The sequence below is a fragment of the Ruditapes philippinarum genome, unplaced genomic scaffold, assembly GCF_026571515.1.
Source record: "Ruditapes philippinarum isolate M1 unplaced genomic scaffold, ASM2657151v2 ctg8214_1_1_1_1, whole genome shotgun sequence".
NCBI classification, from domain to species: domain Eukaryota; kingdom Metazoa; phylum Mollusca; class Bivalvia; order Venerida; family Veneridae; genus Ruditapes; species Ruditapes philippinarum.
This window is the reverse complement of record NW_026863322.1, coordinates 12,013-84,101: the sequence shown is the minus strand read 5'-3', so window position 1 is coordinate 84,101 and position 72,089 is coordinate 12,013. Positions and strand designations below refer to the sequence as shown.

General features: G+C 34.1%; 1 protein-coding gene across 1 annotated transcript; it reads right to left on the bottom strand.

Moving 5' to 3' along the window:
• Positions 1-17,449: 17,449 nt before the first annotated feature.
• Positions 17,450-60,980, bottom strand: LOC132721813 (uncharacterized). Its single transcript, XM_060706184.1, has 12 exons — positions 60,604-60,980; positions 49,829-49,895; positions 43,300-43,385; positions 39,901-39,981; positions 39,099-39,167; positions 32,013-32,087; positions 31,372-31,461; positions 30,585-30,710; positions 25,054-25,229; positions 24,182-24,233; positions 21,409-21,687; positions 17,450-18,676 (listed from the first exon to the last, which is right to left on the bottom strand). Exons 1-12 carry the CDS (start codon positions 60,746-60,748, stop codon positions 17,943-17,945), a joined length of 1,980 nt encoding a protein of 659 aa, XP_060562167.1. The 5' UTR covers positions 60,749-60,980; the 3' UTR covers positions 17,450-17,942.
• Between the last annotated feature and the right edge of the window lie 11,109 nt (positions 60,981-72,089).

The window sequence follows — 72,089 nt, the reverse complement described above, 5'->3', positions numbered from 1 at the left end:
GCTTGTGGATTTCTTCTGTTTTGACAGAGTTATTGCCCTTGACTTAGTAAATATTTGCAATTTTCAACTTTTGTTGCACATAGCTCAAAAAGTATTTGACCTAGGGTCACGAAACTTTACATGAATGTTGCTAAGCATGTGGAGTTGTGCACATGGGGTTTTGCTTGTGAATTTATTATGTTTTGTCAGAGTTATTGCCTTTGACTATGCCTTTGACTAAGTGAAAATTTTCAATTTGTGTCGTGCATAGCTCAAGAAGTTTTTAATCTAGAGTGATGAAACTTAACAGGAATGCTGGTCATCATGCGTAGTTGTGCACCTGGGGTTTGCTTGTGGATTTATTCAGTATTTCATGTATTTGTAAATTTCTTGCCCTTTACTAAGTTTTAAGTTTTCAACTTGTGGCACGTGTGGCTCAAAAATGTTTTACCTAGCAAAGCAGTAAAGTGTGGGGGCACCGTGTGCTATGGACACATTTCTAGTTTCCATCTAAAGCACATGAAGGAGACTCATTTTATATGTTTATATAAAGTATTAATTCTTACATATTTTAGAAATTGATGAATGTTGAAGTGAAAAATAAACTTTTAATACAGATATAAATATATGTCATAACTATGACTAAAAACTAAAGACTAAATGATACAGGCGAAGATATGTTAATACTGCCTAGCATAATTACCAGCATCTGGTTCTTTCTGGTCAGCATCATGTCCAAGATTACGTTCAGCTGGGTTTGGTCCCCTATTTGGAGATGATGCCTTTTGATACAGCTTTATAATTGTTTAATATACTAGTAATCATAGTTTGTACATTCCAGTGGGAACTACTAGCATAATGCCAGTATTTCTCTACTGTATCTCAGTCACAGTGATTTTGGCATATAAGCAGTGTAATGCCTGTTGTTGGTGTTAATGGAACAAAAATTCATGAAATGTTCTCTTTTTTTAGGTCCAATACAGTTGTCGTATTCTGTCGTTCATACCTGACATTGCCAGATTGACCGGTGAGAAATTTTCAGCAGTAAGAAATTTTGAAGCTAATGTTTGTTTAACAGTTTTTATGATGTTTGCTGTCATTGTTCAAGCAAATGAACAAAAAAAAAACAACAAAAAACAACAACAAACAAACAATAAAATAACACAAGGTTAAGGTGTAGTGATAGATAAATACATGTATATATGAATGCATTTTCAATTATAAGAAATACCTGGAGTGTATTATATAACCGAGAGGTAAAATTAAATATTTTATTCAACATAGAGTTTTAAAATATAATTTTGGAAAAACTAAATGAAGATGTCTGTATACTTGTTTCAAAATGGAAAAATTCGGAAATATTACGCAAGTGAAATTTTTGATAAATTATTACTTTAATTTACTGTCTTACTTTTATCAAGGCATTATCCAAGCTGACAAGATGGACAGTATTTAAGACACATTTTGTGAGAAATTAACAAGAAATGGTGTTCAGAGAAATAAGAAGCTCAGCCAAGGTAAAATGACACATAGATGTGATGTTTGTGATAAAACATTTACTCGACGAAATACTCTGAACAAACATGTGACAATACATACTGTGGAGAAAATTCAAAAATGTAACATATGTGATAAATCATTTTCTCAACGAGGTAATTTGAACTGTGTGATAAAGCGTTTTCAAGACGAGGTAATCGTATCACACATATGAAAACACACATTGGCGAAAATAAGCATAGATGTGAAGTTTGTGGTAAAGAATTTTTTCAACAAAGTCATGTGATCAATCATATGGCAGTACACACTGGTGAGAAGAATCATAGATGTGAAGTGTGTGATAAAACATTTTCTAACCAAAGTTCTTTGAAAGTTAATATGATAATACATACAGGTGAGAAGAATCATAAGTGTGAAGTGTGTGATAAAGCATTTTCTGTTAGAGGGAATTTGATCAAGCATATCACAATACACACTGGCGAGAAGAAAGTTAGATGTAAATGGTGTGAAAAAGCATTTTCTAGACGAAGTTCTGTGAATACACATATGACTATACATACATGCATGCGTCAACAACTTCTCCTCCTAAACCACTTGACCAAATTTATTGAAACTTTGCATGGAAATTCCTTGTATGAAGCTCTACCAAAGTTGTTTAAAGAATTAAATTCCATAAAGAACTTTAGTTGCCATGGCAACCAAAAGATTGTTTTACAAAAATCTTAAAAATATTTCTTTTAAAAAAAAGTAAGAGCTAGGGCTTAGATATTTCGCATGAAACATTTTCTAGTAGATGTCTACAAAGTTTGTTCAAATAAAAGTCATATGGTCAAAATTGGCCCACCCCAAGGGCCATTGATTTTCCTTATATGTATACATGTATACTAATAACTTAAAAAATCTTCTTGTGAAAATCCAAAAGATGTAGAGCTTACATATTTGGAATGAAACATTTTCTAGCAGATGTCTACCAAGTTTGTTCAAATGAAATTCCTAAGGTCAAAGTTGTCCCCGCCCCAGGGGGTCATTGATTTTCCTTATATGTATATAGTAAAAACTATAAAAATCTTTATGTGAAAATCCAAAAGAGCTAGAGCTTAGAAATTGGCATGAAACATCTTCTAGTGGATCTCTACGAAGTTTGGTCAAATAAAAGGGCTAAGGTCAAAATTGTCCCCACCCCAGGGGGTCAATGATTGTCCTGATATAAATGTAAATAGTAAAAACTTTAAAAAAACCTCTTGTGAAAATCCAAGAGCTTAGATATTTGGCATAAATCATCTTCTTGTCTTCTAGTGGATGTCTACCAAGTTTGTTCAAATGAAAGCCCTAGCGTCAAAATTGGCCCAGCCCCAGGGGTCATTCATTTTCCTTATATGTATATAGTAAAAACTTTAAAAAAAATGTAAAAATCCAAAAGGGGTAAAGCTTAGATATTTGGCATGAAACATGTTCTAGTGGATGTCTACCATGTTTGCTGAAATAAAACCCCTAGGGTCAAAATTGGCCCCGTCCCAGGGGATTGAGGTCAACAGCTCAATTCCCAGTCAGGTCAAATTTTTGTTTTCCTTCTCTTTTTCTGTCATCTTTTTATTAGGTTACCTCTCACTGAGTGACAGGGTGAACTGTTTAATAAAATGGCTGCCAGAGCTTAAATTAGAAAACAACAACATCTAAACCACTGGTTCAATTTTGAAATAATTTAACTCAAAAATTCCCTTGGTGATAGTATACAAAATTTTTCAGATCAAGCTGTCCCTTATTTTCAAATTGTGCTTCTGGGGTGAAATTGGGCTGCACTTTGACCTATTTCTCAGGTGAGCGATCCAGGGCCCTCTTGTTGTAAAAATGTACTTTAATCACACGTTATGTATATATACACATTGTAGAGTAAATGCTAAAATAATGGTGGTGAAAATATATATTTTATTAAATTCCATCAAAAATATATGATGGATTATGAAGTCATTTACATGTATACATATGCAAAGCCAGTTTTGACATTAATTACTTTCTCATATTTATTAATGCACATGGACAACCTAAATAATTATTATTGTAATTGGTATCATCAGTATCTGATTAACAATTTTTTTTCAAAAGAGCATAGTTGTCATCCTAAATATTTACAAAGTTCAGGTGCTCAATGACTTAGGAAATGAATTACATGACTGTGTAGCCAGGCAATATTTTGTTTTATGTTTATGATCAACCTAATATTATGCTAATATGTGATCTAATAACATATTTTGGTTCTTTGGAAAGCTGAGGGGGATAGACTGAAATTAGTTTTGGTCTGCTTCTTCAGCTTCTCAAAGCAATATCACTTAGGTGTGAAATCCTTTGATGTTAAAACTTAGAAGATGGTCAAATGCACATGTGATAATGTTTTATTAATTATGATAGACAGATTAAGATAAGTAATATAGTATTTGATTGGATAAATTCAAAAAGGGGGCAGATACTTTGTTTGGATAGAATTTTGGACATACAGATTTGGGGGAAAAGTTAAGGAGTTTGAGGTTTAAGTCTAGGTTAAGAAGGTTAGGATAAGAAAAGAAAATACATTGAGTAGAAAGATTAGAAGTGAATAAAAGGATTTAATTTGATATTGTAATAGATAATAGTTAATTAATAATAAGGTGGACTGGTGTAAAAGATTTAGCATATCATATGGAATAAAAGAAACTGAATGTGGACATTAAAGTTTGTTATTATATAAATTTCAAAAGCAATTGTGAAGTTAAGATTTAAAGCTAATTCCCCGAGTGGTCAGACCTAGAAAAGGGAGTCTGGCCACATAATGGTGTGAGAATCCGGAAGTATTCTTAGAACTTTTATTTAATTATAATGTCAAGAAATAAACAATTGATAGCAACACCAAAATTTGAACAAAATGATAATGTAGACTTTTTTTTGGAGAAATTCGAGAAAATCGGACAATTAAATAATTGGAGCAACGAAGAAAAGTGCGTTCAGTTTTGTTTAACTCTTAACCAAAGTGCTGAAGCTTGGTATCTCTTTTTCTTGTTATCGCAATAAACCTTGCTTTACCTGCAATAAGAAGGGTCATGTTAAAAGTCAATGTTTTAAGAGTTAGGGGTGCGAGCCCGTCTCACAAAAATTGGGGGATGGGCAAAACATGGGTAAGAAGAAAAAGGATAAGAATATATCTATAGGGAAAACATATAAAATTGGAGATGAGAAAAATTTAATTGATGTAAGATTAGGAAATTTTTCTACTTCTGGTATGATAGACAGTGGTTCATCAATTTGCTGTTTAACCTATGATATGTATAAAAGAAGTGGTCTTAGTAAGCAATTTGATCTTCTACATTCAGATTTACCAAGTGCCCAATGTGCCAATGGCTCATCTATGAAAATCATAGGCAAGGTTGTTGTTCCTAAATCTATATGCAGATTAACTTTAGTACAAACATTTTATGTCTTTAAAAAGTTAAATCAGTCTGTTATTCTAGGAAAAGATTTCCTTACTGAGCAAAATGCTACAGTTGATTTTGGTGAAAACATTTTAAGCATTCAGAAGGGTTTGATAGCTGTAAAAATGTTTGGGGCTCCATCTAAGTCCAGTCTAGCAAGACTTGTCAATAAAATCTCAGTGCCAGCTAGATCTTGTATAATAGCAAAAGTAAAAGTGAAAGGGCAAAATCAAAATGGCTTATCTGTTATTCAGCCTATAAGAACTTTACCAAGCAAGGTTCAGGTTATAGGGGCTAGGTCAATCTCAAATGTCCAGGGTAATAGAACTTTTATACAAATTTTAAATCCAACAAGTGAAGTGATGTATTTAAGGCCAAATGAACCAGTAGCGAGAGTTGAACGAATTAGTGTTGATGATATTTGTGAGAGTGAGTTGCACACTGGTGAGAAAATGCAAATGAATGGGAAATCAGACAGTGAATACATTGAGATTGCTAGGTCCATAGGCATTGATCTTACTAATTCTGACTTGACTGATGAACAAAAATACAAGTTGCTTGTTTTTCTTGGTAAGAATAGAGATGTGTTTGCTACTAATACAGCCGAGTTGGGTCATTGTACAATTTTCCCTCATAAGATTGACACTGGGAATGCCCCTCCTGTTAGAAAGAGGCCTTATAGGGTATCGCCAGCCCAGAAGCAAGTTATTGAGGAGCAGTGTGAAGATATGGAAAGAAATGGTATTATAAGTCCTTCTACTACACAATGGCAGAGTCCTGTGGTTCTTGTTAAGAAATCTTCAGGTGAATATCGTTTTGCTGTAGATTACAGGGCTGCAAATAAATCTATTAAATTTGAACCTTTTCCTATACCTAAAATTGATGATGTTACTGATGCAGTAGGGGAGAAGAAACCTACTATCTTTAGTGTTTTGGATATGGCTCAAGGTTTTTTTCAAATTGGTTTGGACCCCGCCACAAAGGATCGCACAGGTTTTGTTACACATCAGGGTGTTTGGGAATTCAATCGTTTACCATTCGGGCTTATAAACAGTAGTTCTGCTTTCAGTTCGGTAATGCACGAGGTTCTACGAGGTATAAATTACATGTATGCATTGACTTATATTGATGACTGTTTACTCTTCTCACGAGATTTTGATGAACATTTAGAACACTTGTCTGAAGTTTTTAATAGGTTCAGAAAGGCATCCTTGAGGCTTAAACCAAGTAAATGTTTCTTTGCAGCTAAGGAAGTAAAATTTCTTGGGCATATTTTCTCTAAACAGGGTATTTGTGTTGATAAAGATAAGGTCAAGGTAGTTCGGGATTTTAGGACACCAACCAATCAGACTGAGGTCCGCTCTTTTTGTGGTCTTGCAAATTATTATCGACGTTTTATTGAGAAGTATTCCTGTATTGCAAAGCCTTTGCATAATCTTTTGCGGAAAGATTCAAAATTTATCTGGACTGAGCAGTGCCAGAATGCTTTTTGACACTCTAAAGGGAAAACTAACAGAAGCTCCTATTTTGGTATTTCCTGATTTTGAAAAAAGAGTTCATTCTTTACACGGATGCTAGTGGTATTTCTATCTCTTATATATTGGGTCAAAAGGATGAGCATGGTCGTGAACATGTCATTTCGTATGGTGGGAGATCACTTCGTCCTGCTGAGAAAAACTGGGGTATTTCAGATTTGGAAGGCTTAGCTTTAGTTGAGGGTATTCGATATTATCATACATATCTGACTGACCGCAAGTTTACTGTTGTAACAGATCATATTGCGTTAAAATCTTTGAAAGATAATAAGGCTAGTGGTAGGCTTGGTAGATGGGCTGTATACTTACAAGGTTACAATTATGAGGTAGAATATAAAGCAGGAAAGCTTCACTCCAATGCTGATGGATTGAGTCGCCGAGAATATGATGTTGAGCAAGTGAAAGAAGACAAAGACATGGACTGCGACAACATTCATATCCACCCTCAGGTTTGTTCCATAGAATGCACGTCAACAACCATGGAATATAAACTAGAGTACCAAGAAGTTGTCACAGCAAAGGTCAACATGGTAACCCCAAGTAAAGAAAGAGATACCCTTTCTGGGATGTTAGATGCCATGGATGACTATGAAAATTTAAATCCTGCCAATCTTATTCAAGAAGTCTGCAATTTGTCTGCTGCACAGTTGAGGCAAGAGCAAATACAAGATCCAGACTTCAGACTTATGTTTGAGTATAAGGAGCAACAAAAAGTTCCAGAGGATGTGGCAGCTGCTAGAAGATTGGTTGCAGAAGCAGAGCACTATGAAATAGAAGATGGTGTCCTTTATCACATGTATCATCCAAGGGCGAGAGGTCGAAAATTGGTGGATGTCAAGAAACAGCTAGCAGTACCTTTTAAATACAGGGATGTATTACTTAAGCAGTATCACGATGCTTTGACAGGAGGACATTATGGTATTGAGAAAACCTACGAAGCTATACGTATAAAATTTTTCTGGCCATCAATTTATAATGACATAAAGAAATATTGTCAGTTCTTGTGAGCCTTGTCAAATGTCAAAAAGGTATGTTTCATCAACATAAGGCTTACTTAAAGCCATTGCCTATAGGTGAAGTATTTTCAAGATTGCATTTAGATATTCTAGGGCCATTGCCGACAACAGCTGATGGTTTTAAATATGTTCTTTTGATTGTTGATTCATTCAGTAAATGGTGTGAGGCATTCCCTTTGAAAGACATGGAGCAAAAACTGTAGCTTGGAAAGTGTATGATGAAATTATTTGTCGCTTTGGTTGTCCGAATTCTATTTTTGACTGACAGGGGGTCAAAATTTTATGTCAAAGTTAATGAAGGAACTTTGTAATTATTTTCAAATTAGTAAAATTAGCACTAGTAGTTATCATCCAGCAACAAATTTCTACTGCCGAAAGGATTGATTCTGTCATATTGCAAATGTTGCGGGTTTACTGTAATGACAAACAGAGACTAATTGGGCCCAACTTCTTCCAAGTATTATGATGAGCTATAGAGTCAGTCCTGCTATAGATTCTACAGGTTACTCCCCTTTCTATATAATGTTTCGGTCGTGAATGCAGGCTTCCTCTTGATACTGCACTTATTCCCAACTGTCACGTCTGGAACAACTCATGAACAACACTTTGAGACGTATTATCGAAAAATCAGAAATTATGTCGGGAGCTGGTGAAGGAAAATACACTAAAGCTCAACAAAAGTTTAAAAAAGGTATTATGATAAGACAGCAGCAACGCCTAAATTTATGGTTCGAGACAATGTATGGCTGTATAACCCAAAGACAGAACCTGGGAAGTCACCAAAGTTGACAAGAAAATGGACTGGGCCATACTACATTTCTGAAAAGTTAAGTGAAGTCAATTTTCGTCTGCGAAATTTAGCCACGCATCAAGCTGTCAAAAGTGTTGTACATGCAATAGGTTTGAGACCCTACACCAATCCAGCTCTAAGACCGACAAATCCATCAGGGTTACCAGACAGGATACAACAGCTGGAGATGGATGACCAAGAAAAGGATGAGACAGAGCCCCTGTCTTCAACAGTTAATGATCAAGATATACCTGATGTTTTCAAATTTAGATTAACTTTGACTTTTGGAAAAAAATTGTTAAAGCAAGTTATCACAGAGGTAGATTGGTAATATTGGTAAGATATCGTAATGAAACTGGGAGAAACAAGAACTGAGTGGCGCTATAGTGGAGATTTGCCAGAAGATGTGAGAAAGAATTTTCACATAAAGTACACGTTCTCAAGGCACTGTGCGAAAACGTCCCAGTATGGTGAGAATTAAGAGTGGTATGAGAGATATAATTGTAGTAAAAATTAAAAATATAAAAATAGCAAATATAGTATATAAAAAAAAAGGAGTTTATCATAATTATGAAAACTGCTTAAAGTAGTTATGAGAGTTTGTTGGTAACTTTATTAAAGATTCTTGTTGTTGGGGTGAATAAAAATGTGATGTCCTTTCACTGCAATTTCCCCATTTAGGCATTGTGTTAAATGGTTAAGTCTGGCTCATGTCAATTTCTCATGTCATGTGTAACTAAATTCAAATTCTATACTTGCGCACATTTTTTTTTATGTTAGATTTTTTGTTGGCAACATTTATACTGGCATGGTAAATCTGAATATAACCTTTCTTACTATTTTCAACTTTGTTCTTTATTGGTATACGTAAAAAGTGATACCCTTGTTAATATTAAAATACAAATTCGGAGGTTATTGTGACTTTGATATGTCCAATATAATATTATATACATAGGTATAGAGTTGAGGTGATTTAGAGAAAAATAGATGTGTAAGTTCTAATTGATGAACTGACTGTTATTATCATAGTCTATTTAGAATTTGTATTATCATTTTACTTGGGGATAAATGATGGACAAAAAGGCATTTAAAGGAGATAAAATGTGAGTTTATGAATCTTTGTTACAGTTGAGCTGTGCGAAGCTTAAATAGTTCAAGTCCCAAGAATTTCTTGAGTAATTATATCTGATTATTGCTATATTTGTATATGTAAAGCAAAAAGAAGATGTTATTGTTACGATTTTTGTAATAAACTTATTTTTTTTAAGTTTGCTATTTTTCACATCTTTCAAGCTTTATGGTCATAAATTAAGTTTACAAAATGCTTTGTGGGTAAATACAGAAGTTTGTATGTTTAATGCTACAGGTGTGTAATTGAATTAAGTTTATTGCGATGACATGATTGAAAAATATGGTTGAATCATCATAAGTTTATGCAATATGTGATTGAAAATGATATGAGTGATTCTTAAGTGTTTTAATTGATTACAATGACAAAGATGACAGTTTATGAAATGACAGTTGTTGAAGTGAAAATGTGAAAAATATGTGTGTTTTTAACTGTAAATACAATTATCTTCATGCAAAAGAAATAAGACTAAAATTAAACAATCAAAGTAAGTGTTTTACCAGACAAAAAGAACTAAAATGAAATGGAAATAAATGGAAGTTTGTGTGGTGACATTATATCAAGAAAAATGGATTTATATGGAAATTATGAACATAATTATATATAAGATTTCCTTTGGTTAATTAAGAATATCAAGACTTTTAAAAAGATCATACTATTTCCTATAATTACACTGTTAACTGTGTTGATTGCATAATGATTAATATACATTGTATCGCATTTTAAATTGTGTTTTTATACTTTTGAAACATTTGAAGTTTTCCAGTCCACCTTATCTGTATATTTAATAATGTAATTTGCTTAGTAGTGATTTTAATTTGTTTGTTACTTGTCTTATTGTTAAATGTTCATTGATATGTTTATATGTTTATGTATAAAGTTTGACGGAGCAAACTTAGCTGGGTGGCGAGATAATGTAGCCAGGCAATATTTTGTTTTATGTTTATGATCAACCTAAATATTATGCTAATATGTGATCTAATAACATATTTTGGTTCTTTTGGAAAGCTGAGGGGGATAGACTGAAATTAGTTTTGGTCTGCTTCTTCAGCTTCTCAAAGCAATTATCACTTAGGTGTGAAATCCTTTGATGTTAAAACTTAGAAGATGGTCAAATGCACATGTGATAATGTTTTATTAATTATGATAGACAGATTAAGATAAGTAATATAGTATTTTGATTGGATAAATTCAAAAAGGGGGCAGATACTTTTGTTTGGATATAGAATTTTGGACATACAGATTTGGGGGAAAAGTTAAGGAGTTTGAGGTTTAAGTCTTAGGTTAAGAAGGTTAGGATAAGAAAAGAAATACATTGAGTAGAAAGATTAGAAGTGAATAAAGGATTTAATTTGATATTGTAATAGATAATAGTTAATTAAATAATAAGGTGGACTGGTGTAAAAGATTTAGCATATCATATGGAATAAAAGAAACTGAATGTGGACATTAAAGTTTGTTATTATATAAATTTCAAAAGCAATTGTGAAGTTAAGATTTAAAGCTAATTCCCCGAGTGGTCAGACCTAGAAAAGGGAGTCTGGCCACAACTGCCAGGTCAGGGATCTATATATGTATTCCAGTACCAAAAGTAGCAAATTTTGTGTAATTCAGTATCAGTACCAGTACTTGCAAATGATTGCAATACATTCTAGTATCAGTAATACAAGGCTAGTCAAAATCCTTGGACTTTGGACAGATCAGTTAGTATTTAGCCTTGTTTAAAGGCCCATTATGCCTCAGAAATGCTTTTATTTTAAATTTCTTTATTTCTGATTTTTTTTTTATTGGTGTACTTCTATTATCAGTATCTATAAAATCAGTCATAGGCCAATTACAAGATCCATCTTTCTCATCTGTTACTTTTTGGCAAAAAAATGTAGTTATGATGATTAGTATTTTATATGGAAGTCAAAATACTGCTTTGTTTACATTTTTCTACTTTTAATTTGACAAATTATATCACATTTTTGCTACTTTCTTTCAAGTAACAAGTGACTAACATTCTCTAAAACCATTATTTAAACATTTTTTAAAATTTCAGTTAGCCCTTTCTGAGTACAATGTATTTGAGTTCTGAGACAAATTTGCCTTTAAAATTGGGACCTGAATTATATATATTTGTCCCCAATTTAAAACCATTGCGGGTACTACATCAAACCTACTAAGCTCAAGATGCTTAACATTACTAAAAACAAAGGACAAAAGTTAAACAGCAAATGACAGACTTTTAGAATTTATTTTTCATGTGGCAGTAATTATAAATGATGCAGTTTATACAAATGTATGAGGTCAACACTCAATGTATACATGAAATAAAATTTATAATTTACCCCATCTTTCTCATGCTGAATACCAAAATGTCAAAGCCCCTTACCAACCGTATATAGAGCCAGGAGCCTTATGGGTGCACAGTCTGACCAGGGCTCTAGATTTTAGCCAGACAAACTTCCAAAATTCCATGCAGTGATAACTTACCTGGGATTTTCATAAGATCGATCTGAACTTTTATACTGGAAGTGGGTAAGAACATTAAGGAATTCAGGCAATACAAAGGTTAACTTTTAATATTAGACTAACATGAAGTATCAAAACAACACTTTAACAAACATTGCATTGAAATTCTTTGCGTTCCAAAACTTCCTACCTTCAACACAAACTGATCAAGTGTACCTGCTTTTTTGGTAGTTAACAAATCCGTAACAATCAATAACATGCTGCATACAAAACATAACAACTTCATTTTGAAAAATTCAAACATTACAATTCATTTACTGATAATTAGCAAAATCGTTGTGTATTTTTTATTCTCCAGGTGATTAAACTCAAACAAAAAAACACAAAAAATTTAGCTTTTTCTTAATTCACAGAATCTCAAACAGTTATATCCATGATCAGAAATATTCCACCTTAAATCTAAAAACCTTCACAAGAAAAAATGTCTTTACACTGTTAATAAAAAAAGCAATATCAATATACATGTACATAATATATCATGTACATATAACTGCATTGGCAGGCAGAGGCAATATTTATATTAACTAAACGCTTTGTAAACTACAAGTTGGTGATTACCATCAGATTTGTACATCCTTTTCATTAGACTATCAATGATTGCATGTTTACAGTTTGTATTTGCTGCTTTTTAAAAGACTTTTATCACATAACCACGGCGGGAGTAAATTAAAGCATTTAATAAAAATTATATTAAACAGTATAATAATACTATTGATGTTGACGTCATTACTGCCCTATTATGTAAAAGTCGCAATAAAGTCGCGCTAACTGTTAGCGTACACTATTAGCGCCAGTCAAATTAAAAAAAATGACTTGTTTAACTTGTAAAATCATTCTCTTTTTGAATATGTGATAAATACATATTTTATTTGTGTAGTTATATACTAAATTTATTGAAAGAGTTGAATTAAAACAATATTATGCTCGCCAGAAGGTTTGCATAATATGATTTTATTCAACTTGTTCAATAAATTTAGTATTAAACCAACACTCATTCCAATGTCCTCTACATATGGGGGAAAAGCATGGATATTTGTTAATTTGGTGTCAGTATTACAGCACAAATCAATTATATCTTCTTATTCTCAAATACTTTCTTATAATCTGTATGTACATGTATTTCATGTGAACCTAAAAACCAAGCCGGCAAGCAGGCATAGGATCAATTTCATTACTTTTGAAATACCACCTCACCCTCTGTATATAACAGTATTCAAAAATTCCGTGATAAAAGCCTTCAATTTTTACTTCAAAGTCTTACAAAAATCTACACCTTAAAAATTCATTTAAAAAATCAACAAATCACAGACAGAAATACTTTTACTACATTAAATAAGAGTATACTATGCTCAAATCAGAATCTGATATTTTAAAATACTGATAATTGCAATACAATTTCTTTTAAAGAGTTAAAATAAACATCTTTCCAGCACACAGAGAATGTATGTTTCACTTAAATCTCTACAGACTACGGGTACAAACACAGTATGAATACATACATGTAGTGTTAAAACAACTGGCAGTTTTTGTTTTTTAAAGAAAGGATCAAAACAACTTGACCAGTATATATAATAGGTAATGTAGCTTCCCAAACATAGTTTATGAATTCTTTCATCCAAATTTGACATATTTAGTAAGAATTTTCTAGATTTCATTAAATATCTGCTATAAAAGTATTTTATCTAATGTTGAGTATAGTATATCTGTAAATATAATATAAATAATCACTGGCTTAGGATGAATTTATGGCACAAATGTGGAGTTTATTATACATATTAACATAAAGATCTTTGTATAACTTTAACAATAATGGAACAAGTTAAAAAATTCCCTTTTATTTTATACATCATATATCTGTAAAGACTATTAAAACTAGGCCATATACAGTTTTCTCCTAATAAAAAATTAGATCATACAGAAATTTCAAAACAACTTTGTTGTAAAAACAAACAAAAAACAAGCAAAGAGGTGGTATACAATAAAGCTAAGCACTAACAAACAATTGGTAAAAAATAATGTAAAGGTGTCCTCTAAGGTTACATACATGTATAGACATATAACTAAGGAGATTGAAAATTATATATCAGAATTTATTTAAACTTTCCATGATCCATGATCTAGTCAAAATGCTATAACTACTACTATTAATGGCTGATACTGTAAATTTACTTAATTTCGTGGGCATGAAATTATGCTGTTTTGTCAAAAAGGTCAAGTGAAATGAAAATAATATACATGTAATATAAAAAAAACATACTATATTCCACACAGCAGACATAATAACATTTTGTTAGATCTTAAATTTGTGGATTGACCTATCACAAAAAACTACAAAATCCCACACCCCACGAAAAATAATGATTTTGCAGTATGATTTAAATAACTAAAATATCTTACTTCCAAACAATAATAAAAATATGTTTCATTAAAATCCTTTACTAGAAAGTTGTTTGAGATTCGAATTGTAAATCAATTTTGATATCTATTGATTTTTTTACTCCTTCGTATTTTAATTTGCAATATCTCAGTATCTGGCAATAATGTATAACAAAGCTTTGTATTGCAACAGAAAAGCTAATAATGTAAAGAATTGTGAATGTATTGCACGACAGTTACACAAATTATTGTGCTGTATAATTGTAAATACTATTATTCTTTCTTGGGTAAATCATTTTTTCACTGTTTAATGGCAATTAAGACAGATATTTTTTTATTTTGGGTTGTTTTTAAGTCACACCAACATAGGAAAGGTCACATGATGACAGCATTATTTCAGGCACATAAGACTACCAACATTGTGCATGCTAGCTGGATAGCTTCTTCACATAAAAGAATCAAAAGTCCCTTTAAGGATTCAAACCTACAGAAGTAAGGGTCAAGTGGTTTGATGTTGATGACATTTACCACTCCTCCACAGACTTGATATCATAATTGAACTACAATTCTGAGCAATGGGAAAATTGTTCAAAAATTTGTTTAATGGAGTCACAAGGAACAAATCACTTCCAAATTGCCAGTTCCTTGAGGTGATTTTGTTCATAGAAATACCTTAATTTTTTTGTTCTAAGAATGACTTTTATTCACTTTACTATAATGTAAACTTTTAAAATTATATTGCATTTAATACATCATATTGCAGCAAATTATTGCCTGCAAAAAAACATAATATCTACACTATTATAATGAAATTACAAACTGGGAACAAACATGTAACTATAATGTCTTAAAGTACCGTAGCACACATTCAGATTTATGTGATTTTTTAAAATAATTTATACCTATTCAATCAAGAACTCTAACCTGGATTTCTTGAATTAGAAATGTTTTTTTTTTTTTATTTTTTTTTTTTTAGAAACATTTTTCTCATATAGAGGTGGGCCACTTTAAACAACAACAACAAAAATATTTACAGGCACATAAAATAAACATTCATTATCAAAATGATAACAAGCAAACTACCACTTTTATTAAACAGCATAAAATTTTCTTCTATTAAAAACACACTGTAAAATACACATGCTAACCCACAGCACTAAAATTCTACCATGTTTTACAATATAACCATGTAGCAGACAATAAACATAAACAATTATTCATAAAAAAACATAAACATGAAATGATTTAAGCATATGCTAAAATAAAACACAATTACTTCATTAGAACATTGAAATTGCATGATTTCATTACATGTAAATTTATGCTTAATAATAAGTACATAATGAACTAAGTCACTTTTGCATCAAACAAAAGAAACATTTATACCAGGAATTGATTGAAATCAGAAAATGAATTACAGTCGGCATCGTACTTGCGTCCACCTTTATTGAGCGACTTTTTTTATTAAGCGGCCACAAAAAATCCCTCCCTGATGATTTTTACTATATAAGTTATTCCATTAAACGACGATTTCTATATCGCGGCCAGCGGGCCACTAATATGTCCGGCCAAAATGTACAAAAATTCAGCTGTTAAAGTATCTATTAACGGCCGTGACAAACAATCGTCCCTACGGGACATTCTCACCTGTGTAATTAGCGAGTAGGGTGAACAAACAAATATTTTTCATGGTCATTAGTCTTAAAGTATCTATTAAACGGCCGTCAATTTAGACCGTCACAAAATAATTGTCGTTTAAAAATGAATTTAATAACAATTGTAATCGTTTCAAAAATCGGAAAGAAAGAAAACAGTTTTAATTGTGACATATTTTGTCAGAGCAGTAACGTATCACAACACCCGCATTGGCACAGTTTTTGTCATGTGCTCAGAGTGACCTCCCTTCCAGAAAATCAAATCGAAAATGACGTCGGAACGAGCGAAAAAATGACAGACAACTAATAATACCGGATAAATTGAATGAGGAAATCGTGCATGGAATTGAGTCTGAGTAAATAGCAAATGCCATCGTTTGTAGTCGAAATAAAATCGTGAAACGTAGTGGACTAAACATTATAGAAACCGAGCCTTTTCATTGCTGATGGTGTATTAAATATGACCCTTCGACAAAAATAAAAAAATAATAAAGGAATAAAAAAAAATAATAATATAATAATGATATTCTAAGATCTCTAAAAACTTTAATGTTTGAAATCGGGGTAGTGTGAAAACTAATTGCTGAAAAAATCAAGTAGTTTAAAACTCATTGCATGAAAATTTATCTAAGAGGTCTGGCTGATGATTTGAAAGTATGTTCAGCAGGAGATGTGTATGAACATATTAATAATATATGACAATATGCTTTGTTTCAAGGTCAAAATGACCTGTTAATAGTATTATGAGCGTAGATCACAATTGTACACAAATTTCTACTAAAAAACAAACAAACACATATTGATGACTTTATTAAACAAAAGGCATAAATGTAATTATGAAACTGTAATACTATATAATATTGTACAGTCTTTGTTTTTATAAAAAGATGTTATTATATCTATGACTTGTAATATAAAAAAAGTCTCGAATTTTCCAGAATTCTATTGAGAGACCACTTTATTAAGAGACCACTTTTTGGCAGTCCCTTGAGTGGTCTCTTAATACAATGTCGACTGTACAGCTAAATACATCACAAATTGAAATCAATTCAAAACAATTATACAACAGACACAAACCTTGCAGGTGGATAAATGTCAAAGCAGATGGAATAATGCCACAGCAGTTGGATTAATGCCCCAGCATGTAGATGTCAGTCACAGCAAAATTGAATTGTGACAATAGATGGATCAATCACAGCCAATGAATCAATGTTACAAAAGATTGATTAAAATTGCAATAAACAGATCAACATCATAACAGAGATTTGGGATACAGACAAAAGCCCCCCCCCCCCCCATCTAAAAATGACAAGGTGGACAAAAGCCCACCCCATGAAATTTACACGAAGGACAATAGCCCCCCTCCCCCCCATCAAATACATGGCAGGTAGGTAACTTAAAGCCGCAGTTAGATTGTTAAAATTTTTTTTTTTTTTCTTTCCACAGCTAAACAGATCGTATTCTCAGAATTAGTCACTAAAGATTTGGAATTGGCTTTATATTGTGGGTCTAATTTGGAGAATATTTAAAACAACAACTGCATGAGAATTAACAACCATGACAATGCGGTTGAATGACACACGGTAACAGTATGTACAAATGTATGCTTTGCTAAACAAGTACAGTCATAATGTTGTAAAATGATGGATGCGTACATATGTGGTTAATCAAAATGGGTGGAGCAACATGTTAAATTGGCAAAATCTCTACAGCATATAGAAACAACATCGAAAGCAATAATAAGTTTCATATGCTTAAACCTAAATTCAAAATGGAACTTGTACAATTATAACTTATGCATCACATTGATGCCAAAATGATGGACAGATGAAGCAAAATCTATTATGCTCTTTACCTTAACTCATTCTAATTTCTCATGAGACCTAAACTGGTCTTTCTATTAAACCATAAAAGGACGGACAACTAAGGAATTTCAAAAAATCTTGAGAGGTCTCGGGTGACAATTTTTACAGGCAATCTTAAAATAACTAAGCCCCTGGTAAGACATTTAGCCAAACAATTTATTAGCTAAGACTGGGACCTGTTCTAAAATGTTTTGGTGTACATATTCCAATTTCAAAATACATTCAAATCTTTTATCACTTGGAAAGCCAGCCTGTACAAGTTTAGGAAGCAGGTAAAAAAATTCTGGATGACCGCTAGTAAGTATCCCCTTAACAAATCCGTCACTTGTCAGAAAAGGAGAGCCAGACCCTCGGTGTTCCAAACAAATATCTAAGAAAATATGTTGCTCCCTATCAATATACTTGTAACCTTTATCTACAATACCAGGATCAGACCCCATCTCCTGAACAAGTGCCTTAAAGCGTTGTACTCGATTAGGCCCAGCATTTGCTCCATTTTGATGTGGGAGTCCAGGATTGGTATCATGAAGCCATGTTTGACAATCCAGAATTCTCGCACTTACTGAGGAAATGATAGGACAGGAATTATCTAACACCTTACAGTATGGGTTTTTAGGGTCACCATACCCAATTCCATGTAATGTTTTTGTGCTACAAGACCTTTTATCCAACTTCAGTCCCTTTGGCAACGCATCATTTCTGTTTATTATCTGCAGAACTGTATAGTCCAGATGTAGTGTATTCGTTGATAAAACATGCCGAACGTGAAATTTATACATGTAACAGTCAGGTGTTACACATACAGAAGCATTGAAATTGACGAAAACATTCTCTGCTTCAATGAGTGTATAATTGAACTGACCAGTATTGCGTGGGTCTGAAAAAAATAAAATAAAGAAGTTTTGTAATAGTCACAGACAATTCATTCAAACAGAAGTCTTTAGTTACTTAAAGTATTGATAGCTTGAAATATGCTGTTTACATAACCAAAATTATTCTATTTCTTAAATTCTACTCGTTATTACGAGCGGACAAGGAGAGTTTTCAATCTCTTTTTTATCAGAAACAGATGAATGCCCCCACCCAAAGCTGGGCAGAGTATAAGAAATGATAACTTTTGACCTACAACAAAGGCATTAGTACTTTAAAGGGTGTTAGAAATAAAGAAACATAAACGCTTTCTTATCTTTCAAGTAAGCCTAATTGTTCCAACAATGAATGACAAAAATATGACCAGACACAACCATGAATGCACTAATTTAACATCCAAGTAGAACCTTCACTTCTCTTCCTGGCATTTTGCGTATGACAAGTCATCTATAAGGCATATGCTATATTTACATATAGCAAAACGAAAACTGTTTCATAGAATTTATTTAAATTATTAGAATATGATAAAAGAAACATTTCAAGCAAAAAAGAATAGGAGGTCACAATACAAGTTTCAAAAATTAATTTTAGGATTATCTGCCCTTAATATAAATGGCATCCTTCTATAACAATGAACATGTTTGAAGTGTATGGCTTTTACTTGGCGAAAATGGACCTTAACAAAAAGATTAACTGATGCTAATGCCAATGTTGATAAGAGGGTCTTGACAACAGCTGCACATTATTTCTTTGAAAAGTGGAGATAAAAACAGCATGTCACACTTCAAGTATAACAAGAGGGCCATGATGGCCCTAGATCGCTCACCTGACCCATCAAACTCATCCAAACAATTACCTAGACAAGCATTCTGACCAAGTCTCATGACAGGAGAGTCAAAAATGTGACCACTACAGTGTTAACAAGGATTATCCATATTTGAGCAGTATGACCTAGTTTTTTACCCAGGTGACCCATACTCAAACTTGACCTAGAAATCATCAAAACAAACTTTCAGACCAATTGCCAGGATACTTGGATCAAAACAGTAGCATCTAGAGTGTTAACAAGATTTTTCTATTTTTAGCTCCGGTGACCTAGTTTCACATGCGATTTAAAAACTCATCCAAGCAATTACCTAGACAAGCATCCTGACCAAGTTTGATGATAATTGAGTCACAAATGTGACCACTAGAATGTTAACAAGGTTTTTCCATATTTGGGCGGTGTGACCTAGTTTTTCATCCAAGATGAACCATATTAGAACTTGACTTAGAAATCATCAAAACAAACTTTCAGACCAATGAACAGAATATTTTGATCACAACAGTAGCCACTAGTGTGTTTACAAGTTTTTCAGTTGAGATGACCTATGTTCGAACTCATCCAAGCTATCACCTAGACAAGCATCTTGACTAAGTTTGATGATGATTGATGTAAAAATGTGACTGCTTGTGTTAACAAGGTTTTTCTATTTTTAGCTTCGGTGACCTAGTTCTTCATCCGAGATGACCCATGTTCAAACTCATCCGAGCTAGATAAGCATCCTGACAAAGTTTGATGATGATTGAGGCATAACTGTGACCGCTGGAGTGTTAACAAGTTTCTTCTATTTTTAACTCCGGTGATCTAGTTTTTCATCCGAGATGACCCATGTTTGAATTCATCTGAGCTGTCACCTAGACAAGCATCTTGACCAAGTTTGATGATGATTGATGCAAAAATGTGACTGCTTGTGTTAACAAGGTTTTTCTATTTTTAGCTCCGGTGACCTACTTTTTCATCCGAGATGAGCCATGTTCAAACTTATCTGAGCTATCACCTAGACAAACATCCTGACCAAGTTTGATGATGATTGAGGCAAAATTGTGACCTCTAGAGTGTTAACAAGGTTTTTCTATTTTTAGCTCTTGTGACCTAGTTTTTCATCCGAGATGATCCATGTTCAAATTCATCTGAGCTGTCACCTAGACAAGCATCTTGACCAAGTTTGATGATGATTGATGCAAAAATGTGACCGTTTGTGTTAACAAGGTTTTTCTATTTTTGGCTCTGGTGACCTACTTTTTCATCCGAGATGAGCCATGATCAAATTCATACGCGCTATCACCTAGACAAGCATCTTGACCAAGTTTGATGATGATTGAGGCAAAATTGTAACCTCTAGAGTGTTAACAAGGTTTTCCTATTTTAAGCTCTTGTGACCTAGTTTTTCATCCGAGATGACCAATGTTCGAACTCATCCGTGCTATCAACTAGATAAGCATCCTGACCAAGTTTGATGATGATTGAGGCAAAAATGTGACCGCTAGAGTGTTAACAAGGTTTTTCTATTTTTAGCTCCTGTGACCTAGTTTTTCATCCGAGATGACCCATGTTCGAACTCATCTGAGCTATCACCTAGACAAGCATCTTGACCAAGTTTGATGATGATTGATGCAAAAATGTGACCGCTAGAGTGTTAACAAGGTTTTTCTATTTTTAGCTCTGGTGACCTAGTTTTTCATTTTAGTGACCCGTGTTTGAACCCTTCTGAGCTATCAACTAGATAAGCATCTTGACCAAGTTTGATGATGATTGAGGCAAAAATGGGACCACTAGAGTGTTAACAACTAAATGTGAATGGACGACGGACAATCATGGATCCTAAAAGCTCACCCTGAGCATGCTCAGGTGAGCTAAAAAGGCATTAGACAGCCTTCTATGCATTAATTTCATGCAAACAACATTTAAGTACCTACCAATTATTCCTCTTATTACATGGAAAGCTGTAATAAGATAATCGTCGCCTGCTCGGAAGACAGTTCCGATGACTTCTCCGTTGTAAATCAGGGCCCCTACAGACTTCATATATTCTGATAAAAAGGTAACAACAAGCTGTGTCAGGGTTTTACAGTGTGGGCTTGCAAATTCCTCCCCAGCCACTCTATCCACTTCTGATGTCACATTTCCTCCAAAATCTGGTGTCAGTATTTCAACATCCTGAAATAATTCTTCTTTTTCCTCAACTCCTTCCTCATCTGTAACAGTAAGTAGTACAAATAAAACTGTAAATAATATTTATGTTCTTGAAAATCAGACTAAATTCCGTTAGTTTTACAGATGCTGGAAATTTAATCAGTTTTACAGATGCTGGAAATTTAATCACATGTTCCAAAATGACCTTATTTCAGCACATTTTATATTCTAAGGATGATGTAAGTTTCATTTCCAATTGATGTATTGAGGTTAACCATTTAAAGTATGGTACAATATACACAAAATGTACAAGAAAATTATCTATCAATTTTAGGTTCCATTTTTAATATCCCCTTTGCCTTTGGTTAGGGCACAAAAAGTTGCTTTAAGTTACATCAAACTCAACTACAGCTATAACTTAATGGAATTAATACTCCTGCAGGACTGCTTTGAAAATGAGGAAGTTACTAGAAACAGAATACATGTACCTTGTAAAAGAATTGAAATATGGTTATGGTTGTGGACAATTAAAGACAGTTGTGGTTCTTGTATGTTGCATTTCCTTTTACTGTGGTTGACCATTGATAAAGTTTAATTGAATTACAGTACTCTGTAATAAGCCAAGATAGAGTTACAGTTCTTGAACACTGCACATCCTCTCATTGCACTTGACCATTGTATGAAGTTGCATTGAATTCCAAATATTAGTTTCTAAGTTATGCACTGAACAAGAACAAGGAACAAATGGCAATAACTTTGCAAATATGCAAATTCTGAAGATAGTGTTATGGTTATCAGACACTGCACTTTCACTTGCGCTTGACCATTATATGAAGTTGTATTTAATTCCAACAACTAGTTTTTAAGTTATGCACTGGACTAGAAAAAGTAACAAAAGGTAATAACTATGTCATAAGTCCAAATAGAGTTATGGTTCTTGTGCATTGTACTTCATCTCACTGCTCTTGACCATTATATGAAGTTGCATTGAATTCCAACCATTAGCTTATCCATCTAGCTTATCGATTGTCAGTGATTCTACTCAGTTATATTGAATTCCAACCATTAATCTTCAAGTTATGCTCCAGTCAAGGAAAATGCAACAGACTGCTTGACAGACAGACTGACCGACCAAATGACCACCAGTGACTCCTATATAACCCCCCCCCCCACTTCATTTTGGAGGTATAATGACGAGTGTGAATTAAGGCCAGTTGCTTCAATAAACATAAGTCATGATGGCCCTTACTTGCTCATCTGTGGATATGGTTAATAATTATTAGCTCATTCAAATTTAGTTTTAACAAAATTTGCCTAGCAGCTGAGGGGGAGAAGAAATCACAGCATTTTTCTATATTTAGCTCTGGTGGCAATCTTGGTTGACAGACTTGTATGATTTTGACTTTTTGTTTTGTAATAAGACCATGATTGACTTACTGAGTTATATCTGTGTCTGCAGTGTGTTATAATAAGATGTTAGTTAAATCTATTTCTGATCTTAGTACTGGCAGCCATCTTATAAAGCAGACAAGTGTAAAGAGATCTAGCCATCTAATAAAGCCAGGCCAGTCTGCATATCCATGCAGTATAATCTGTACTGTTGGTAGCTATATTTTAATCTAAATATTGAAATCCCTTCATTTTCAAATGGTCTGTTCTAAACTCAATGCAGGACAAATGCAGCAATTTAAGGGTTAACAAGAACTGTCGGAGGACAGTAACGCTCGACTATTCAAAAATTTGTCACAAGGGTGTTTCATTGAGTATAATAATGCTTACCTATATGAATACATTAAATTGTCCGAAAAGGTACAAACCCTTCAAGTTTCAATACATTCCCTTCAGTAGTTATGGAGATACAAGCTTACACACAAAAACTTAACCAAAAATTTATGAATCGAAAAAGGGACATAAGTATGCGAAAAAGTAAATCAGAGTTATGGGACTTGTGCCAATCATCTTAGATAATCACAGACAACAAGAGTGTGAAGTTTAAATCCATTCCCTTCATTAGTTATGGAGATATCAGCTTGCATGCAAAAACTTAACCAAGAATTTCTAAGTCGAAAAAGGGGCATAATTATGTAAAAAAGCAAATCAGAGTTGTGGGACTTGTGCCAATCATCTTAGATAATCACAGAGAACAAGTGTGTGAAGTTTCAATCCATTCCCTTCAGTTCTTATGGAGATACCAGCTTACATACAAAAACTTAACCACAGGGACGCCGACGCCGACAAATGGGTGACTGCATTAGCTCGATTATTCTGCGAATAGTCGAGCTAAAAACAAGAACACAGAATGCGGTGTTAGTGCTCGCCTGTTTAGAGCATCCAATTTCCACAAAAATTTAAGCTAAAAAGGAGACATGATACCAAAAATATAGTTTTCAGAATTATGTCTCCTGTTTAACAACTGCACTTTGTAATGATTTGCATGAATTACAAGATAAAATGACTGAATAAAGTTTTGCATAACAATGACAACAATGAAACAGTGACCATTAAAGCTCGACTTTTCCTTCATAAGAGACAAGCTAATAAGTGTATAAAAGTTACCTTTCTTGCTAACAATCTTGTCAGAGTCTATCATCTTTTCAAAGAAACTTTCCTGTAAAGGATGTGACACTGAATTAACAATTATACTCTATCAATGCATCATTTAACTAAATCTCAACAGTAATTTCTAGAGTTCTAGTGAATACAAATTATTACAACCAAGTCTTAAGAGAGTCTTGACTTAATATATTTTAAATTACAAGACTGCAAGTTCAAGATCCACTTGATTTAGTGAACACAAGAGGTTCCTTCATGATGTCTTTCTCAAACAAATTTATTTTGTGAAAAATAAACATTGTGTGCTGAATTCACAAGACATTTGAGCAAAATACAAGGCATCAACTTCTTAAAATAACATTGATTTAGGATAATTTCTCAATAACACCAGTTTTTTGATGCTGCATATTCTTTAAATGAAGAACATAAACTGGAATTGGTATGATCAATTAATCAATGAGTCTGCCCACCTGGGCTCAGAAGATAGAGCATGTATTATTAGTCTAAAAGTCACTGGTTCTATCCTCAGACATGGCAAAATTTCTCACTGATGTATTTTCATGGACACTTAGACTACAGGCCGATTAAGAAATCATACAGGACAAGCAGTAAATGACTCACGGAGAAAATGTTTCAATTTTTCTCTATTTTAAGTAAATTTGTTAGAAAAGTTCTTTAAAAGTGATCACAGGAAACAGCCCGGTAGGGGACTAATAAAAGATTGTTAGGTGAAGCAACTAAATAGATACCATGAAAAATATGTTAAAATCAGCAAAAACACAATGAAACATTTTTATTTAATAAATTTTTCGACACTATACTTTATCTAACTTTTTATGTGGGTTAACCACCCTGAAACAAATAAAAATACATACAACAGCAGCTTCCGGTTTTTTGCAGTTTTGCAGTTCATCATATAGACTTTTCATGAGAACATGCATGTCTTCCTTACTGGACACAGAACCAAAGTTAAATGCTCCAACATTTTCAACTTTAAGGAATAGGTTATTGTGATACTTTTTCTCCTTCTTTACTTTCAAGCCTGAACTCTCTGAAATATAAAACACAATTGTATACCATAAATGGTATATTAAACACATTAACTTTGAAGTTTATCAATAATCTAGTAAAATAACTTTTCTCATGTCAATTGTTAGAGGCTTTGCTTTTGCAAATATACTGGCTATGAAGTAGTTTTCATATATACACATTTTTGACAGGTCGGTCGTATGACTCTATTTTAACAACCTGCAATCAGTGAGTTATGATAGCTTCCTCACATGAAAGAATCATAAGTTCCTGTAGCAATCGAAATCCAACAAGAGCCTACACTGGGCGGGGGCAACGCTCGACTTTTTACTTTCTCTTAAAGCAAAATCTTAACGTTTCCTTTTAATGAAATTAATTGGTCTGTCTTGTCACATAAGTTTTGTCTATATATTTTGTATATATAAATAAACTAAATTATATATATAAATAGAAACACGCTATTCTATAAATTGAAAATTCTATAAATAGAAACATGCAATTCTATAAATAGAAACACGCAATTCTATAAATAGATACACGTGGTAGAGTCACAAAAAAATTGGTGGAGTCGCGTGATGGAGTCACGTGGTAGAGTCATGTGGTGGGTCACATGGTGGTGTCACGTGGTGGAGTCACGTGGTTGAGTCACGTGGTAAAAACACGTGGTAAAGTCACGTGGTGGAGTCACGTGGTGAAGTCACTTGGTGGTGTCATGGGTGGAGTCACATGGCAAAGTCACGTGGTAAAGTCATGTGACGTGTTGAAGTCATGTGGTGGAGTCACGTGTTGTAGTCACGTGTTGTAGTCACATGGTGGAGTCATGTGGAGTCACATGGTGGAGTCAGGTGGTGGAGTCACGAGGTGGAGTGACTTGGTAAAGTCATGTGGTGGAGTCACGTGGTGAAGTCACGTGGTGGAGTCACGTGGTGGTGTCACTAAAAGTCACGTGGTGAAGTCACGTGGTGGAGTCACGTGGTGGTGTCACTAAAAGTCATGTGGTGAAGTCACAACAAGGTCTTGCCCTTAAGTATTTTCTGTTAGTATATGAAGTTCATCCCTTCAATAATAGCAAAGTTACAGCCAGTTACAGCCAAAACTGTGAAAATTTCAATAATTTGAACATCAAAGTCAAAGTCATTAATGAGTGAAGGTCAAGGTCTGTCTGGTTATTTTTAAGAGTTATCCTTGAAGATTATTATGTTCAAGTTTGAAGACAATCCATACAAAAATAACAAAGTTATAGCCAATAATAGCCAAAACAAGAGCTGTCGGTAGGACAGCATGCTCGACTATTCTAAGTGCTTGATAGTAAAAGATCCTTGATAATGTTAAATTTTTTAAGTTCGCAAAAGGGCTAATTTTTTTTTATAAATTCATGTTATAGGCCTTAGAGAGAGTCTAATTATACAGAATTGGCTTGACTATTCGGAAGGTAATGTCACAAGGGTTTTTTATTGAGTATAATAATACTAATGTAACCTATGAATACATAAATTTGACAGAAAAGGTACAAAGGCTTGTTATTAAGATGTTTTATCAAGTAAATCACTGCTTTATTATTATGAATGCATAAAATTGTCCCAAAGAAGGCACAAACCCTTCAGTAGTTATTGAGATAACAGCTTACAAGCAAAACTTTACCATGAATTTCTAAGTTGAAAAAGGGGAGAAAAATCAGCCTAAATGCAAGATAGAATTATGGATCTTTGTCAGTGACCTACAATTATGACCCTAAATGCATATGTGAAGTTTTAAATAAATATCTTTAATAGTTATTGAGATATGTAAAACTTGCATGTAAACATTAACCAAGAGACTAAGTAGAAAAGGGGATATGAATCAGCCTTAATGCAAGATAGAGTTATGGAACTTGGTCAGTGACATACAATTATGACCCTCTAATTATGACCCTAAGTACATGTGTAAAGTTTCAAGTAAATATCTTTAAAGACCTTTAACCTTTAACCAAAATTTCTAAGTTAAAAAGGGGCAAATAATTCTGCAAATATTGCAGACAGAGTTTGCAATTTTGCAAACTGATGTACATTGTTACTATAAATAAGTATTTTAAATTTCAAATGAATATCTCAAGCAATAATTGAGATATTTGACTTTACAAAAAAACTTAAAGCAAAATTTCTAAGTTCCAAAGGGGCATAATTCTGTCAATATTGTAGGCAGAGTTATCCAACTTGTCAATCTGATGTACCTTGTTACTATAAATAAGTATTGTAAGTTTCAATTGAATATCTCAAGCAATAATTAAGATATTTGACTTTACAAAAAAACTTTAACCAAAATTTCTAAGTTCCAAAGGGGCACAATTCTGTCAATATTGTAGGCAGAGTTATCCAACTTCTCAATCTGATGTACCTTGTTACTATTAATAAGTATTGTAAGTTTCAATTGAAAATCTCAAGCAATAATTGAGATATTTGACTTTACAAAAAACTTTAACCAAAATTTCTAAGTTAAAAAGGGGCATAATTCTGTCAATATTGTAGGCAGAGTTATCCAACTTGTCAATCTGATGTACCTTGTTACTATAAATAAGTATTGTAAGTTTCAATTGAATATCTCAAGTAATAATTGAGATATTTGACTTTACAAAAAACTTTAACCAACACAGACACCGACGCGGACGCCGGGGTGACTACAATAGCTCTCATATTCTTCGAATAGTCGAGCTAAAAATGAAAATTTCAATTATTTGACCTTCAAAGTCAAGGTCATTTATGAGTGAAGGTCAAGGTCTGTCTGGTTATTTTTAAAAGATATCCTTGAAGATTATTATGTTCAAGTTTGAAGACAATCCATTCAAAAATAACAAAGTTACAGCCAATAACAGCATGAACAAGCAAAATTTTGACTTTTAACCTTGAAGGTCAAGGTCATTTATAGATGAAGGTCAAGGATAGTGTGGTCTACTGAAAGGTCTTGTCCCAAGGGTTGTTGTGGCCATGTATTAAGACAATACACCAAGAAATAAACAAGGAGGGCCATGATGGCCCTGAGGTCGCTCACCTGTATATAGCCCCCCCCCCCCCCCCCCCCCCAACACCCATAAGAAGATGTTTCATGCTAAACATCTAAGCGCTAGCTCATTGGGCCTTTTAAAAGAAGATTTTTTAAAGTTTTTACTATACAAATATACCCCCCTGGGGCGGGGCAAGTTTTGACCCCAGGGCTATTATTTGAACAAACTTTGTAGACACTTACTAGAAGATGTTTCATGCTTAATATCTAAACTCTAGCTATTTGGGTTTTTTCAAAGAAGATTTTAAGTTTTTGCTATACACATATAAGGAAAATCAATGACACCCGGGGCGGGGCCAATTTTGACCCCAGGGCTTTTATTTGATGTTTGTTTGTTTGTTTCATTTTGCACCTTTTTCCAACAGTATTTCAGTCATATAGGCGGGTAGTTTCCTAACCATCGTTCCTTGAGAGTTACACCTGTACTAGACTACCTTCCTCCACGCTAAACTACCAAAGCATCTCCCGGGGATCAAACCCACGCCAGAGAGGTAACTGGATTAGAAGTCATCGACTCTAACCCCTTGACCACGGAGGCGGCTTTTATTTGAAAAAACTTTGTAGACACTCACTTGAAGATGTTTCATTCTTAATATCTAAACTCTAGCTATTTGGGTTTTTTCAAAGAAGATTTTTTAAGTTTTTGCTATACACATATAAGGAAAATCAATGACCCCAGGGGCGGGGCCAATTTTGACCCCAGGGCTTTTATTTGAACAAACTTGGTAGACACCTATTAGAACATGTTTGATGCTAAATATCTTAGCTCTAGCTCTTTGAGTTCTTTAAAAAAAGATTTTTTAAGTTTTTACTATACACATATAGGGAAAATCAATGACCCCCTGGGGCAGGGCCAATTTTGACCCCAGGGCTTTTATTTGAACAAACTTGGTAGACACCCATAAGAAGATGTTTCATGCTGAACATCTAAGCTCTAGCTCAATGGGCTTTTTAAAAGAAGATTTTTTAAGTTTTTACTATACACATATAGTTAAAAACAATGACATCCCTGGGACGGGGCAAGTTTTGACCCCAGGGCTATTATTTGAACAAACTTTGTAGACACTTACTAGAAAATGTTTCATGCTTAATATCTAAACTCTACTTATTTGGGTTTTTTCAAAGAAGATTTTACGTTTTTGCTATACACATATAAGGAAAATCAATGACCCCCCGGGGCGGGGCGAATTTTGACCCCAGGTCTTTTATTTGAACAAACTTTGTAGACACTCACTTGAAGATGTTTCATGCTTAATTTCTAAACTCTAGCTATTTGGGTTTTTTCAAAGAAGATTTTTTAAGTTTTTGCTATACACATATAAGGAAAATCAATGACCCCCGGGGCAGGGCCATTTTTGACCCCAGGGCTTTTATTTGAACAAACTTGGTAGACACCTATTAAAACATGTTTGATGCTAAATATCTTAGCTCTAGCTCTTTGAGTTCTTTAAAAGAAGATTTTTACTATATGGATATAGGGAAAAGCAATGACCCCCATGGGGCGGGGCCAATTTTGACCCCAGGGCTTTTATTTGAACAAACTTGGTAGACACTCATTAGAACATGTTTCATGCTAAATATCTTAGCTTAAGCTCTTTGGGTTCTTAAAAAGAAGATTTTTAAGTTTTTACTATATGCATATAGGGAAAATCTGAATGACCCCCTTGGGCGGGGCCAATTTTGATCCCAGGGCTTTTATTTGAACAAACTTGGTAGACACTCACTAAAAGATGTTTCATGCCAAATATCTAAGCTCTAGCTCTTAGAGTTTTTTAAAAGAAGATATTTAAAGTTTTTTCTTTCGGTTGCCATGGCAACCAGAGTTCTGCATGGAATTAAAGTCTTTGAACAATTTTTAAAGGTGACCACCAAAGGAACATTCCTGTTAAGTTTGGATGAAATTAACCTAGTAGTTTATGAGGAGATGTCATTTAAAGTAAAAGTTTACGGACGACGGACGGACGACAGACGGACGCCTGACGAAAAGCGATCACAAAAGCTCACCCTGTCACTTTGCGACAGGTGAGCTAAAAAGTTATGATCCAGGTACAAGTTTGCTGACGACAACGCCGCCGCAACTATAACAATACCTCTACTTTTTTTTCAAAAATGGTGAGTGGCAAGTGATTTCATGCTAGTGACAGAGCTCTGATTACCAATAATAACATTATGTCAATGGCATTTTGTCCATTTAAAATTGCATATATAACTTTCCCTGACAAAACAAATAGTCTGTTTTTTATCACTCAACATAAACAGTCAAAAACAGAGATCATATTCTCTATAAAAAAAATTGTCAAGAGAAGTATTACTCCATATTGACAAGATGAGGATGCATTACCAGAGCTAATCTTTTCCTTTACCACAGTCTGTGTGTCAATGATTTCTTTTCGAAATGTTTCGTCATCAACTTTATTTTCACTTGTACTGTCTGTATCTACTGTAGCATCACTCCTGTCATCATCATCTGAAAGTACAAAATGTATATTTGTTACCCTGTAAAATTTTGTCGCACTTGACAATTTTTACAGGCATAATCCAATATGGTGATGTTCCAGCTTTATATGTGAAGAGAACAGATGCCTTTTCTAAACATATCTCATTTCATTCTAGCAAAGAACTAAAATGTATATGTATTCATGTATAATAATAACAACATAAAAGGGTCATACAATCCCCGGATTGCTAACCTGAGATACATGGCTAGAAATTGTATTGTTGGTCACTGTCACCTTTGACCTACCTACCTTATATCATTATCTCTAATCAAGACCAAACTCTCCTCTAAATTTGCTGGCTATAGGCCAAAGTTTTCTCTTGAAACTAATATAACAAACTTAGAGACATAATCATATCAGAAGACTTTAGTCTGTTGGGGTTTTTTTTGCATTAAGGATATAAAAGATGAATGTCCAATGGACCAACCTACATGTGCAAACCAGTATATCCTTACTTCAACGAAAGCATAAATTATTAAGTTTTGTGAGATTATATTGCTTGAAATAAATGATTATAACAGATATATATATATATTTAGCAAGGAATTCATGTTTTAATGAATGCAATGCACCTCTGATCTACCTATCTGGAGCATAAAAAACACAATTAAGATAACAAACTGTGCTGACCTTTTGATGTTGAAATATTGTTCAAACTAATATTCTCAGCATCTGGTACCCTGTCTTTGACAGCAAGTGGTACCATGCCTTCAACAGCATCTGCAACAAGATTGCTTACAAACTTTTAAACTGTTTCAACAAATTGGAATTTTGTATGTATTCAACTTGAATTCTCAAGATTATATGAGCCATGTCACGACGAAACCAACATAATGCGTTTGAGACCAGCATGGATCAAGACCAGCCTGCGCATCCGTGCAGTCTGATCAGGATCCATGCTGTTCGCTTACAGACCCTATAACAAGTAAAGAAACTGATAGCGAACAGCATGGATCCTGATCAGACTGCGCAGGCTGGTCTGAATCCATGCTGGTCGCAAACCCATTATGTTGGTTTTGTCGTGACGCGGCTCATATGCAGATAACTTTAACTAAATGTGTATCTTTCATATTGCCACTGCAAATAAATCTAATTAATATTCTTTACAACTTTATACATAGAAAGAAGAGATGGTTTACACAGTATGACTTGAAAGATTTTGTCAATTGGGAAAACTTTATGCAGAAAACGTCTCTGGAAAACAAATACATGTATGTGGATCATGTCTGCTACAGTCAAAAATTAATCATAATTTCTTCAAATCAAATTACCTTCAACTGACTGTGCTGAAGATGTATTTGAATCTGTAAGGTCACCAGGCACTTGTAAATAGGCACAAGAGGGCACTGAAATTGTAACAAGAGCTGTCCGTAAGACAGCGCGCTCGACTTTTTTATTGCTTGCCAATAAAAAAAGTTTTTGCAGTAAAAGGCAATACAAGAATCTCTGTATTTTTAAAGTGAACAATGGCCATGAGCATTAAGATATTTAGTGAAGAATTATTTAAAACTGAAATTGAATATTACAGCAATGTTTATATGACATAATTTATGGTAAAGTGAACAAGTGGAAAGGAATGATTTTTTTAGATTTTTTTAAGTTTTTTAGTGCTTGCCTATAATACAAAACATTGACAGTTAAGGGCCATAATTCAAATAAAATCTTTGACAGAATTACCTTCTCCTGGACATGTTTGGGAATCATGATTGTAAACAAGTCGTTATTCCAACTTTCAAATTAATATCTCAAACAGTTCAGTCAAAAAGTGGACTGGTACTAAAAACTTAACCAAGATTCTAAGTCGATAAAAGGCCTTAATTTTAAAAACAAATCCTTGACAGAGTTACCTTCTCTTGCGTACAGATGGGGGTAATGATGTGAAATAGCATTAAAAGTTTCAAAGCAATATCTCAAAGGGTTAAGGCAATAAGTGGATTTTACCCATATTCAATGTATTTTCTAAGTCAAAAAGGGGCATAATTCTGTCAAAAACCTTGACAGAGTTATGTCCTCTTGTCTGTTGATGAAGGTCGTGATGGTAAACAAGTATGGTCAGTTTCAAAGCAATACCTCCAATGGTTTTGAAATAAAGTGAGGTGGTACAAAAAACTTAACCAAGCTCAATACACTTTCTAAGTTCAAAAAAGGGCCATAATTCTGTCAAAAACCTTGACAGAGTTATGTACTCTTGTCTGTAGATGGAGGTTATGATGGTGAACAAGTATGGTAAGTTTCAAAGCCATACTTGTAATACTTCTGAAATAAAGTGGGGTGGTACGAAAAACTTAACCAAGGTGTGACGCCAACGCCGACACCGACGCCGACGCGGGGCGAGTAGGATAGCTCCCCTTTTCATAGAAAAGTCGAGCTAAAAAAGTAAAAAGATTTTATTTTGGAATATATCGAGAGCAAGAATTATTTTAAGAAAAGTACTGGTTCTGGTTCTATGTTCCATGCTTATGAAGTCAATTTTACATAGTAGCAGGATCTGAAAATGACTTATTTATAATGAAAAAGGCAAGCTTCATAAACCCCCCCCCCCACACACACACTCAAAAAAAGTTTAACTTACCAGTAAAGATATACATGGTTAGAATTCTACCACCATGTATCTTCATTAAAAATTGTACACTATCATGACAAATAAATAGATGTTTGTTTGTTTGTTTGGCTTTTATGTCACATCGACACAGTATAGGTCATATCGCGACGTTCCAGCTTTACTGGTGGAGGAAGACCTCAGGTGCCCTTCCGTGCATTATTTCAGGCACGAATGGGCACCTGAGTAGAACCACAGACGTTCCGTAAGCTAGCTGGATAGCTTCCTCACATGAAAGAATCCAAAGTCCATGTCGGGATTCGAACCCACAGCAGTGAGGGGCAAGTGGTTTGAAGTCAACGACCTTAACCACTCGCCCACAGACGCCCCATAAATAGATGTAGTTCTAATACATAAATCGTTGCCATAACCATATTGATAGAGAAACCCTAAAAGAATCTGTTAAAGAAGTGCACAAAGAATGACTGTAAATAAATGAATTTTGATCTTAGGTTTTTGGATATACGAAAGCGTATCTTGTGGTAAGTGTTTTAGTCATCTGGATGCATACAGCTTGATTGTTAAAGTTCAAGTTGTTAACAAAGCCCTTAGGCTGTTTTTGGTGTACATAATATGGATATATATAATTATATAGTATATATATAGATATATATATATATATATATATATATATAGTAAAACTTCGTTCGCTCGAACTCGGATCGCTCGAATACCTCCCTTCGCTCGAACTCATCGCCCAGTCCCGGCAAAAATTCCCTATATAATATATTGTTGTTCTACTCGGATCGCTCGAAACACGCGATCGCTCGAACTCTCGAACCAATGCTCTAGTCCCTTCGCAGAAATATAGTGAAAAATCAACACCCTTTTTGGTCAAAACACAAAAAAGACAAGTCGGTATGTCCTAAATAAATGACAGTAGGTCGACACAATGTTTTTAACACCTCGTGATCGTGACAAAGGTAATAAAGGTTAATTGAATAACAAAACAGAAGGTGGTTGTAACCAATTAATTTTGTATGATAATATTGGTTGATTTGCCGTTTATGGGTAACGATAAAAAGAAAATAACTTGTGAAATAAAAGTGAAATAATGCAGCAAAAAAGATGAACGTTTTACCCGGACGGGCTTTGTAATTACAACCGTGTTCATGTAAGTGGATATCTATTTATAGAAAGATAGCTTGTATGTGTGTTTATTTAGTAATGACTACAATAGATGCCTGCTTGTAAATGTTTTTAATAAATATTTCATTAATTATTTTTTAAAATTAAAATTCATCCCATTATAACATATAAATATTTTTATACAATTGTTCAACAAGATTGGTGTTAATTGCCCAATCGAACTAACCAATAACAAAATATGCTGTAATAGCGTACGCGTTAATCTTAATTTAAGAACACTGGATTATAATTCTACATAATGAATATTCGAAACGAACAGATATACTAACAAACAATTAATATTGACGCATTTATCATTTGCCGATGTAAGCTAAGGAAAACCTTTAGGCAAAGGATCAACGTAATAATAGTTCAACCACGGTTGGCTCGAACTCCGATTCTCTCGAACAAATTTGCACAGGCCCTCCGAGTTCGAGCGAACGAAGTTCGACTGTATATATATATATATATATAAATCAATTAGGGTCATCTACTGGCCAAGACCAATGCACCTATGCAGGTTGAGGGTCAAGGGCCCATGGGTTGTCAAATTATTGAAGGGAAACCATTTTTACCTACAAGGTCAATATGACCTTGACCTTTGACCCCTTACCCAAAAACAAGTAGGGGTCATCAACTTGCCAAGGCAAATGCACCTACAAACTTTGAGGGCCATGAGCCCATGGGTTGTCATGTTATTGATTGGAAACCATTTTTACATACAAGGTCAATGTGACCTTCACCTTTGACCACTTGACCCAAAATTAATAGGGGTCATTTACTTGGCAAGACAAATGCTCCTACAAACTTTGAGGGCCATGAGCCCAGGGGTTGTCATGTTATTGATCGGAAACCATTTTTACGTACAAGGTCAATTTGACCTTGACCTTTGACCCCTGACCCCAAAATCAATAGGGGTCATCTACTGGTCATGAACAATCCCAATATTAAGTTTGAAATTCCTAGGCCTTAGCGTTCTTTAGTTATTGATCGAAATCCATTTAGTCCATGGACCGGCCAACCAACCCATGGACAGACAGATGCAAAGCAATATACCCAAACTTCTTTGAAGGGGGGCATAAAAATTTGTCAAATAATAAAGGTACTAATTGACACTGTGTGATGACAGGACAGATGAAGAAATGGTAAGCAGAACAAACAAGAACTATCACTGAATGTGATTAATACCCCCACCAATGTCCTTGACAGAAGACGACTTGGAAAGATTGTTAAGGGAATAACTTAAGTGGCACAAATACATAAAAAGAAATTACCTCTGGTGAAAAAATGACTAATTGTACAGGTAATAGTATAAGTATATATTATCAAATCATGTTCGAAACAGTTATAAATAACCTTTCATTTTCCAAATGTAATAAACCTTTCATAAGTCAATTCTAGACCTTTAAGTGTGGGCTTGACCTTAGGTTGGGCAACAAGGTAAGATAAGGTCCTGCAAAATCGCCAAAAAGTTGGGGGTGAAACATTTGAAAGTAAAGTTTAGAAGAAAATCCTTCCATTATAATAGAATTTATAGAGTCGGACACCAACATATTGTCTAGGTATTGATTGTATGTAAATTTAGGCAGACTTAAAAAAGGGGTATAAACTTTGTCAAGAATGCAATACAGAGTTATGAAACTTGACGCTGGCATATCTTATTTGTGACACCTCATATATCTTCTTTTAAGTTAAAGCAAATACCTGTGGCTAGTTTCAGAAATATTCAAAGTACATGTTAAACATTTTAAGAAGCATTTTCTAAGTCAATTTTTGACCTCTAAGTGTGACCTTGACCTTTAGCCGGCACAAAAGGTGACATGGATTCTGCACATAACCTTGTTGAGGTGACATTTGAGTAAAGTTTGAAAGAAAATTCTTACGCATTAGTATGAGGATTTATAGAAGGCGGACACAAACAAACATTTTCATATAATTTTTAATTTGTTTCGAATTTGAAGACTTAAAAAAGGGCATAAACTTTTTTAAATGCAATACAAGAGTTATGAAAGCTTTGACTGCATATCTTAATTGTGACACATATATACAGTCAAGGACTGGCCTAAGCGGGACCCCACTGATTTAAACGACTCTCCCTGTCTTATCCGACCTTGTTCAGTACTCCCAACGTGTATTTTCCTATATAAATGGTCTGAATTAAACGACTCCCTGTCATATGTGACAAGCTAACCCTAATTGTCTGGTCCCACATGCAGTGTTTGGTTCTGATGTAAATAGGGACTTTCACAACACCTTTTTATTGTCCCTGGTTAAATCAGATAAATAATACTGTCATAACACCCCAGAAGGGCCAAAAATTAATTAAGGTCCAAATTATAATCAAGTAACAAACAAAGTCTACATATCCCCTCTATCTCAACTACTCAGTTAACATGTATAATATGCATGGTATCGAAGTGAATGTAGGCAAGCAATGATGCAATCGATGTGTAATGTACAATAATGGCCTGAGTAAACTGGGTTAGACTTGTGTTAAGATTTTTTTTAATTATAGAGTGCCCACAGAAAGATTTTTAAGGCAGCAATTTTTTTTAAAATTTTATCTTTTCTAAATGGGGCTGCATAATTAATAGGGAAAAAAATATTGATACGCAAACGCAGATAAAAGCTGTGGTTTTAAATTATATGGAAAGGTTTAAAGATCCTGTAAACACATTTTTTTCATGGTTTTTATTTCATAAATATTGATGCTCAAATATAAGATTTTTGTCATATTGTTAAGTTCAAAATAGAGCATTTTTTATAAAAGATATCGGGCCCGCAATTAAACATTTCATTGTAAATATAAAGGCCATTAAAGGGAGGTAATTAAGAACTTTATTTTCTATAAATTCTAAGTCAAAATTTTTCAATAAGAAATCAATTGCAATGTAATCTATTGATTAATAAAAAATGTGCCAAAAACAAAAAATTAAATTTTTTTGGCGCAGGTAAACAAAACATTTTACATATTGCTTTGATGTTTGAACATTAATTTTATTTGCATAATTAATATCCATATATATTTTTTGCAAAAGTGTGATATACAAACGTAAAACAATAATCAAATCACAAATCATACAGGATTTTTATGTCACAATGGTATATAGACAGATAGATAATATTTAAAAGTATATTTTTCTTTGAGACTGTATTTAGAGACTCCCTGTCATATGTGACCTTTTTCTGAAGATCCCTTGGAAAGTAACATTTGACAGTCTCGACTGTATTTAAAATCTAGCAAATACCATTTCTAGATTCAGAAATATTCAAATAAACGTTAAAATATAAGAATAATTTCTAAGTCAATTTTTGACCTTCAAGTGTGACCTTGACCTTATGCCGGCAAAAGGGTGACATGGGTTCTGCACATTACCTTGTTGAAGTGAACATTTGAGCCAAGTTTGAAGAAAATCCTTCAATTAGTGTAGGAAATACAGAGCAGACACAACATACTGTCTAATATTTTATTGTTTGATATTTGACCTTAAATTGCTACATGACCTTAAGCTGACACATGGGCAACATGGGTTCTGCACATCCCCTTGTTGAGGTGAACATCTGAGCCAATATTGATGGAAGTCCTTCAATTGGTATAGGAGTTATAGAGAGGACACAACATACTGTCTAATATTTGATTGTTTGATATTTGACCTTTAATTGTGACCTTGACCGGACTACTGACCGACCGACATGGGTTTTGCACATTCCCTTGTTGAAGTGAACATTTGAGCCAAGTTTGAAGAAAATCCTTCTATTAGTATAGAACTTACAGAGCGGACACAACATACTGTCTAATATTTGATTGTCTGATATTTGACCTTTAATTATGACCTTGACCTTTAGCTGACACATGGGCAACATGGGTTTTGCACATCCCCTTGTTAAAGTGAACATTTGAGTCAAGTTTGAAGAAAATCCTTAAATTAGTGTAGGACTTACAGAGCAAACACAACATACTGTGTAATATTTTATTGTTTGATATTTGACCTTCAATTGTGACTTTGACCTTAAGCTGACACATGGGCGACATGGATTTTGCACATCCCCTTGTTAAAGTGAACATTTGAGTCAAGTTTGAAGAAAATCCTTCAATAAGTGTAGGACTTACAGAGTGGACACAACATACTGTGTAATATTTTATTGTTTGATATTTGACCTTCAATTGTGACCTTGACCTTGAGCTGACACATGGGCAAAATGGGTTCTGCACACCCCTTGTTGATGTGAACATTTGAGCCAAGTTTGAAGAAAATCCTTCAATTAGTGTAGGACTTACAGAGCGGACACGACATACTGTCTAATATTTGATTGTGTTTGATATTTGACCTTCAATTGTGACCTTGACCTTAAGCTGACACATGGGCAACATGGGTTCTGCACATCCCCTTGTTGAGGTGAACATTTCAGCCAAGTTTTAAGAAAATCTTTCAATTAGTGTAGGACTTACACAGTGGACACGAAAATGGAGACGGACGGACAGACTGACCGACGCGACAAAGCAAATCCATTATAGCCCCCCGCCACATTTTGTGGTGGGGGTATAACTAGTGACTATCCTTCACATACTTCAGGGAGCATAGAAAAATACCATTTATCTCTAATGCTTGAAATAAAAAAAGAACCTTACCACATCTATTTGGAAAACAGCACACTTTTATTAGTATTACCACAATCAAAATCAGTACCGAACAGAAACCTACAAATAAAAAGACATGAGTAAATATATGATCTACATATATAATTGATGTTATGACATTAACTGTTATTACACTGTTAGGCTCTGTATTCAGGAATAATGTACCAGTCAAATCTCAACCTTGTTTACTGATTGGATGGGACCAAACAAAGTGACAAATATAACTGACACCACTCTCTACCATGTGCCATGTGGGAATAATTATAAACCTCCCAAACTATGTTTGATAAAGAGTACAACAATTAATCTGTTATTAGTTGAAATAATGATTTAATAAGGAAGCTCATAATATTGTTGAATGTAAATATCCTAATCTCCAAATAGATGTATGAAAAACCTCATACTTAACACCAAAATTTAGATGAATTTCACACTATGCAAATGGTCTTATTTCTTTAACTCATGCTGGTTAATAAAGTTTTCTATGCCAATTTTGACACTTTGTTTTCTTGTTTTGGTTATCAGTTCACCTAACAAGCTTCCTGTAATTACCCATTCCTCCACAAGTTACCTACTACTAATCCTGCATGATTTCTGAGAAGCTGTGAAAGACAAATCATTGACAATTTGACTCAATGTCTGAAGTCAATTGTCATAAAGAAATCTTGCTTTGCCCAAGAGTCAAACCTACAACCACTGGATTACAAATCAGAAGCTCGCTCTATTGAGATAAGCCAGTAAGAATGTGAGGTAAACAGTTTTTTTTTCAACAAAACAAACAGAATATTCTTACCTATAATGACATAATACAATGGAACCAGATGATAAGATTTATCTTTTTCCTCTTCGTTTAACTTAGCTTCATTGTCATCATCTTAAAACAAAATGTTTACAATACATTATACGACTATACCCCCAGCAGAGCTTTTCAAGAAGTGTCTTCTTATGTCTGTAGGAAGACACTTTTATACAAGAACCGGTTGAACCGGGTGATGCTCCCCGAGAAAGTTCTGGACACAGGAAAGTATAAAAAAAATGAACAAAGGGCAATAACTCCAAAATTAGACCAGGCTTTGTTTAGGTTCTTTAAGCATTGCAGTTCTATCCAATTATATCTAGCTACCTACAAAGTTTCATGTTGATATCTCTAATAGTTTTAAAGTAATGTCCAGGACAAAAGTCAAAAAGTAAAAATAAACAAAGGGCAATTACTTTCAAAATAAGGCAAGGCAGAGTAATGATTTTTAAGCACTGCACTTCACCAATGAGACCTATCTATCTACAAAGTTTCATGTTGATATCTCTTATAATTTTAGAGTAATGTCCCAGACAAAGTTCAAAGTGTCAAAATGAACAAAGGGCAATAACTCCAAAAGTAGGCAAGACAGTGTTACAGTTCTTGTGCACTGCAAACTTACTCAATGAGATCTATCTACTTACAAAGTCTCATGTTGATATCTCTTATACATTAAGAGTTATGTTCCGGACAAAGTTAAAAAGTGTAAAAATAAACAAAGGGGGATAATTAAAAAATCAGGCAAGGTAGAGTTACGGTTCTTGTGCACTGCACTACTACTCAATGAGATCTATCTACCTACAAAGTTTCATGTTGATACCTCATATACTTTAGAGTTATGTCCTGGGCAAAGTTCAAAGTGTAAAATAAACAAAGGGGGATAAAATTAATAAAATAAGGCAAGGCAGAGTTACGGTTCCTTGTGCAACTGCAACTTCTAACTCAATGAGATCTATCTAACTACAATGTTTCATGTTGATACCTCTTATACTTTTAGAGTTATGCTCCCAGACAAAGTTAAAAGTGTAAAATAAACAAAGGGGGATAATTCAAAAATTAGGGCAAGGCAGAGTTACAGTTCTTGTGCACTGCACACCTACTCAATGAGATCTATCTACCTACAAAATTTCATGTTGATAACTCTTATACTTTTAGAGTTATGTCCGGACAAAGTTCAAAAGTGTTAAAATAAACAAAGGGGGATAATTCAAGAATTAGGCAAGGTAGAGTTACGGGTTCTTGTGCAACTGCACTTCTACTCAATGAGATCTATCTACCTACAAAAGTTTTCATGTTGATACCTCTTATACTTTTAGAGTTATGTCCCAGGACAAATTTCAAAGTGTAAAATAAACAAAGGGGGGTAATTCAAAAAATTAGGCAAGGCAGAGTTTACGGTTCTTGTGGCACTGCACACCTACTCAATGAGATCTATCTACCTACAAAGTTTCATGTTGATACTTCTTATACTTTTAGAGTTATGTCCCGGACAAAGTTCAAAGTGTAAAATAAATAAAGGGGGATAATTCAAAAATTAGGCAAGGCAGAGTTACGGTTGTTGTGCACTGCACTTCTACTCAATGAGATCTATCTACCTACAAAGTTTCATGTTGATACCTCTTATACTTTTAGAGTTATGTCCCGGACAAAGTTCAAAGTGTAAAAATAAACAAAGGGGAATAATTCAAAAATTAGGCAAGGTAGAGTTACGGTTCTTGTGCACTGCACTTCTACTCAATGAGATCTATCTACCTACAAAGTTTCATGTTGATACCTCTTGTTGTTACAAAGTTATGTCCCGGACAAGAAAAGGGGACGGACGGACGGACGGAAAGACGGACGGACGGACGGACGGACAAGGCGGCGACTATATGCTCCCCCGAAATTTTTTCGGGGAGCATAATAACCTTTACTTTCATAGTGGGTTTAATACAGTTGAAGCAGGTGTCCTGCTTGGGCCAGTTAAAGGACTCTTCTTCATATGTTATATTTCTTTCCTATAGTCTTGCCCGCCTTTCTGTACCTTTACAGATAAATTAGTAGCAATATTTTACATTCTGGCAATAAACTTTTCACGCCATTCAACGCTGAATTTGTCTCATTCATATAATTTCTCATACTTTAATCCTCGTGGGAATCAAACTAAAAATCTTGGCGATGATTAACCTTAATTTTCCATGTTTTTTGCCTGAACTGTAACCTATTTACAGTACCAATGTCTATAGTGAAAGTTCTTTGAAAGAGAATGTTAAATCTGGCTACTTATCTTTTAACAAGAGCCAGTGCGCTCGACTGTTCTCAGTGCTTGATAGTAAAACAAGTTCCTGAATAATGTATAATTTTTTATCTGTCAAAATTCATATTTACAATAGCTCTTCTATTTTTTTAAATAGTCCAGCGTAAACAGTCAAAAATTTAGTCAATCTTAAAAAGTAACAGGGATATTTTAACTGCCTCAAACAGGACACCATAGAAACTGACTGAAAGTTGTAGCAATGAATCAAATCAATTGGATGGCAATTTCCAGGAAAAAAGTGACTGTTGATTTTAGCATTGACGGAACTAACAATAGTTTGTTGGATGATGCTAAAACTTTATCATTTTTTTGGTATATTGTCTGACATTATAAAAAACAACAACATTTACATGACATTTACTGTCACATCCCAACTCTAAAAAAATCATCAGCCATATCCAGCTGAACATTGTGTTAAGCTAAGCTTGTTAATAAGGAATTTACTAAATTTATGGATCAAAACATTATCCATTTAACATTGACACAAAACATGTTCAGAGACGGTTTCAATGTTGAATGAGTTAATTAATCTCACTCATGAAGGCAGGCATTTTAACATTATTTATCATGAATAAAAGTGAATTATGTCCGATTCAAGGGCAATAACTCTAAAAAATACTTAATATATCCAAATGAAAATACCCAGGTCCACAACTTCACATGCTGATCAATATTTCTGTAAGGTTTCACGACTCTAGGTCAATTTGAGTTACATGCGACACAATAATGTTAAAGACGGACGGACAAGCATAAATCTAAATCCCCCCCATTATGGGGAGGGGGGGTGGGGGGGGGGGGGCACAAACAAAAAGATACTATACAGGTACTGGTAACAAGTTTGGTAGAAATGAAAAAAATTAAAATTTTTTCCTCCAGATAAAGAATTGTGAAGAGAGATAGACAAACATTGAACCCTGCAAGTAATAATCTTCTGCAAGATAGCTAGATAACTCTCTTACATGATTCAACTTTACCAACAGGATAAGAAAATGTAGCTGCAAGGAGCGTATCACACTTAACCATCCACACAACACAAACATAAAGGTACCTAAAATCAGCATCATAATCTAAAACAAGACAGATCATGACTTATACTTTACCTTTTTCCATTTCTTTCATAACTCCTATCTCTTTCTTTGGTCCTGCCTCTGAAGAACTATTGCCTGCAAGATTACCTGTCCCATTCCTACAAAATACAAGTATTACCTAATATGTATTTCACACCTTTTAAATGTAACCAATAAATTTACACCATGTGATCATCCCATATCAATCATTTATTAATTAAGCCTTGTGTCAAACATGAGCCGGTTGAACTGGATGATGCTCACCGAATAGGTTTTGGACACAGAAAGGTAAACCTCTTGTAGTGTTAGAGTTACGTCACAGACAAAGTTCAAAGTGTAAAAACAACCCAAATGATGCACTTGACACTTTGTCTCAATATTGTGATCATTTCTTTGAAATAGTTTTAAAATCCAACTTAAATAACAAAGTTATGGGCTGGACACCATTTACTGCAAGGTCATGCTGTGACCTTGACCTTCAAGATAGCGACCAAAATGTTGCTCGCCACACATCGTCTCAATATGGTGATCATTTCTGTGAAATAGTTGTAAAATCTGACTTCAATTAACAAAGTTATGGGCTAGACAATATTTTTGCAGCAAGGTCATGCTGTGACCTTGACCTTCAACGTAGCCAAATAGTTTTAAAATCCAACTTCAAATAACAAAGTTATGGGCCGGACACAATTTTGGATTTTGCTGCAAGGTCATGCTGTGTCCTTGACCTTCAAGGTAGCTACCCAAATGTTGCGGGACACAGGTCGTTTCAATATGGTGATCATTTCAGTGAAACAGTTTTAAAATCAGACTTCAAATAACAAAAGTTATGGGCCCGACACGATTTTGCTGCAAGGTCATGCTGTGACCTTGACCTTCAAGATAGCAACCCAAATGTTGCGTGGGACACATTCTCTCAATATGGTGATCATTTCTGTGAAATAGTTTTAAAATCAAACTTCAAATAATGCAGTACTAGGCTTGACAAAATTTTTGTTGCAAGGTCATGCTGTGACTTGACCTTCAAGGTAGTGACCCAAATGTGTTCGCGCCACACATTGTCTCAATATTGTGATCATTTCTGTGAAATAGTTTTAAAATCTGACTTCAAATAACAAAGTTAAAGGTCGGACACAATTTTGCTGCAAGGTCATGCTGTGACCTTGACCTTCAAGGTAGCAACCGAAATCTTGCTCGTGACACATCGTTTCGATATGGTGATCATTTCTGTGAAATAATTTTAAAATCCCGACTTGAAATATCAAATTTATGGGCCAGACACGATTCTGCTGCAAGGTCATGCTGTGACCTTGACCCTCGAGGCAGCGACCCAAATGTTGTGGGTGACAAGTGGTCTCAAAGTGGTGATCATTTCTATTAAATAGTTTTAAAATCAGACCTTAAATAACAGTTATGGGCCGAAAAAGAATGCGGGACGTACATACAGACGGACAGATGGACAACCTAGCGACTATAATTTTATGCTCCCCTGAAAATTTTTTGGGGGAGCATAAAAAAAACTTCAAAGCCATATTTTACTTCATGTAGCCCTGTTTTCATTTGTAGCCTAGTTTTCATTTTCAGAGTCCAAAATGGATAAATCAAATACATACAGTGTATTGTACTCTACTCTAATACATGTATAATGCCAAACAAGAACCACAGCCAATGGGGCAGGTGGAGGGGGGAGCTCATTTTTTTTTTCTACAGGTAAACACATTAGAGGAAGATCATTGTAGAAATTATACAAACGGGTTCTCTATTGAGATAACATCATTTTTTTTGTACAAAAATTATTTAAAATTTCATATTTGATATTGAGAGTCAAGGTCATTTTCAAACTAATGTCATCAGTATAAAACTCAATTTTGTACTCAACCATGTATAATCTCATAGCATTTTGCAGAACTTGGACACAATCATTCTGTAAATTGCTTATCCCATGCAAAGTGATTTATGGAAAAGGAAAAAGTGTGATATCAGTAAGAGAGCTTAATGTATTAAAAAAAAAAAACATTAGAAATTAAACACAATGTTTATGTTTAGTTCCGAATAAGCTGGTGCTGGCATAAAATATTGTTTGTAATTTCCATGAATAGGCTCAATCAAAGAAAGTCTACAACACTTTCAATTTTGCTATTATTAGGCATTCCTAACTGTACAATTTTTAAGATTAGTTGGGTTCAATTTATCAACTGAAAATACAAATTAGATAACTATATATGATGTATGATGAATTATGATCAAACTAGAATTGTGTCCATAGGACACGGGTGCCCCCACACTCCACACATTTGTTAATCTTATGTCTCTAGGTCAAATATGTTTTTTGGCTACATGTGCCCAAGTTGAAAACTAAAAAATATTTTATTAAGTAATTAAGGGTAAATACTACAAATACTGAATAAATCCACAAGAAAACCCAAACGTGCATAAGTACATATGTTGACCAACATTCTTGTAAACTTTCAGGCCTACATACAAGTCATAAACTTTTTGAGTTACGTTCAACACAAGTTAAATATTGTAAATTTTTACTAAGTCAAAGGCAATAACTCTAACAAGAGCCACCGCCGGGCGGGGGCAACGCTCTACTTTTTACTTTTTCTAAACGCAAACATAGAAAAGTTTGAACATATCTTAATGTTTCCTTTTTATAAATTAGTTGGTCTGTCTTGTCACATAAGTTTTGTTTATATATTTGTAAATATATATGAATAGAAACAATAAGCAAATTTCTAAAAATAGCAACATTACGCAATTTCTTAAATTAGCAACATGACGCAATTTCTTAAAATAGCAACATGACGCAATTTCTAAAAATAGCAACAATGACGCAATTTCTAAAAAAAGCAACAATGATGCAATTTCTCAAAATAACAACAATGACGCAATTTCTAAAAATAACAACAATGACGCAATTTCTAAAAATAGCAACAATGACGCAATTTCTATAAATAGAAACAATGGCGCAATTTCTAAAAATAGCAACAATGACGCAATTTCTAAAAATAGAAACAAGGAACATCGCAATGCGATGCAACCAGGTTTTCAGCAAAATATTTCACAGAAGCTTTGTCATGAAGGGGCATTTGTTTTCAATTGAACTTTTAGGAGGAATTATGGCTTTTTTAATATTCCTCAAACAAAAATGATTGAGAAATTTTATGTTGTCTATTCGCCTTTTTTTCCCAAATGTTTTAGAAAGGTAAACAGTACTTTATTTTTGCTTAATTTTTGCATTTTTGCGTCTCTTGTCATTTTCTTTTGTCAACAATATTGGCGTGTGGTGTTTTGTGCGATATCAAGAAAAGTATGTTCAAAATTTTAAAAAAATACTTGAATGATGTCTTGGAAGAAACATGGAAATTTAGTGAGCGCCAGGGCACTTGATGACAAAGCTTCTGTGAAAGTTTGGTCAAAATCCATTGACAAATGTAGGAGAAGTTGCGCACAGAAGAAATTGTTCACTATATATTCTGTATAAGGAAAAAATATACAAAGGGCCATAATTCGGTCAAATATTATCCAATCACAAAACCCCGACAATATGTGCCAGGCACTTGATAACAAAGCTTCTAAGAAAGTTTGGTCAAAATCCGTTGAGAAATGTAGGAGGAGTTGAGCACACAAGAAATTGTTCTCTATATATTCTGTATAAGGAAAAAATATACAAAGGGCCATAATGCGGTCAAATATTATCCAATCACAAAAACCCGACAATATGTGCCAGGCACTTGATAACAAAGCTTCTAAGAAAGTTTGGTCAAAATCCGTTGAGAAATGTGAGAGGAGTTGCGCACAGAAGAAATTGTTCACTATATATTCTATATAAGGAAAAAAAACAAAGGGCCATAATTGGGTCAAATATATTCCAATTGCAAAACCCTGGCAATATGTGTACAGGGCACTTGATGACAAAGCTTCTGAGAAAAGTTTGGTCAAAATCCGTAGAGAAATGTAGGAGGAGTTGCGCACAGAAAAAATTGTTTCACTATATATTTTATATAAGGAAAAAAAACAAAGGGCCATAATTAGGTCAAATATTATCTAATCGCAAAACCCGACAATATGCGCCAGGGCACTTGATGACAAAGCTTCTGTGAAAGTTTGGTCAAAATCCGTTGAGAAATGTAGGAGGAGTTGCGCACAGAAGAAATTGTTACGCCCGCCCGCCCGCCCATCCGCCCGCCCGCCGACATACCTCAATCTAATAACCAGTTTTTTCCTTCGGAAAAACCTGGTTAAAAATGATGCAATTTCTAAAAATACAAAAAATATGACGCAATTTCTAAAAATAGCAAGAATGACGCAATTTCTATAAATAGAAACAATGATGCAATTTCTAAAAATAGAAAAAATGACACAATTTCTAAAAATAGAAAAAATGACGCAATTTCTAAAAATAGAAAAAATGACGCAATTTCTAAAAATAGCAACAATGATGCAATTTCTAAAAATAGAAAAAATGACGCAATTTCTAAAAATAGGAAAAATGACGCAATTTCTAAAAATAGCAACAATGATGCAATTTCTAAAAATAGAAAAATGACGCAATTTCTAAAAATAGAAAAAATGATGCAATTTCTAAAAATAGCAACAATGACACAATTTCTAAAAATAGAAAAAAGGACGCAATTTCTAAAAATAGAAAAAATGATGCAATTTCTAAAAATAGCAACAATGATGCAATTTCTAAACATAGAAAAAATGACGCAATTTCTAAAAATAGAAAAAAAGGACGCAATATCTAAAAATACGCAATTTCTAAAAATAGAAACAATGAAGCAATTTCTAAAAATAGAAACAATGACGCAATTTCTAAAAATAGAAAGAATGACGCAATTCTATAAATAGAAACAATGACCCAATTCTATAAATAGAAACAAGACGCAATTCTATAAATAGAAACAATGACTCAATTCTAGTTGTTGTTGTTGTTGTAAATATATATATATATATATAATATATATATAGACACACACACACACACACACCAATAAATATATAATTATGGTCATTTAATGCACAAATCTGAGAAAATTCAGTAATTTAACCTTCAAGGTCAAGGTCATTAAAGAGCCCAAGCAAATTTGGGTTTGATAAACAACAAGGTCTGGTCCTTAAGAATGTTCAAGTTGATCCCTTCAATAATATCAAAGTTACAGTCAGTTACCGCCAAAACAATGAAAATTTCAATAATTTGACCTTCAAAGACAATGTCATTAATGAGTGAAGGTCAAGGTCTTTCGGTATATTTTTAACAGTAATTTTTGAAGATTATTATGTTCAAGTTTCAAGACAATCCATTCAAAAATAACAAAGTTACAGCCAATAAAAGCCAAAAAAATGAAAATTGCAATAATTTGACCTTCAAAGTCAAGGTCATTTGTGAGTGAAGGTCAAGGTCTGGCTGGTTATTTTTAAGGGATATCCTTAAAGATTATTATGTTCAAGTTTGAAGACAATCCATTCAAAAATAACAAAGTTACAGCCAATAACAGCATGAACAAGCAAAAAATGGACTTTTAACCTTGAAGGTCAAGGTCATTTATGGATGAAGGTCAAGGTTAGTGTGGTCTACTGAAAGGTCTTGTCCCAAGGGTTGTTGTGGCCAAGTATGAAGACACCAAGAAATAAAAAAGTTATGATCCAGGTACAAGTTTGCGGACGGCAACGGCAACGGAGACTGTAACAATACCTCTACTTTTTTTTTCAAAAAAAAAAAAGTCGAGCTAAAAATACTAAAATAAACACCACACTAAACTACCCAGGTGCACAACTACATATGCTGAGCACAATTCCTGTAAGGTTTCATGATTCTACGTCAAATACTTATTTAGTAACATGTGACACAAGTTGAAAATTGGAAATTTTTACTAATTCAAGGGCAATTACTCTAAAAATACTAAATATATCCACATGAAAATATCCAGATGAACAACTTCACATGCTGATCAACATTCCTGTAAGATTTCATGACTCTAGGTCAAATATTTTTTGAGTTACATGCAACACAAGTAATACTGTTAAGACTTGGAAATTTTTACTAAGTCAAGGGCAATAACCTTAAAAATACTAAAAATATCCACACAAAAATACCCAGGTGCACAACTACAATTGCTAAGCAACAATCTTATAAGGTTTCATGACTCTAGATCAAATACTTTTTTAGTTACCTGCGACACAAGTTGAAAATTGGAAATGTTTTACTAAGTCAAGGGCAATAACTATAAAAATACTAAATATATCCACATGACAATACCAGGTGCACAAATTCACATGCTGACTGAAACTCCTGTAAGGTTTCATGACTCTAGGTCAATGACTTTTTGAGCTAATGGGACACAAAAAGGAAACAGATGGATGGAAGGACAGACGGATGGATCTTAATGCCCCCCCCCCCATAGTGGGGGCACAAAAAGTAGATAAAAACAATAAATACAATACAGAAATATACTAAAACTGAGGCTTCAAAATGTGTAAGTCTTCTTGTAGGTCAAGCCAAGTTTTGAAATATTTTGCAATAACAATAGGAATGAGTGTTTGAAAAAACATTACTTACCATTTGCAGAAGAAGTCTATATCATCTCTTGCATATCCAGGGCTGCAATGATTTACGCATGTTCCATCTGGCGAGAGGAAAAAAATTTATTCTATCAAGTTTCACACTATTTCACTATATCAAACAGATAGAGCAATCAAGTGCATTATTACATGAATTGATATATGCACAGTATTAACTAGAACTGCCACTATCATGGCGTGAATACCCCCGCATACCACTTTGTCATAATAAACAGTGGACATTAAGAGCTCAAGGAAAACCTCCCTGCCAAATCTGAGGTTACTAAGCCAGTGCATTGCTAAGTTATGTATTCTACATGCTTCAAATGTGAAAATGTCAAAATCAACACATTGCGGACAGGACATTCTTTAGCAATTGAGAAGAAAAGCTTTTGTCAAAGTCCCGGTGACCTTGACCTTTGACCCAGTGACCTCAAAATCATAAGGGTCACCTTATAGTCATGATCAACATCCATGCCAAATATGAAGACTGTGGGTCAAAGGAATCTTAAGTTAATGGGTGGACAAACTTTTTGAAGTCAAAGTCCCTATGACCTTGACCTTTGACCTGGTGACCTCAAAATCAATAGGGGTCATCTACTAATCATGACTAACCTCCATGCCAAATACGAAGACTGTGGGTCAAAGGAATCTTAAGTTATTGGGCGGACAAGCTTTTTGAAGTCAAGGCCCCTGTGACCTTGACCTTTGACCTGGTGACCTCAAAGTCAATAGGGGTCATCTACTTATCATGACTAGCCTCCATGCTAAATATGAAGATTGTGGGTCAAAGGAATCTTAAGTTAATAGGCGGACAAGCTTTTTGAAGTCAAGGCCCCTGTGACCTTGACCTTTGACCTGGTGACCTCAAAATCAATAGGGGTCATCTACTAATCATGACTAACCTCCATGCCAAATATGAAGACTGTGGGTCAAAGGAATCTTAAGTTATTGGGCGGACAAGCTTTTTGAAGTCAAGGCCCCTGTGACCTTGACCTTTGACCTGGTGACCTCAAAGTCAATAGGGGTCATCTACTTATCATGACTAGCCTCCATGCCAAATATGAAGACTGTGGGTCAAAGGAATCTTAAGTTATTGGGCGGACAAGCTTTTTGAAGTGAAGGCCCCTGTGACCTTGACCTTTGACCTGGTGACCTCAAAATCAATAGGGGTCATCTACTAATCATGACTAACCTCCAGGCCAAATATGAAGACTATGGGTCAAAGGAATCTAAGTTAATGGGCGGACAAGCTTTTTGAAGTGAAGGCCCCTGTGACCTTGACCTTTGACCTGGTGACCTCAAAATCAATAGGGGTCATCTACTAATCATGACTAACCTCCATGCCAAATATGAAGACTATGGGTCAAAGGAATCTTAAGTTATTGGGCGGACAAGCTTTTTGAAGTCAAGGCCCCTGTGACCTTGACCTTTGACCTGGTGACCTCAAAATCAATAGGGGTCATCTACTAATCATGACTAACCTTGATGCGAAATATGACGACTGTAGGTCAAAGGAATCTTAAGTTATTGGGCGGACAAGCTTTTTGAAGTCAAGGCCCCTGTGACCTTGACCTTTGACCTGGTGACCTCAAAATCAATAGGGGTCATCTACTAATCATGACTAACCTCCATGCCAAATATGAAGACTGTAGGTCAAAGGAATCTTAAGTTATTGGGCGGACAAGAAAAAACCGACGGACGGACGGACAAGCTGATTCCAGTATACCCCCCTTACAACTTTGTTGTGCGGGGGTATAAAAACAAATGCTGACATGTCATATGACGTCAATAACGCTTATGATGTTTTCGGAAAAGACAACTATGCTCAATGCAGTTCAACATTTCTTTCATCAATTTTCCTGTATATTAGCATGGAAGAATGGAAATATGAGGGCTGTTCAAAAAGTAATAGGACTAAGAGTCTTGCATCTTCATATTCCATTTAATTTATAATATCTTTATATGTACAGCGATTTTAAACTTTTTCTTCAATTTAAGCATAAAATTAATCAATTACCGTACTTAACGGGTGTTCCCTGTGATATTGAATAACCATGGTAACACACAACCCAGCACAGCACATAAAAAATTACTTAAGCTTAGTAATTTTAATTTATTCATAATTTATTCTCTTTTGTTTGCCATATATGCCACCAACACAATTCATTATATTTAAGTGACATTATGCCCAAATTTAATGTCATTCAGACATGAAATGGCTCAATCATTAAGTTTTGAACAGCAGTGGTCAGAATGTTAAATGTAGAAATTTGAAGTTTGAAGTTTAGCCCGAGTGATATAATGATGCGCATCCGAATGACAAACAGTGATGTTATCAAGCAATAAAATCACCGATTTGGATGTATTATTTCGATTTTTACACAACATCAACAAACAAATGCTGCCGTACATGATAAATTGCTAAATTGCAACTGATTGTTTCCGTACTTATTGTCTGTGCCTCTCATTTTTAATGGTTACGTCACGTGTACAATGATTACGTCACATGTCTAAATATAGAATGTCAAACAGTGATTTTACAGCATAATAACACACACTTTTGATTCTTCTATGTTCAATAGGGAAAAATGCGGGTCGTGTTAGAATAACAAACTGAAAATGGGTCAAAGACAGAAAAGGCCGGGTTGCATATGTATACAAAATATCATGAGGCTGTGATGTTACTTAAATTTTCTACCACTGTCTTGACCATTTATGTTGAAAATTTAACTTAGTTGGTAATGAGCATCAAATCTGAAATGGAATCCCACAATATGGGACCACATGTCAATGCTGTGAACCACACATCAAGAAGCTGTGGTAAGTAGCTGCTGAGAAAACTATTACGAAAATTTCCTACTATCTATTGATCATTAATTATGTCAAAATTTAACTAAGTCAGCAAACAGGAAGTGGATGAGCAACAGACCTGAAATCGAATCCCACAGTATGGGACCATGTGATAATGCTGTATACAAAATATCAAAAGGCTGTGATAAGTAGTTGCTGAGAAAACTGTTACGAAAATTTCCTACCATTGACCATAAATGTTGAAAATTTAACTTAGTCGGCAAACAGGAAGTGGATGAGCGACAGACCTGAAATCATATCCCACGTCCGATATGAGTTCATGTGTTGATGCTGTATACCAAATATCAAAAGGCTGTGATAAGTAGTTGCTGAGAAAACTGTTACGAAAATTTCCTGCTATTGACCATTAATGTTGAAAATTTAACTAGGTCAGCAAACAGGACGTAGATGAGCGACAGACCTGAAATCAAATCCCACAGTATGGGACCATGTGTTGATGCTTTATACCAAATATCAAAAGGCTGTGATAAGTAGTTGCTGAGAAAACTGTTACGAAAATTTCCTGCTATTGACCATTAATGTTGAAAATTTAACTAGGTCAGCAAACAGGAAGTAGATGAGCGACAGACCTGAAATCGAATCCCACAGTATGGGACCATGTGTTGATGCTGAATACCAAATATCAAAAGGCTGTGATAAGTAGTTGCTGAGAAAACTGTTACGAAAATTTCCTGCTATTGACCTTTAATGTTGAAAATTTAACTAGGTCAGCAAACAGGAAGTAGATGAGTGACCGACCTGAAATCGAATCCCACAGTATGGGACCATGTGTTGATGCTGAATACCAAATATCAAAAGGCTGTGATAAGTAGTTGCTAACTGTTACGAAAATTTCCTGCTATTGACCTTTAATGTTGAAAATTTAACTAGGTCAGCAAACAGGAAGTAGATGAGTGACCGACCTGAAATCGAATCCCACAGTATGGGACCATGTGTTGATGCTGTATACCAAATATCAAAAGTCTGTGATAAGTAGTTGCTGAGAAAACTGTTACGAAAATTTCCTGCTATTGACCATTAATGTTGAAAATTTAACTAGGTCAGCAAACAGGAAGTAGATGAGCGACAGACCTGAAATCAAATCCCACAGTATGGGACCATGTGTTGATGCTGTATACCAAATATCAAAAGGCTGTGATAAGTACTTGCTGAGAAAACTGTTACAAAAATTTCCTACTATTGACCATTAATGTTGAAAATTTAACTAGGTCAGCAAACAGGAAGTAGATGAGCGACAGACCTGAAATCGAATCCCACCGTATGGGACCATGTATTGATGCTGAATACCAAATATCAAAAGGCTGTGATAGGTAGTTGCTGAGAAAACTGTTACGAAAATTTCCTGCTATTGACCATTAATGTTGAAAATTTAACTAGGTCAGCAAACAGGAAGTAGATGAGTGACCGACCTGAAATCGAATCCCACAGTATGGGACCATGTGTTGATGCTGTATACCAAATATCAAAAGGCTGTGATAAGTAGTTGCTGAGAAAACTGTTACGAAAGTTTTTCCCCGCCCGACGCCCGCCCGCCGCCCAACATTCACCATACTATAACCCGGGTTTGCACCAGTGCAACCCGGCCAAAAATGTGTGTGATCGTTTAATTTTCCCAACAAATTGGCGATACTCCATCAGATACATACGAAAACATAAAATTAACACAGTACAATTAATCGGTATCAGGATACTTATTTTCAGCTTAAGCAATTGGAGATCACAAACAGGAAAGGGTGAGGATGTTTGTGGGAAATTGATGGGACGTTAGTAAATTCAAATGGAAAAGCGCTACAAAAGGAGCAACGGTAAACAGTCCACGAACTGACAAAAGGAGCAACGGTAAACAGTCCACGAACTATCTGGCATGTTTTACGTCTGCATCCGGTCTACTGATTCAGTTCTGATTTAATATAAGACATTTGTTTCAAACAATATATATACGAGGGATGATCAAAAATTAACCGGACTTTGTAAATGATTCTTAACCTGTTAAATGAATTTGCATAACAATACACGGAAAATAAATCGGAATCTATCCTCTAAATGATACAAAAAATACCAACAAGAAATATTAACAAAGAAAAAAGTTATGCTGTTATTGGCATGCACATGTAAAGCAATGCGGCGCACGGTATAACTTTAAAATTGACGTTAACGACGTCACAGGCGTATTGTCCTTAACGGAGCAGATTTTTACTCATTCACGGAGTAGGCCAATATGTGGTACAGTTATGTTATTGATGCGGCGGATCTCCTGCCTATATATATTTCTGTACAAGTGGGTATCATATTGTATTGTAATAGAATGAATGGTGATAAAGAACTCCTGTAATGACGCAAATTTCCGTTCTTTCCTTCTGTAACTTGATTGTTGAAAAAATCGCACATGCAATTAACTATATTATGTATAAATTACAAATAATGTAAAATAATTATGCTGAATGATAATGTATCATACATACGAAAAAATAACAGAATAATATAACTTTGATCAAAATTGTCATTATTTTAAAATAAATAAAACGCATAGCCATTTTGAACAGTGCCTGTTAAATTGTTGACACAATTTCTCCATAAGACTACTGCGTAAAATGAGAAAATAATTGATTCAATTGTAAACCAAGAATACAATACATGTAATTAATGCATTAACTGTTATCATTTTAAGATCCTCAGAGTTGACTGCACCGTCCCGTAGTTATTATCGAACATCGTTGACAATGTCCGCAGTCAATCCACTGTCATTTTTCAACGTCTTGGCGATTGACGTCACCAACGTCCTTGGAAATGTCTTTTTTCTGTCTCTCCCTAACTTGTTTCTATTTCTCTATTATCTTTTCTTAATTTTTTAAGCTAATCAAAAAATATGCTGTGGCTTTCTGGAACTTTTCCCTTGTTAGCCATAATCTTTTTCTACGTTTTAAACAGTTTCTCGTCTTACATTTGACAAATTTTTCCTATTGATCGATTTTCGAGACATTCCGACGACATAGTTTTAACGCAAGTATTTCATTAACATGTGACGTTTGAATTGTCATTGTAAATATAAATATGGTTTAAATGAAGTCATTTTTACTGACAACGTCAAAGATATTGTACATGACGTTTTGGCGTATTTTGAAATCTAAATGTGCCATATTGTAAAATACACGCAGCAAAAAGCGCCTCATGTCAAGGCAAATTTACGCACTGCGCCGGGTGTGCGTTACCATGGTTTTTGAATTGGCTGTTACGGACAAGCTATTTGCGTTATCGGATTAGATATAGTATCAGTTTACAGGTATTGTTTTCCGATTACATGTGATATATAACAATAAGTGATAGGATGAAAATTCTTCAATTGCCAGTCACAGTCCGCTTTATTTTTTATCATCCCTCGTAGTTTCAATAAACTAGATATACGTTACGTGCTATCAATAAATCAATATAATAATGATTTACTGTAATTATTAATATTTTTTCCCCAGATTGTCTTTTTAAAAATGATATGCTGCCCTTAGTAGGAAAAAATACTTTTCATTTGATATTTAACTTGATATTTAATATTGTCTTAAAAACATCCGATGATATGGGTAAATTCATTCTATAAAACATTTTTCATTAATATCGTTAAGTTAATACCTGTTTATTAGTCTATATTGATTACTATAATAATATGAGATAAAGCGGAGAGTCGCAGGCTTATTATTGGGCATTTTTTTTTCAGAGAGTGGAACGAGACATGATTATTTTCTTTCTCGCTTCATCTCCACATATGAGGTCTGGTAATAGTTACATGATTCAGACACTTAAAACACTAGGGAGAATTCTTTCAGGAGGAATGACGCTTGTTACATTTTTTTTATTTTACGACGTCGGGAACGTCATCGTTATCATTCCCCAGGTCGCGTTCCCCTTGTAATTTGAAATTTTCACAGACTTTTTATTTTTAAACATATTTTATTGATTTTTTCACTGCATAAAGAGGATATTTTCCAATATTATTTTCTTGTAAAATTGTGCATGTCAATTAAAAAATGTTTACAGTAGAACTGCAGTCCTATTACTTTTTGAACAAACGCAGATATCAATTTTGAGTGCATTGTTATAGAATAATTGTAAGAATGGAAATAGATATTAAAGTAAATAACGCACAGTTTATAGTTTAAATGCTTTGTAATTAATCACTTAGGTCTATTGGCCTTTGTGATTATTATATTCATGCGTGTGTTTGAAACCGTCATGCAAGTTCTAAGCAAGTTTAGATCAAATAAACAAGTTCTATGTAGGGCTGTCATTGAGGGACAATTTTGTATTGATTTATCGAGAGACAAATATCGACGATATATGGATATATCACAGAAGTAACAATGAAAAACATTTAAATGTGTGCTATAAATTGGGATCATGGTGTTATGCATGATTCTATTAGACTAGAAATACTACAAACAAACAGAAAATTTCTTTTTTCTGTTATTTTTGTCACTGACATTTGAAAACAGGGTTTAAAGTAGGGATGGCAACAAGTTACCAGTTAATCAGGTACTCAATCGGAATATCGGTTAACAAAATTGATATTCGATCATACTCTGAAAAAATATATAATTTAAATTTTTTTACCATTTAGAAAGATTAGTTCAATTAGTTCAGAAATTCGGAGATATGCATGTATCTTCACTGAATACCTGTTAAATGTAATCAAAACATCCTCGCAGAGGTGGGAAAATGATAGGCGATCAAGGGTTCCAGGCGCATCTATGTCGCTTATGTCATCCAGCTTTTATGATTTTCCAGGGTTTTACACTAACTGTTTTTACAAGGGATCCCATAGGAATCCCTGAGATTTAATTTAGGGATTCCTCCTAAACGTCAGGGATTCCTCAGATCAAAATAGTAAAATATGAAGGCGAAGAATAACAAGGGAGTGCAGCAATCCGATTTCAAATTCTTTTTTTTAAGACCACATACTGTACAGATGCAGAAAATGTAGTTTATGAGCCCTTTGTTTTTGTTTGTTTGTTTGGATTTTTACGGCACGTCAACACATAACTGGCCATATGAGCCCTTTGGATATATTGCTGTTTAAAGATATACTATGCTCAAATTTGATATCAGAAAATATTGATAATTGCTACACAGTCTCTTTGTAAATATGAAATAAACATGTTTTGACTTTACACAAAGTTGATATGTCATGTTTTAAACTCTACACACTACAGGTCATTACAGTATGAATATATTGTGTCGTTAAAAAAACTGGCAGTTTTTTTAAGGAAAGACCAACTTTACCTGTCCTATAAATAGAGAACATGACTTCTAATGCATTGTTTATTCATTTTTTATTCAAATTAGACATATTCAGTAAGAATTACATAGGTTGTAATAAATTTCTTTCATTAAAATATTTTACTCAATAATGAGCATAGTATAATTATCTTTAAAGTTTTAAAAGTGTTTCAAAGTGTTTTCTTTACTAGTATATATATATATATATATATATATATATATATATATATATATATATATATATATATATATATATATATATATATATAATTGGACTGCTAAGATAAATTAAAACATAATACAATATTTACATGCACAGAAACAGAATAACTTTAACCTTTTACCCCATGAGCATATTCGAAAAATGGCTGTTTTCACTGAAAAGCCTCCTGTTACAAGTTCAAACTGCTATGAAACTATGAAAAATGCTTCAATACTAATGAAACTTGGCACAAATGTTACTACACCATAGCCTCTGTGACAGCATGCTCAATGGTAAATTTCCTGTTACCATGGCAACAGGGGGACGTCTCAAAATTGCCAAAAATCACTATTTTGCATTGTTTCTTTCCATCAAAACTGATTTCAAACAATGAATTGAGATAGAGTAAAAGGCTTTTCAGCGTCGGTTACTAGTAACCCTAAGATCGACCTGAGGCCATTTTTAGCCTATCACATTCCAAAATTTTCTTGGCGATGAGGGGGGGACTCCGCCCCCCTTCAAACCCCCCAAACAGAAGGGGGCACATCCCCCTTCTGGCAACCACCTGATGTAATATTTGGATGGGGGACGGCGCCGAAAAAGTGGTCACTTTTTGTAACAACATTTCTCAAACGGAAACCAGTGTTTGGGGTCTAAATAGGGCATTTTTTCACTTTTTCACTGTTTCAGGCCTCAAAAAAGGGGGTGCAAAAAGCAGTCAAGACACGCTTATATGAGGGAAAAGGTTAACAAAAAATGAAGAAAACCTTGAAATTACCCAAAAACTAGATTTTCCATGTTAACACATGCCCTAACACTGAATTTTGATGAAAAATTGTTGTTTTTTATGGGGGACGGTGCCGAAAAAGTGGTCACTTTTTTAACAACATTTTTCAAACGGAAACCAGTATTTGGGGTCTATTTAGGGCATTTTTTCACTGTTTGAGGCCTCAAAAAAAAGGGGGGGGGGGCAAAAAGCCATCGAAACACCCTTATATGAGGGAAAAGGTTAATAATTATACTTTTGCTGTACTGCAGGGAGAAAAAAATACATCAGTATTCTTTTTTTTTTCCAGTATTTTTACAAAAATTTACAATGATCTCAAATGCCAAATTTGACACACAAAAAACAACAGCAAACACTTGTTAACTTCGAAGCTACCGCCGGCAGCGCCGATTAGCACATATATTAAGTATACACCACTTGTGTAATAATTATACGATACTTACATTTCTTTTTTGAATTTCACAACTTAATATTATGAAGTCAATGCATGATATAAAATTATTCAAGAATGTTTCTTTAGCTAAAATATTTTTCATTATATATCGCAAATGAGTTGATAGCAGTCACTGCATAAAGAAAAACTGGCGTACATGATTCAAGAGTGTAGATTTTACCGGAGGGATTTTTCTTTTCTTTCTTGAACCTTGCAGGTGTGTCAATCTTAATTAACACTTTTCTTGAATATTTGTGATTCAATGATATTAATTCAGACAATTTCAAATTAAACACAGCAATTTTTCAGGGATCCCAACGGAATCCCCAGCTAGGAATCACAGAGATTCCTCCCGACATTTGGGGATCCTCGGAATCTCGGGATCCGGTTAATGTCGAACCCTGTATTCAGTAACAGTTTATAGCTGAAGTAACTATTTTGAGAACAACAAAGGGCCGATTGTTATTATGAATGTAAGAATAAAGGTAACTAGCTTTTAGACCCCTTTTAAACTGTTGTTGCAGACGATCAGTCTATATTATTTCAAGAAGAAAAAAGATATATGAACTGTCATACATGTTTTAAACTTGCTATTGCATTAATTAAAACATAAAATATGACGTTGTTGAATTAATCTTAATTAATTTGTCTCCCCTGCAGTCCTATTTTTAGTTACGAATTCTATTAATTTAAATAGAAAACGAAAGTAGCATGCATATGGTGTTGATACTGTGAGATCATTGGAAATCATCCGAGTAACCGAGTACTCGATAGGAAAAATGAACGAGTACTTAAAAAAAAGAAAAGAGTATTGATTTTTGTATTCATTGCCATCCCTAGTTTAAAGTTCCAGCCTAGAAAACTGGAAATAAGTGACTTCTGTTATCAGGAAAAATTGAGAGGCATATATTTACTAACAGAAATAAATAATTTCTAGCTCGTATCGAACTATCGATATTTGAAAATGTGTATCTATATTGTATCTGATGATGAATATTGATGATATCACGATATTCAATGACAGCCCTAGTTCTATGCAAGTTTAGTTCAAATTAATTGAAAAATCAAAGGTACTTTAATACATGCAAATTCATTGTGGATGAATGAATGAAATGGTTGTAAATATCAGAATGCCAATCCATCAATCCTAAAACCTCCAATGCTCAGGTCAGATAAAAAGCATGCAAAATGATTAAAAGAGCAAGCACTTACTGTACAAAGGCATCTGTCCACTTTTGCAGGGATTCAAATCTCTGACATTAGTGCAGAAATCCATTTGAAAATCCCCCTGTTTGAATCTGTTATACGACTGGTTCTTAGGATTGTAGAACCCATCTTCATGTTTGCACCTCAGCATTGTGGGATGGGTATTGTTTCCCAAAGAAACGATCTTAAATGCCAGTGGAATCAGACTTATCGGTTCATGTTTGTCTTTACAGGCGTCATAGCACTTGGATGGCTGACTCTGGTAGAAGCCAGCTGGACAAGTACCTTCCTTTATCGTCACAAACTTATCAAATCCTCTGTGCTCAATACCTTCCACCTGCCAGCCAATCCCTGCAACAATTAAATTTTTTTTTGTATTTATTTTTTATATGTGAAAAACAACAACAACTAGAACTGCCACTGTCATGGCGTGAATACCCCCACATACCACAGAATCAACAGTGGCCATTTAGAGCTCAAGGACAATGTCCCTGCCAAATCTGAGATTACTAAGCCAGTGCTATGTATTTTACATGCTTCAAATGTGAAAATGTCAATAACAATAAACTGCGGACAGGCATTCTTAAGCAATTTAGGAGAAAAGCTTTTTTAGTCGACCTTTGACCCAGTGACCCTCAAAATCAATGGGGGTCACCTTATAGTCATGATCAACCTCCATGCCAAATATGAAAACAGTGGGTCAAAGGAATATTAAGTTAATGGGTGGACAATCTTTTTGAAGTCAAAGTCCATGTGACTTTGATCTTTAACCCAGTGACCTTAAAATAAATAGGGGTCACCTACTTATCATGACTAACCTCCATGCCAAATATGAAGACTGTGGGTCAAAGGAATCTAAAGTTCTTGAGGGGACAAGCTTTTTTAGTCAAGGCCCCTGTGACCTTAACCTTTGACCCAGTGTAATAAAAATAAATAGGGATCATCTACTTATCATGACTAACTTCCATGCCAAATATGAAGACTGTGGGTCAGAGGTTTCTTAAGTTATTTGGCCCACAAACTTTTTAAAGTCAAGGCCCCTGTGACCTTGACCTTTGACCTGGTGACCTCAAAATCAATAGGGGTCATCTACTCTTCATGACTAACCTCCATGCAAAATATGAAGACTGTGGGTCAAAGGAATCTTAAGTTATTGGGTGGACAAGCTTTTTGAAGTCAAGGCCCCTGTGACCTTTGACCTAGTAACCTCAAAATCACTAGGGGTCATCTACTCGTCATGACTAACCTCCATGCCAAATATGAAGACTGTGGGTCAAAGGAATCTTAAGTTATTGGGCGGACAAGAAACAAGAGGGCCATGATGGCCCTGAAGTCGCTCACCTGTATATAGGCCCCTGGAGCAGGGCCAATTTAAACCCCAGGGCTTTTATTTGAACAAACTTGGTAGACACCCATTAGAAGATGTTTCATGCTAAACATCTAAGGTCTTGCTTGTTGGGTTTTTTAAAAGAAGATTATTCAAGTTTTTTCTTTACACATATAGATTAAAACAATGACACACCTAGGGCAGGGCTAGTTTTGACCCCAGGGCTTTTATTTGAACAATCTTTGTAGACACTTACTAGAAAATGTTTCATGCTTAATATCTAAACTCTAGCTATTCGGGTTTTTTCAAAGAAGATTTATCAAAGAAGATTTTTAAGTTTTTGCTATTCACATATTAGGAAAATTAATGTTCCCGGGACGGGGCCAATTTTGACCTCAGGGTTTTTATTTGAACAAACTTGGTAGACATTCACTAGAAGATGCTTCGTGCTTAATATCTCAACTCTAGCTATTTGAGTTTTTTCAAAGAAGATTTTTTAAGTTTTTGTTATACACATATAAGGAAAATGAATGACCCCCTGGGGCGGGGCCAATTTTGACCCCAGGGCTTTCATTTGAACAAACTTGGTAGACACTGACTAGAAGATGTTTCATGCTTAGTATCTAAACTCTAGCTATTTGGTTTTTTTTTTTTTTCAAAAAAGTTTTTTAAGTTTTTACTATACACATATAAAGAAAATCAATGACCCCCGGGGCGGGGCCAATTTTGACCCCAGGGCTCATACTTGAAAAAACTTGGTAGACATCCATTAGAACATGTTTCATGCTAAATATCTTAGCTATTGCTCTTTCGGGTCTTTAAAAGATTTTTTAAGTTTTTACAATATGCATATAGGGAAAATCAATGACCCCCTGGGGCAGGGCCAATTTTGACCCCAGGGCTTTTTTTTGAACAAACTTGGAAGACACCCATTAGAAGATGTTTCATGCTAAATATTTAAGCTCTAGCTCTTTGGGTTCTGTAAAAGAGTATTTTTTAAGTTTTTACTATATGCATATAGGGAAAATCAATGACCCCCCCAGGGCGGGGCCAATTTCGACCCCAGGGCTTTTCTTTGAACAAACTTGGTAGACACTTACTAGAAGATGTTTCATGCCAAATATCTTAGCTCTAGCTCTTTCGGTTCTTTAAAGAAGATTTTTTAAGTTTTTACTTTTTGCATATAGGGAAAATCAATGACCCCCTGGGGCGGGGCCAATTTTGACCCCAGGGCTTTTATTTGAACAAACTTGGTAGACACTCACTAGAAGATGTTTCATGCCAAATATCTTAGCTCTAGCTCTTTGGGTTTTTTAAAAGAAGATATTTAAAGTTTTTTTCTTTCCGTTGCCATGGCAACCAGAGTTCTGCATGGAATTAAATTCTTTGAACAATTTTTAAAGGTGACCACCAAAGGAACATCCCTGTGAAGTTTGGTTAAAATTGGCTTAGTGGTTTATGAGGAGATGTCATTTAAAGCAAAAGTTTACGGCCGGACGCCGGACGAAAAGCGATCACAAAAGCTCACCCTGTCACTTTGTGAGAGGTGAGCTAAAAACCGATTGACGGCCGGACGGACAAGCTGATTCCAGTATACCCCCCTTACAACTTTGTTGTGCGGGGGTATAATAATCATATTTCTGCCACATATGAATGAATAAAGAAGCCTAAGTAGTATGCAAAAGGGCATTTGGAAACAATCACTGTTAGGGTTAAATTAATTTAAACAACTTATTGATATTTACAGGTAAATGAGTCAAAGAGTAAGTTAAGAATCAAAATTTCTTTCCGGTAATTTCCTTTTTCTTGTATTAAAATCATTTTAGGCTACTTTAGACCGAGTCCCATCAAGGTATACAGATACATCAAAAGCAATATAATAAAACAAGAGGGCCATGATGGCCCTGAGGTCGCTCACCTGTATATAGCCCCCCCCCCCCCCCCCGGGCCAATTTTTACACAAGGGATTTTATTTGTTTATTTGAACAGACTTGGTAGACACCAATAAGAAGATGCTTCATGCTAAACATCTAAGTTCTAGCTCATTGGGTTTTTAAAAAAAAGATTTTTAAAGTTTTTACTATACACATATAGTTAAAAACAATGACACCCCTGGAGGGCCAGTTTTGACCCCCGGGCTTTTATTTGAACAAACTTTGTAGATATTTACTTAAAGATGTTTCATGCTTAATATCTAAACTCTAGCTATTTGGTTTTTTTCAAAGAAGATTTTTAAGTTTTTGCTATACACATATAAAGAAAATCAATGACCCCCCCCCCGGGCGGGGCCAGTTTTGACCCCAGGGCTTTTATTTGAACATACTTGGTGGACACCCATTAGAACATGTTTCATGTTAAATATCTTAGCTCTAGCTCTTTGAGTTCTTTAAAAGGAGATTTTTTAAAGTTTTTACTATATGCATATATGGAAAATCAATGACCCCCTGGGGCGGGGCCAATTTTGACCCCAGGGCTTTTATTTGAACAAACTTGGTAGACACTCATTAGAAGATGTTTCATGCTAAATATCTTAGCTCTAGCTCTTTGGGTTCTTTAAAAGAAGATTTTTTAAGTTTTTACAATATGCATATAGGGAAAATCTATGACCCCTGGGGCGGGGTCAATTTTGACCCCATGGCTTTTATTTGAACAAACTTGGTAGACATTCACTAGAAGACGTTTCATGCCAAATATCTAAGCTCTAGCTCTTATGGTTCTTTAAAAGAAGATTTTTTAAGTTTTTACTATATGCATATAGGGAAAATCAATGACCCCCCCGGGCGGGCCAATTTTGACCCCAGGGCTTTTATTTGAACAAACTTGGAAGACACTCACTAGAAGATGTTTCATGCTTAATATCTTAGCTCTAGCTCTTTGGGTTCTTTAAAAGAAGATTTTTAAGTGTTTACTATATGCATATAGGGAAAATCAATGACCCCCTGGGGCGGGGCCAATTTTGACCCCAGGGCTTTTATTTGAACAAACTTGGTAGACATTCACTAGAAGATGTTTCATGCCAAATATCTAAGCTCTAGCTCTTATGGTTCTTTAAAAGAAGATTTTTTAAGTTTTTACTATATGCATATAGGGAAAATCAATGACCCCCCCAGGGCGGGGCCAATTTTTACCCCAGGGCTTTTATTTGAACAAACTTGGTAGACACTCACTAGAAGATGTTTCATGCCAAATATCTAAGCTCTATTTCTTAGGGTTGTTTAAAAGAAGATATTTAAAGTTTTTTCTTTCGGTTGCCATGGCAACCAGAGTTCTGCATGGAATTAAATTCTTTGAACAATTTTTAAAGGTGACCACCAAAGGAACATTCCTGTGAAGTTTGGATGAAATTGGCTCAGTGGTTTATGAGGAGATGTCATTTAAAGCAAAAGTTTACGGCCGGACGTGGGACGGACGGACGCCGGACGAAAAGCGATCACAAAAGCTCACCCTGTCACTTTATGACAGGTGAGCTAAAAATACCATCAAGGTATACAGATACATCAAAAGCAATATAATAAAAAAATAATCTAAAACTTTAGATTTGTAGTGTGTTTTCTTCCATTTTCGTAGCAAACACTATGTGTGGTAATTTGTTTGGTTTTTACATGTACACAGATTTTAACACATTATTTGATCATAGCTTGACAGTCAGTCCACCAAACTGTCTTCCCTAGTATATAGAGGATATTTGTTTGTTTGTGTGTAAAATGAAATTTTATTTCATCAAGTGGGCTTTAAAAACAGTATTCTCACAAGTGGTGTAGACTTTTTTTTTATTTTATGCTTAAAAACAAGTTAAAATGAAATTTCCTTAATATTAACGTTAATACTAAAATCTGTTTTCCCCAATGAGAGCCTAAAAAAAGTTGAATTTCTAATTAAATTCTATTGTAAGCAAATTACCTTGACCTTGCTTCCAGATATCTAAGTAACAATCCAAAGCTGCCACACAGCAAGTTTGGTGTCAAAAGGTCAAAGCAAACTCAAAGTTATAACATGAAAACTAAATACATTAACCTTAATCACAGACACCTGGGTAGCAATCCCAAGCTGACTCTTGATATAAGCTATCCATACAGCAAGTTTGGTGTCAATAGGCCAAAGCAAACTCAAGTTATTGAGCAGAAACTGAATTTCTATTTTAAGTAACAGTGACCTTGACCTTGATCACAGACACCTGGGTAGCAATCCAAAGCTGCCTCTTGTTATAACCTATCCATACACCAAGTTTGGTGTCAATAGGCCAAAGCAAACTCAAGTTACCCGTCCCTAGATTTGCCACTACTTGCCAGCTATTTCCACTGAAAAGGGTGGCATTAAGTGTAAAAAAGGTGGCATTAACTGGAAAATGACAAAATTCCACTCTTTTTCCACTGTAGTGGCAAAATTGCCACCAAATGCCACTATCCTTTGGTGGCATTTAGGTGGCATTGAGTGGAAATTTGAACATAGACTTTTTTTATGGTGGCAAAAGGGTGGAAATTGGTGAAAAATGAAACTTAGTTTATTTTGAAGGTGGAAAATGAGTGGCTTTTAGTGGAAAAGTGAAACTCTAACTATTTTCTGGGTGGCAAAATAGTGGAAAAAAACTTAGAAAATTTTGTGAATAACTTTTAGTCGAAAATGGAAACTCTTAACTATTTTCTGGGTTGTATAAAAATTGGTGGAAAAAACTGAGAAATCTAATAATTGTGCATTGCAGGGTTTAAGATTTATTTAAGTCAAATCTCCAAACTGAAATAAATCTGTTTATAGTTTGTACTCTACCAAAGCATCAAGTGAACTTTTTATCAAAAATATAATTTATTGAAGTTGAACAGTTAGAAAATTTTATCAGAAACTCATATTTCTTAAACATACTAGAATGCCATGAACACAATTCTGATACAAAGTCACTGCCTCACAGTAACGGTATGATAATTTCCAGCTGTAAAGTAGCAGGAAAAGACACAGAAATTGGACGTAAAATCACTTTTCCAGGCGTTAAACACATATAATTATGATCAGGAAAATTAGAAAAAGTATGGGGTTACTTAACTTCCCATTTTTTTATGGCAGTACTTTTCTTTAGGGATGTAAAATTTGACATCAAGTCAAAATGTTTATGTTCCATTCTATGCCTGTAAAATAAAATTTACGGCTTTTAAAGTGTACTTTGTTCTTTAGTTATAATCTGTACATTAAATAGTTGAAATGTTCTTCTATGCCCAGAAAATGCATATCTCTGCATAAAGTTTTGTTGCTTCTTCTATGATATTTAATGTCAATCTTGAATAAAGTTTGACTTTTGTCTTTTCTTCTAATTGACATAATAAATTGTCTCTTCAATATTACTTTAAACTGATATCTGGTGAGTACTAACACTTTTCATGTATACTAACAAGAATTAAAGTGAAAAATGCAAAGGGCAATAACTCAAAAGTATTCAAAAGAGTTATGGTTCTTAAACACAGCACATTACTCAAAAAATCTATATCTGTGAAGTTTCAATTAATATCTCCAGTACTTTTTTAAGCTTAATCTGGGATGTACTATAACGGGATATGTCACTCGCGCTTTCTTATCAGTGCCAATGTTGGTGTCCAATTGGGAATCGATCGATCGATAAGCGCCGTGGTTTAAACGCCGTAATCACGGTACATGCCGGGTTGATCGGATATATTCCGTGCATAAATTTTCCGGGTGATTTTGGGAGGTGGGCAATCAAAATAGTAGGGAAAAAAAGGTTGTTGGTTTCTTAAATACTTTTTTCATTGGATCAATTTTAAAAAATATTAATAAATATGAAACAGATACAGAAAAGTAATTTACCATATTTAATTATGATATGAAAATTTACGTTTTGTAATTAAAATACGTTCAGAAATAACTTAATCATTAAATTTCATTATAGCTTTAATTACATGGTTTATATTAATTATAGAAATATAATTATGTCAAATGTGTCAATAAAATAGAAATTATTTTGTATTGGGACTTATTATTTATGTAATTAAAGTGTACAGCTGCTATAAACATGTTTATAACATGTAATAATTTTTGGTTTTAATAAAATGTCTGACCTTTGTTTTATTTCATGTTTGTTTTTCAACATGGCCTTTGATAAATCTTTGATGTTTAAACATATTTTTCACATATATTTGTAATTATGTTCTTATTTAGCTTTAATCTTCATTTTTTAATAGATTGTTTTCTTACTTCACACAACATAATGCCCCTTTTAAAATATGGCTATTTGAATGACATTTTAATTATAAATTTTTCATAAAAAGATAACATTTAAGATGCAATGTTCATATATGAAATTTATTACATACTGATATCACTGCAATATTGGCATATGGAAAAATCGGAATTTTGTTCTCTTTGAGGATATTAATTGAATTTAGATTTTTTTTTCTTGATGAATTTACAGCTAGTGAAAATATGAAAATTTCTGATGATTGAGGATAAGATAAGTGTAAATCTAAAGATGATAAGAAAAACTTATGTATGTGATCAGTGTGATAAGTCATACAATTCTGTATCGGGTATAAGAGGACATTTAAGGAAATAAACAATGGAGTTAAGAATGTTAAAGGTTAGAAAAACTTTTTTTATGCAATGTTTCTTACTGTGGTCTTTTTTCAGTTGTAAATAGTATAACAACTAAGACTTCATATTTGCAATGGCCACGTCATACTGGTCATCAACCTGCATACCCATTGTTAGAGTTCCAGCTTCGACCCATTTTGTCATGGTGACATTTCTGTATGTATATATATGCATCAGACCAGTGGACAATATATCTGTGATTTTTTATACTGAACCACTGACTTATTAAAATTCTTTTACCTCCTTTATTAAAAGGCTAGGCAGTCATGAAAGGACTACCTAGTAGATAAAAAAAGACACTTTATCAATATATTACACATTACAAATTTTTTTTACACATTATTACCACATTTTTTTAAATATTTATTTCATCTTATGAATATTAGCTGTACAAATGTAAACATATTGGAATACAAATACAAAAAAAATATTGTGAAATGAACAAAGAAATACTTGACACATTGAAATCGGCACTTATAATCTACATAATTTACCAAAAAGAAGTCAAAATGTGCATGAATGGCCCCTACTCGCGTTAGTAACTCACACGCAGTATTAGAATATGGTGATAAATACTGCAATATACAGTCATTAATTGCACATGAGAATATAAATTATCACTTGAATCTTTGATCTGTTTACTTTTTCTTAAAAAGTTTTAGTATGTTTTTTTTTCCAAGTGTAATTTCTTTGAAATATTTTTGGGTAATCTGGAGGCATGCGGCTTTGAAAAAATGTTTCATCAGATATATGAAATGCACAAGTAGGTCCAACTTCATTTTCTCTGTGACATGAATACATATTTTAATCCTTCAAGTTGAATCGACAAATTCATGGTAATCCTTTTTGTGACCTTACACTCAGTATCTTGTTCATATCATTACTGGTATTCTCTTGCAAGCAAAAAGAAATTTGTGAAGAAAGCATCTGATGGAAAGTTTTCATCTTCGATAAACCTGCAATTGAGATTGAAAATAATATTATATCAAAAAAATAAGGAAATAAAAAACTTTAAAAAGTGCAAATAACAATTGACGACCATGACAGGATATCATTCATGATATCCAATGACACAGCTAAGGAAATCTATATATTTTTAATAAAGATGTTTTTTTTTTCCTCATTCAGATAACAAATATGTTTTCAAAAAAATTAAAAGAAACCCTATACCTATTTCCTAAAGACATTAATTTTTTCTAACTTTTTAAATATCAAACGACTTAACTGCAAATTTCGTCAATTTAATGGTTTGGTCTCAGATTTCACCAAAAAAATTGTTGAAATTTGACACAAGCGTAATGAAAAATCCTACAAGATAATTGATCCAAATTTTATTTTCTTGCTAAATAGATTATGTTTATGTTTTACTAAAAAATACTAAGCATGGGACAAATTTAATTAACATATAACGTTCATTTACGGGACAAAAAAATGTAGCATCACGTTTGCAATTCACGCCATTTTATATTTTTTCGGATTTTTGTCACCAGCTTCAATAAAATTGGAACCACTGTAAAATTTCATTTTTTAGAAGTTTTGCAGACAAAAATGTTACCCTTTTCACCGGCGATCAACACAAAACAATCAAGTTACGATTGAAAATTTTTATTCTCTCAACAGACATCAGTTTTTTCACATTAGATACTTTATACACCATGGTTAAAAAATACATCGGATCAATTTGTCAAATTACAGAATTATTTTCAATTTACTTTCTGGGGACTTCAACCCCATTAAGTAAACTTATTGAATCATTATTTATTTATTATTAATATAATTACTTATTGTCATTTTTAGCATTTATAAGTAATGTATACGCAATATTCCTATTCAAATAAGGACAGTAAAGTAATTATATTGTTTTCAGCATTTTAATTATTCACTATGTATAAACGTTCCTAAAATTGAATGTTACCTTTCTCCGAATTTCATGTTAGATTGTTGACATTTTAGGAAGCACGATTATTTCTTTATTGCTGGATTAACATGTCTGTTACTCCACATTTTTGTAGTATCCATTATGTTTTGATGTTATAATCAGTAATTGTTCATGAAGCATGCTCTAATCAATTTATTTTTGTCTAAATAATAATTCCTAAAACTTTCCCAAAATGTTCATGGAGGCTGCCATCTTTGTTTTAGGTACACGAGTACCGATATCTGTAGTTTGTTTAGAAATGAAGCATATTTGACTTTATTGTGTAACATGTATTTTGTATTATGTGATTATAATGTTTGCTTCTCAAATTGTTCAAGAGATTTATTGTAATAATTTATTTGTGTAAAACAAGACCGCACTATTTGTTCGGTCATTCGCGTAGTAAAGTTGGGTTGTGGAATCACCCTAATTCTCTTTAAATTGTAATAATCCTGCTAAATTACCATAAGTATTTAATTGAGATGTATTAAATAGCGTAAGTGTTATTTCTCAACATAATGATTACTTACAACTTTATATGTTTACTTTGTATTTTGTTATTATGATCTGTTGAGCTGTTTACTCATTTTAGGATGGGAATTCCTAACCGATTCTGATTGGCTTAGATAAATCCTAAGTGCAATCTGATTGGTCGGGAATCCTTTCCTAAATTCCTAAACGGCTCAAAGGTTATAAATAGAGCGACAGTCCTCATTTTGGAACAACAACGCCCACTAAAGTTGCTTAGGCGCGATAATTCAAAACTGAGCAGAAAACATCAAAACTGAATTTTAGTAAGTTTCTATTTAGGAAAGACTCCTAAATCACATTGGAATATGTATTAAACTTTTATTAAGCAACTTTTCCTGAATGAGAGCTGACGTACTTCATGTTATAACTTTTAATCCTAAACTAAACGGATATTAGACCAAAGAATCCAAACTTGATAAAAGCGTTGTTGATTTATATTTTAGGAAATCATAAAATCACTTAACATAGCGCCTTATGAAATGATGCCGAAGCTTATTTCTGTATATTGATGATAAGATATATTAAATGTTAGAATATATATGCAGTTTATGTATACAAAACTATGTATACACTATTAAACCAAAGAATTGAAACTTGATGAAAGCGTTGTATTATTTATTCCGGAAATCCTAAAGAAAAGATTCTACTAATATAACATTGAAACCGGGTGCTGTATATAACTGATGCTAAGTTAGCATATATGTTTATACAGTAGAACTTGTGGCGTATTTTTGAAACAGCTATCCTGACACTGCGGCAAAAGTACGTTACAAACTGGTGTCAGAAGTACGGTATTTTTTGAAGTTTTATATACCGCATAAGAACACACGTCTTCAATTAATTTGAGATAGAAAACGTATTTTTCTATCTTTGAATATGTCTTCACCCGATCCCGAAGTTTCATTCCCGTTGTTGAATGAACATAGAGACGATCAATTGGATGAATCACAGGACAGCAATGGCTTTCCTGCAGATGTTGTCTGTGATAGAGATAATATCACAGGTATTGTTACTTCAAATGATAACGGAGATTTTTCGCAAAATAACCAGTTACCGCCTAGAGATGGTATTCATATTTATCAGCAAGCTAGTAATAGAACAAACAATAACTATGCCGGTGATTTT

Bases quoted from the DNA above. Each gene is read 5' to 3' on its own strand.
- LOC132721813 (XM_060706184.1), bottom strand. From the start codon at position 60,748: ATGCTGAGGTGCAAACATGAAGATGGGTTCTACAATCCTAAGAACCAG. The intron at 25,230-30,584 runs GTAATGCATCCT...TTTATATTTCAG, and splicing joins AAAGGAAAAGATTAGCTCTG to AGAGTTCAGGCTTGAAAGTA. The intron at 24,234-25,053 runs GTATGTATTTTT...CATCCTTTACAG, and splicing joins AAAAACCGGAAGCTGCTGTT to GAAAGTTTCTTTGAAAAGAT.